Raw genomic sequence first — 60,948 nt, 5'->3', positions numbered from 1 at the left:
CTACATCAATTCACGATTGCTTTTATGAGAATGAAATGGATGTTTATATAAATTTATTCACTCTTTTGTACGCTGACGATACTATTGTACTTGCTGAAAGTGCGAATGATTTACAAAATGCTCTTAACGCTCTTTCTGATTATTGCCAATTGTGGCATCTTACTGTTAATACCACAAAGACGAAGGTTGTTATTTTTTCTAGAGGAAAAGTTAGAAATATTCCAAAGTTTTATTTTGCCAATGAACTTTTAAGTGTAATTGATGAGTATGTGTATTTAGGAACAATTTTCAACTATAATAATAGCTTCAAAAAAGCTATAAATGAACAAGTAACTCAAGCACAAAGAGCTATGTACTCAATGAAGAGCAAAATTGCATCCCTTTGTCTACCTGTTGATATTCAACTTGAGCTATTTAATCAATTGATATTACCGATTCTGTTATATGGATGTGAGGTTTGGGGTTTTGAAAATGTAATTCAAATTGAAACGTTTTATTTGAAGTTCTGTAAAGAATTGCTTGGTCTGAACAAGAGAACTCCCAATTGCATGACTTACGGTGAACTTGGGCACTACAAATTAGAAAAAATTGTCACTAGTCGAATGCTTATGTTCTGGTATCGTCTCGTAAATGGGAAATCAGCTAAATTATCAAGCATCATTTAAAGCTTTGAATTTTTCTCCTTTTTGAAGGGGAAAAATCAGATGGGTTGGATTTTCAAAGTAAAGAATACTCTTGATAGCTTAGGCCTTTCTGACGTGTGGAAGAGTCAAACAAGTAATCTATCTTTAGCTTCATTCAAAAGAATAATAGATACAAAAATTAAAGATATGAGTCAACAGGAGTGGCACAGTGATGTTGAGTTAAACAATCAATGCACTGTTTATAGAATTTTTAAGCAACAATTATGCTTTGAAAAGTATCTGATTCGTCTGAATGAAAATGATAGGAAATCTTTAACACGTTTTCGTTGCCTTAATCATAAGCTTCCAATAGTGTCTGGGCGTTACAAAGACATTCCAAGAATTGAACGTTTGTGTACCTATTGTTCTAAGAATGATATTGGTGACGAATGCTTATGTTCTGGTATCGTCTCGTAAATGGGAAATCAGCTAAATTATCAAGCATCATTTAAAGCTTTGAATTTTTCTCCTTTTTGAAGGGGAAAAATCAGATGGGTTGGATTTTCAAAGTACAGAATACTCTTGATAGCTTAGGCCTTTCTGACGTGTGGAAGAGTCAAACAAGTAATCTATCTTTAGCTTCATTCAAAAGAATAATAGATACAAAAATTAAAGATATGAGTCAGCAGGAGTGGCACAGTGATGTTGAGTTAAACAATCAATGCACTGTTTATAGAATTTTTAAGCAACAATTATGCTTTGAAAAGTATCTGATTCGTCTGAATGAAAATGATAGGAAATCTTTAACACGTTTTCGTTGCCTTAATCATAAGCTTCCAATAGTGTCTGGGCGTTACAAAGACATTCCAAGAATTGAACGTTTGTGTACCTATTGTTCTAAGAATGATATTGGTGATGAATTTCATTATTTGTTTGTATGTCCCTTCTTTATGTCAGAACGTAAAAGATTTCTCGAAAAGTATTATAGGAAGTATCCTAACACATTCAAATATGATCAATTGTTTAATTCCACCAAGAAAAAGACTTTGTCAAACATTTCGAGGTTTTGTAAGGTAATAATGTCCTTTTTTAGTTAGTTACTGCACTTTATTATTTCGTTGGATTTAGTTTATTTTATATACCCTTTGCGTGATTATTTGCATCAGGCAGTGCCTGCATTGTGCGTAATTCATGTGATAGATTTACACTTGTATAGTATATTTTTTATATCATACTTTTATGCAAATTTTATTTGAAAAGTATGTTGATATCTTGTATATATTTGTATTATATTTGTATATAATTATGTTCATTCTTGTTTGAAATTTTCTATTCTGTGTATTTTCAATTGACATTGTACTCCCATACCCCATGAGGGTCGTTGAGTAATAAATCAAACTTCAAACTTCAAACTTCAAACTGGATGCATGGCGTTTTTACTGGATGCATGGCCAGCCATGCATCAGTTTTTACTGGATGCATGGCCAAGCTGAGTGCGCGAACGCTTGCTTTAGTGCGCGATAACATGTTTACCACTGTTGACTCAGCGTGCGGCCAGTAAAAATGAACACATAGCTCTCGACCAATCAGATCGCAGGATTCTCGCTACCCATTCTATAATATTGTTTATAGAATGGGTAGCGAGAATCCTGCGATCTGATTGGTCGAGAGCTATGTGTTCATTTTTACTGGCCGCACCGCCGAGTCACAGTGGTAAACATGTTATCGCGCACTTAGCAAGAGTACGCGTATTTGTAACAAAGGTTCGCGCACTAAAGCAAGCGTTCGCGCACTCAGCTTGGCCATGCATCCAGTAAAAACTGATGCATGGCTGGCCATGCATCCAGTAAAAACAATAAGTACGGGTATGCATGCCCCTTACGGCAAGCCAAAAGGAAATGCATCCAGTAATTTTGTCATCGGGTAACACGATAGAAAACTGGGTTTTTGACAAGAAAATTACCCATTCTATAAATCAAATGACGCACATGTCTTTTCGTGCGTCAGTCGGAATATAGTGTGCATGCGGTAACTATGGAATTTAGCCTAAATCCACTCGGCTTCGCCTCGTGGGTTAAGCATTCCATAGTTACCTTATGCACACAATTCCGACTGACGCACTCAGACCTGTGCGTCATTTGTATAATACTGATCATTGTGGAAGAGCGAGATCAGTGCGTATGGAAATGTAGGCTGCATGTATGGCGGAGGTCTGCGCTCTCAGAGTGCTTCTCTAGGTACATAAGTATACTGCACATAGTAACTCTACATTCAGTAAATTATTGAGTGTCTACACACTCAATAAACTATAATCAAAAGTCTATGGTATCTATATAGCACTATACATGTACCTGATTGGTATACCCGGTAGTATACATATACCTTGAAACTTGTGCCACTCTTTCAGAATTTTATTCTCGTTTTTTATGATATTATAAATTTTGTTTTGAATTCATCCTTTAAACTAGAATAATGACATACCAATTTACAAAGTTTTTACCCTTTTCGCAACACAAAATCAAAATTGCAATAACGTACAAAAATGGTTTGTGTAGTAATAACAATAACAATATAAAGCAGAAACAACAATATTTTACTATACCTTGGTTTCCTGCGTGCAGTTGACAGCAGTGCCAGTTGATGAGTCACTTAGTGGCCCGCAAGCGAATTGTTCGCCTATTTTGAGAAGTTTGAGGGCTGTCACGGTAGTGTGGTATTCACTTTTGCAGTACATCTCCACAACTTTGCTGTTTCCATTCTCGATCACGCTTCCTCTGAAAAAGCTACTGCCGTCTTTCTTTGTCCTTTCTTCAATGACCTCTACAATTTCGAAGCGTCTAGGCCTCGCCATCTGAATAATACCAAGGATTACATCCACCACATATTTAACAGCAGAAAGATAACATTCACAACTGGTTAACATTGTCATGCATTAATTCAGAAATAAAAAAAAATAAAATTATTCTGTGTGACTTGTCTCACTATAATTGGCAACGTAGAAAAGCATCACAGACTTTGAGTAGTCAAAATAACATATTCACTTTAAGTATCTATGTAAATAGTACTTAGCGTCACCCAGCATAATAATTTCATCAGAGTATTATCATGAGTCACCGTGGTATTTATGTTTCCAAATATTTTAACTAGTCTATTAATATAGAAAGTATATATACCTTTGATATTCATCAGAAGAATTGGAAGTCAAACTCAAAGGTTATGTGTTACGGAAAAGATTTGCAAGAGATTTCACGTGCAATGAAGTCTTAACGTTAGATTAATGTTGTTATGCCATGGCCATGGTTCTGCAAACATAAAGTCAGTGCTACTAATGATGACACCACCCAAATACAGTACTCTACTTCAATTTGTATAATGTGTTACAATTCTAGTGTCTAATATAGTTTACCTTTTAGCTTGTTACTTGTCGTCTGTAATCTTTATGCAGGCTAGTTTAGACCACTTCCTTCTTGCGTGCCGTTAAACGTTCATTTGAGACGAGACTCCACTGGCAAATGGGAGCTTTTCGGGTGCTATACCCTCTAACGGTCCTTGTTTGAAACAGGGAGGTGGAGACCTCCCTGTTTGAAAGGTTGGGGAAAATTTAAAGGAGACCTCCGGATGATTTTCAGACTTTTACATTTGAACAACTATTAATTAGTCAAACTGAGTACAGAGTTTCAGAATTTATAGTGATTGGGATAAGTAATGAGAATGTTTTCAAAATTTATTGTGAATTGCAATGAACAAGGATGATGATGTAGCAGCTCAACTTTTCTCTGCTTCTTTCTCCTCCACAATCTCCTTCTCTCCGCTCCGACTTCTGATCTCAGTTTTCACACATGCACTCTCTCTCTCTCTCTCTCTCTCTCTCTCTGTGGGTGTGACCCTCTCCGCTGGTTTGTTTCCCTTCGACAAGTTTCCTTTATCAGGTAATTATGTAGACAAACTCTCGAATGATTACTCGCGAGCCTCCGCTGGCTGGTGTGTTTATCCTCGATGTTATTGATGACGGATACAATTCCTAGTATCGAAAGCCACTCGGCATAATATTTCTCTCTCGTGGCCGATCCCAGACACCGCTTGATAAGCACACGACTTGAATCAGAGGCGGCCGCCGTATAATGGGTAAAGATAAGGCCGCCGATTGATAATATTCGAACACAGTAGACCCCTGTCAAAAGTGACAAGTAATCTGTAACTTTCTTTAACCCCATTGTTTCACCCTTCCATTGTCAAGTTCTTATCGTTTTCTGGTTTCCTTCTGTCATGAGCTCCCATCGTTGATACACCGATAGCCACTTTCTGTTCCCACCTTCTTTCCGTTCCCCCTGTCATTTATCTTCACCTCATCACACGATATCAGCGTTGTAAATGTAAACAACATGGGAAAGACACCGGCGGATATTTTGTAAATAGTATGTGATGTATTTCAAATGTAAACGTGTTGAAATGCGTACTTGAGAACGATGCATAAAACACACTTGCGTTTTGACTACAGAGCCAAGCAATCATGTTTACTTTATTCTTTTCCTGAGTCTTTATTAGAGTATCTAACTTCTTCCCACAAATATCATAGATGGTGTACTGTCGCGATTTTGCACGCAAACGGGTGTAGTATGCCATGCAGCCTCGCGCGCTAGATACTTTATTTGATGTTTGGTAGAGTCACTAATGTGTGTAAAGTTTACGGCAGACTACTGGCAAAATAGGTCTGAAACCTAAGACTATAGAGTATTTACCTATTTAAGACAAATTGAATGCATTTCAAAACAATGACCACAGTCATCGGCATCGCCTCGCTTTGGCATGGTTATTAGTCTAGATTCTGGACTGTTTTTACTCGTAGGCGTGATACAGTGTGCGCGGCAGGACGTATAAAGGACGTGACTCCCGAAGATTGCGATACGCCAAGAACTGGGATACCCGCACAGCAAGAGTTCTGTGGATACCCGAGAAGGGTTCGACTCCCACTCGGGGTTAGTTTGCAGGCACACTCTCTTGTTGGTCGTAAAGGAGTCTGTGCCAAGACTACTCTATGCATCACTCTAAAGCGCTGTCCCATAGGCCGTGTGTTGTAGCTTTTCCCCTTGTTGGGAGAGTGTTGTTGTATGTATTAGTCTTGGCGCATACAAAGTCCATTATGACTAACAAGGGTTTGTGACTGTAAACTAAGTCAGGGTCCTGCTTAAAATCCTGTATTCGTTTTTCTTTTTATTTCTAAAGTATTGACCGACTCGGACTGTGTGGCAAAAACATCGCGATATGACGTTGCCCATGCCAAAAATGAACATATCGCGTCACACCTGAGAATTGGTCCATGACCGTTTCGGGTTCGTTGAGGGTAGCAGACAATAGACGTGGCACTGAGCGCAGGAGCGCAGCCATGCGGTGTCCTACCCAACCCCTCCCCCTTTCCCCTTCCCCACTCGCTAACGGGCAACATGTAGTAGTATATCGCGCACTTATCGTAAATGTTTATGATTAAGCAAGCAGTGGCGCACTCAGTTGGACAAATTTGTTCCCAGTCAGTCAGATGCAAGGATTTCAGTAGCTTTTAGTATTTGGTCAGACGACATATCTGACAAAACGCTTCGTGTAATGCCCCCCTGGGGGCATTTTATGAAGGAACTTGTCGAATGGGTTATCTGACAGGTCAATTATATTCGACAAGTTTTGTGAAATTTTTTAGTCTGGGGCCGTTTCATCAACGAGTTCGTTGGGGGTTTTCACCGACAAATTTGATATCAGCCAATCAGACGCAAGGATTTTAGTAGCTTTTAGCATTTGTCAGTGTAAATCATCTGACAAAAATTTCATGAAACGGTCCCTCTTGGGGGCATTTCATGAAGCGTACGTTTTGTCAGATATTTTGTCTGACCAATGTTAAAAGCTACTGGAATCCTTGCGTCTGATTGGTTGGGAGCTAGTGCGACAAGTTGTTGGACAAGAATGCTTCATGAAATGCCCCCTGTATTAATATCTCTGAACTTGTCGGACCTGTGCGCTATACAAGTAGCCACTATTATTATTATTATTATTATTTTATCCGACAAGTTCCTTTTATGAAATGCACCTCTGGGGGGCATTTCATGAAGGAACTTGTCCGATAAAATGTCCGACAAGTCAATCATATCCGACAAGTTCAGAGAAATCAGCCAATCAGACTAAAAAATTTCTTAAAACTTGTCGGATATAATTGACTTGTCGGATATTTTATCCGACAAGTTCCTTCATGAAATGCCCCCCTGATCCGTGTGAAAAAACGGGAAATTTTTATTGCAAAAGTTGTGCGTACGTATATGCACGTGCGCGTACGTGTTTGTCCAATATTTTCGGGAAGCGGTCAATACGGCACTGCTAGCTAATAGGACGTCACATACTGCATTACGCCCAGCCGGCCCAGCCAAATTGTACATATGTCAGTGCTACAAATTACTGTCAGTTGCTAGTTGCCTTCATCGAACCAGTATCACGCATTTTTTGCATTTTTCCCGTGACATTCTGCAACTGCTGCAGATTGAAATAATCGTCGTTGTCTGCTCACTAAACATTTTGAAAAGTACAAATTGTGAGTTTAAGCCGTCTGTGGTAAGTATTGGGCTTTAGAGAAGTCTTTACTTGGTTTTCCAGACCAAGAGTAAGAGTTTTAAGACAGTCGGTGACGAATTGCATGCTTTCAGTATGAACATCAGTAATTCCGTGGGCTTTGTTTGGTACAGTATACGTGTACTATTGCACTACTGGTGCATCGTATGACATGGGTAATGCCGTCACACTCCTCTTGCGATTAACGAAAGCTGTGCGAAAGAGCACAATGACCTTTGAGGAATTCGTGCTCAGTTAACCTGTTTTTTTTTCATTACATGAAAGCTAAGTTAAAATTATGATCTTGTTAAGTTACAGTAGCAGCGGAGACATGCAACAGCCTCTGACACTTATTTTATTTGTCAGCTTTGACTGTTGTGCAATTCGCAAGTACCAGAGTCCCATACATGCATTTACAATGTATGATGTTGGGGCACCACCTATCGGCAGGGCACTTTTCCATCGGCGCCCTGCGTATCATGGCTGTTTGCGTATAGAACGAAAAGGTACTCGCAGGATTAAAGTGTCATTAGCTATAAAGTCAGACAATAAAAACAAAGAAACGAAAATCAAACTCAAACAAACCAAGCTAAAAATTACATATCCGCTCAGTAACGACGCATGGCTGTGAAATTCACGTGTATTACCTAGACTATGGCCTGTGAAATTCACGTGTATTACCTATGGCCTGTGAAATTCACGTGTATTACCTATGGCCTGTGAAATTCACGTGTATTACCTATGCTGTGAAATTCACGTGTTTACCTATGGGAGGGAGGAGGTGCCGATCGCAAGGTTCTCTTTTTAGCTGCGCGAAGAAAATGGAACGCACGCATTAAAATTGCGCTATTTTAAAACGGAGATTCATAATCAACGAGACGGTCACGATATTCAAAACTGCAGTAATTATGGCATATTTGAGGTAGGAATTAGGCGGATTTGTGTTATATTTTTAGAATAAACAAGCTAACGTTACAGATCCTTGAATAGGGTGACGGATACGTGGTACCCCCAACCATGCCAACCCTACATTTAATGCTACATATGCAATCATGTCTCGATGCCTGGCCTGGCTGATGCAGTGCATAGATGTACCTTGTAGTGTTCACCATGCTTTATGTTCTAAAATCCACATAATTTATCCCAGGATACCTATCCGGCATCTTGTCAAGACACAATAAATATTACAAGTATTTGAAGTAAAGAAACAAGTCACAAATTCTGCATATATATATTACTATAGGGCCTTTTATTAACGTGTTACAGTTCTAATAGAGTTCTACGTATGTGTTGCACTAACGGGCAGGCACCAGCCTGCCTTCTGCACATTCACCTGTATTGACTTGTGTTGTTGGGCTTCTGGAAAGACAGTTAGTCTTGTATTGCCTGCCCACTTTTAGCAAGTTTCCACTGTATGTCAACCTGATATTTTGTTTATATTGCAGTAGTGACTGAGAATGTAATTGATTGGCTGAGTATCGGGACTTTGTACTTCTTTGACAGGAGGGCATCCATTTGTGGCTTGAATCTGTTGAGTCTAGTTCCTTCACGGCTGAATTTGGCAGCATGTCCCAGTGAGCTACTACCCTGTGAGTAAAATTATTTGTCCTGATATTTAGACAGCATTCCACAAGTGACACGTGAAATCGAAATGTTTTTAGTAGCGGCTCAACATTCAGATGTGACGCATTGACATAGGCCTACTGTACGCTTGCACTTGGCGTCACATTCTCACATTCACCCAAACAAAAACTCTATTGAAGAATAATAAGAACTTTAATATGGCAGGTGTCAGTGGTGTATATAACACACACTGTGATGAGGGGCTGTGATGAGTCCTTTACTTAGACCATATCTATAGTCAATATTATAGTTGTTTATCCTGTAGTTAAGGGGTATGTTTTGTGATTTTTTTCTAGGACCACATTCGCAATGTAATGTACAATGTACTTTACTAATATGACTAGTAAGGTCTTGTGAGCCAGCATACGATGGGATTGAGTCTCTATTGAGTCAGCTTAGATGTGTTGTTGTGCACATATGTCACTTCCTTGCGCAATTCACAATGTTTTTCAAAATATGGCAACGAGTAGTAGTAGTAAATCTCTTTTTCAACAAAGATTTAAAACTCGTGAGAAAGATAAGCTTTGATCCCAATTCATTCCAATTGTTTTTATCATATTGTGTCCAAAATATGTAATTATTGAAGGTAAGAAAAGAGGGCTTGTTGATTTGCTTTATACTAGTTCAAGTCAATTATGGTATACAATTGATTTTGAGAGTAAGATGCTTTCAGTGTTATTACTGATTTACATTGATAGATAACTGTTAAGAAAATATCTATTATTGTTTTGTCTTTATGCAGGATCTGGGAGTGGCAGGCTGTGGATAGAGATTTGTTTGTTCTTGTTGAAAGTGTGTTTATATTTGTGTCTGTTTTATGTTGTATTGTTTTCTTCACCCACATTTTTCATTTCATACCATTACATCTTCATCCAGTGAATTCCATTGAAACTTCATCTGAAAAACCATCCAAGCCCTTCATTCCAGGTTACCATACCTGAGATATAAATTCAAAATCCAGGTTACCAGGCCTGAGATATAAACTCAAAATCCAGGTTACCAGGCCTGAGAGATAAAATCAAAATCCAGGTTACCAGGCCTGAGAAATATACTCAAAATCCAAGTTACCAGGCCTGAGAAATAAAGTCAAAATCCAGGCTACAAGGCCTGAGATATAAACTCAAAATCCAGGTTACCAGGCCTGAAAATAAACTCAAAATCCAAGTTACCAAGCCTGAGAATTAAAATCAAAATCCAAGTTACTAGGCCTAAGAAATAAACTCATATCAAGCTTAACAGGCCCAAGAAATAAACTCAAAATCCAAGTTACCAGGCCTGAGAAGTAATCTCAAAATCCAGGTTAGAAGGCCTGAGAACTAAACTCAAAATCCAGGTTACCAGGCCCGAGATATAAAATCAAAATCCGGGTTACTAAGCCCGAGAAATAAACTTTAATTGAAAATTCAACTGAATTGTAAACCAGAGAGAAAAAGCAACAAATTTCAAAACTCTGAAATTGAAGTTGTGTGTCTTTAGTTTTTATAAGAGTTTTAGTTTTGAATACACATTGAGTATTTGGGGATAAATTGTAGTACATACAGGTCAAGATTTATTTTGTGTGGAGGAAATTTGATTGACTGATTGATTCTTGAAAGTGCATGTGAAAACATGGATTCGAGAATATAAGTGAAGTTTTTGAGTGACTGCATTAAAGAAGCTTATTGCAAGGGAAACACTTGAGCGATTTTGTAAATTCTCAACTGGATTTTGAAGTCAAAATCAATTCAGAAAGCTATCAACTGGTTGAAGCAAAATAAAAAGTAATTTAATAGGAGGGTATTTCCATTCACTAAAACCAATAAATATACTTGCAGTTTTCACAGTACAAGCTTTGGGAAAGTAATTTGTAATGATAGATTACATTGGAAAAATAGTTTGAGGAGACAGTGTGATTGTGCAAATCCCCTTAGGCACTGACTCTTATATTTAATTGTATCTGAATCTCATCTCAAATTGTATTTGAATCTTGTTTGGAATCATATCTAAATCATATCTCCAATCGTTCTGAATATCATTTCCAGTGGAATCTGAAACTTGTCTTGAATCATATCTGGATCTCATGTGTGTATATCTTATGCTATTATCTTAATACCATTGGTGTGTATTTAATAGTTATTTTTCATCAGATATTGTATACTTTATTTTTATAACAAAAAGTTTTTGAGTCACAGAGGTGTGGGTGACAGCCAAAGTGTAACTATTGGACTCTTGAGAAAAACAAAGATACCTAAAGGAAACACAGAGAAATTTCAAAAACTAAACAAAAAAGAGTTTGGGGAAAGTATATTAGACATAACATTGAGTTAAAAGTATTAAAGAAGTCTTGATTTTGTGGAAAAGTTGATTGACTTTGGCATTGTACATGTACATGTGCTTTAAGGAGATTTACCTTGTGGGGAAAGAAAAATATTGTGTGTAGTTCATATCCACTTCCATATTAAAGCGACCTGACTGATACAAGTAGTGTATTGTAATTAAAGCTATTTTATATAAACATAACAACAAAAAAATCACACCTGGTATTCTGGTAGCAAACTAAGTAAACACAAAAATAGACAAACAAGTGTGAGTGTAGTAATCACATTCTTGCAACTGCCACAGTAACTATTACCAGCACGTAACAGGCAAAGAACGCCACATGTTGGTAGAAACAAATCGCTTTAATGTTATTGATTGACTTATACAGTGAAGTACAAAAGAAATTTTGAGTAGGGCCTACATAGCACTAGCACATACATTTTGCTTGGTAGACAAAAACGGCATCTGTTGTTAAAAAAGGACCGGGTGTTGCATCAGTGCAAGCACATTGTACAGTTAAGTACAGTACACATATACTAGAACATGTAAGTTTCAAGACACTACAGTAAACGAAATATTGCTAAAATAAAATCATAATACTAGTGTAGTAGACGTGATTCATACAGGTATACGGATTCAAGAAGTATATTAATTGAACAGTTGATTGATATATTGTAGCATAAGTTTAAAGATTTAAGGCCATATAGTTTGACAATGGAAACAAGTGAATTCAAGGGTATTATTGGTGATATCCTAGATATCCTCCATAGTTGTGATTTGATGAGAAATCTAGAGGTCAGTGAATGTGATGCATGTTGCAATGTGATTAATGAAAATGAAAGCAAAGTACCATGTGAGGATTGTGGCAAACAGTTTCACGTGATGTGTACAGGAACCATTTCTGAGGCTAGACTGTGTGATGCAAGGTTGATTTGGATATGTTCAGCATGTGGAAGCAATAATATTGCCCATCGCATCTTTGACAAAGTTGGCATTCCCTGTCATTTCAACAGATATGAGCTTCTCGAAGACATTGGTGATGATGATTTTGGTGTTGATATTTCGCATTCATCATGCAAGAGCAACCAATGGAAGAAATCAACCAAGAGACTGAAAAAGAGGTATGTGAGGAGAAAGGACAAACTTGGAATTTCAGAAATGACAAATATGCGTGTGAAGAAAAGAGCAGATTGTGACAGAGATGAATCAGATTCGACATTCATTACAAATTTGACCAAGAGGCAATTCCAGCCATTAGAAATTGCAGTTGATGATGGTTGGACAATTGTGAAATCAAGGAAAACAAAAATGATTGAGAAGACAGAAGTGACAACATCCCAAACAATGACTGACAATCCCAAGACCAAGACCACTAACAAGAGCTCAGTGAGATCAGTAAATGGTGTGATTCTCAAACCTGGTGTGACCTACATTGGCAAAGCAATGAAAGCCTACTATCTTGAAAAGCAGAAAAGAGCGAAGACCAGCAAGGGCAAGAAATCTAAAGTAGAAACAAGGCAAAAAGAACCTGGTAAACTTGTGAAGCGAAATGTGAATGCAAACTTGGACTCGGAACGAAATGATAGTCTGCAGGTATATACTGAATCTGTGTTGAATGTATATTCAAAGTGTGTTCAGTCACCTCATGTTATGGCAAAATACACTGAGCAAATCTGTGCGAAAACACAGAGAAGTTGGGCTGATGTGGCTAAAAGCACTTTGAATATGACTAATGAATGTTGTGTACCAAATGTTGATCAGACTACATGTGCCTCTGTCCCTTCCACAGATATTGGAAAAGAACTCTGGAATGTGACCATGCTTTATGGAGGTGGGAATGCACGGCAACCAAGAAAGAAAGGTCGTTTCACGAAGATCCGCAACAGACGAAGTATGCCACTGGTAAAAAATGTTGACTCACAGGTGCGTAATGATGAAAAGGTCAAACATGTAATTCCTGAAAGAGAACATGTAGCAAAGAATGGAAAGCTGTGTAAGAATGGGATATCTGACCGTCAGGACAGTAATTGCACAAGTAGAGACAACACAGGCTCGAATGATATGTCCAAAGTGAAGTGTGACAGAATCCACAGTGTGCATGAACTGAACCCATGTTACAGTGAAAGAAAAGATGTTGAAAGTGACAGACAAATATCAGTGAAGGAGTTGTTCCCTGTGAATTCTTGTACAGATGTTAGTGTCCACTCTCCATGTCACAAACCTGTTTCAGCTGCACAGTGTGTTGAAGTTTGTAATGAATCAATATCCTTGCCTGAACGTGAAAAAAATACTAACCCATCTGATTGCATAGTAATGAATGATGATTCTGCAAAAAGTGCTGACCACCATAATTCATATGATGTACAGGAATCGACAGTACATGTATTAGATGATGAACCAGCTGCAAGTGATTTAGAGACTGAAGAACGTGTCTGTAAGCCTGTTTCACTCTCAAGTTCTGAATGTGGTACAGAGCAATCATATCCCACGACCAAAACAATTACACAAGGAAATTTTAATCAAGGTGATCAACGATTTGGTTATACTGCTGGCAAACAATGTGTATGTAATTCCCTTGTGGCTGTTCTCTACACCCAAACTAAGAATGGAATTGAAATGAGACCTCACGATCTTGATCATATTTTGACACTTGGGAATGAGTTGTATTATTACATAAAGAAGGATTCACCACTGAATGAAGAGTTTGTAATGATAGATGAATTACCCAAGGAACTTCATATTCTGGATGAAAACTTTCAAATAACCTATGCTGAATCAAAATACGGAGTGTTGGATGGAAATCAGAACATTTTGTCAAATTTTGGTGCTTTGTCATTGAGCCAAGCTTTAGAACAAGAACTATGCAGATATGATGCATGTCTTATGAATTTTGCTGAGAGTACATTTGCAATCATTAGACATCACAGTGGTTTTTATGTATTTGATTCTCATTCCAGAAGTCATGATGGATACTTGGTACAAGATGGATGCAGTGTCTTGCTTAACATTTCATCATGTCAAGGTGTACAGGTACACTGTTTGAATTTGGCAAAATCAATGGCATGTGATTTACGTACTACTCAGTTTGAATTAACTGGTCTGGCATTAGAATCGAATTATATGGAAAATGCATTGACAACTAGTGGCTCCAAGAGATCAAACCCAGTAAATACTGCATGTAGGAATACTAATGATCAAAATAGCAACGTTTCAAAACATTGTGATCATGCTAAAGTTGTTAACAGTGATGGCTGTAAGACTAAAAATGAAACAAAGAGAAACAGAATATATGTGAACAGTGATGACCACGGAAATAAGAATGAAATTGAATTTGTTTCAGTTGATAAGAGAACAGAAACAAGAGATCGAAATTTCAAATTTGTTCCAATTACATACTCGGACAAGCAGTGTTTGTGCAATAAATTGAATATCAGTTACAATGGTATTGCCAATGAATCAATGCACAATAATGATGAAAGTTTGTGTAAAAGGAAACCTGTAAATATTAAGAGAGTTATAGGTGATGGCAACTGCTTTTACCGAACTATTGCTTATGTAGTTACTGGCAATGAAGGAAACCATTTTATGTTCAGGAAATCCAATGTGGCACATTTACTGGAAACAGGCAATTTATTTAAAAATGTAATAGACACAGTGAAATATGAGAGTGTCAGGGACTTTGTTCTTGAAGAGAGGTTGATGGATTTAGGAACGTGGGCTTGTCACACTGATATTAGTTCAATGGCACATATGTTGGACCATGATATATATGTGTATGATGATCGAACCAAAAATTGGCAAATACTGTCTGCAAGAAAACCCGGGTACTATAACAAAGTAACAACTGAGAGAGGCATATATATTCTGTTCACTGGAGGCAATCACTTTGACGCAGTGGAAAATGTAACTACTGTTCAATCTAGTACTTTGGATGAAAAATTGAAGGAAAACAAGAAGGAAAGTCATGATTTATCATATAACATTACTAAAACCGAAACATTAAAAAAGTGCAGTGTTCCAATGAGGGAAATAAAATCAAAACAAACTATGGTATCAGACCTGCAGGAGACGCAAATCCCATTACAAAGCACACGTGAACAGACAGTAGATGTCAATATTGATGCATCTGAGGTGGAACAAGTAGGTGAAATAGAAAGTGTTAATCTCAAATACAGCCCTGTGATTAAATCTGATAGAGAAAAGTTTTGTTGGAAATTAGGTATAAAGGTTAATGACAAATGTGGCAGTGCTGATATGCTAAAAGGTATTGTCGAAAATGATGATTTTACGATTCTGTCACAACCATTTACTATCTATAGAATTACTGGTGATGGGAATTGCTTTTACAGAGCTATATCATATGTCACATGTGGCAAGGAAGATTCACACCGTGATGTTCGAAAAGCAACAGTTAATCATATTTTACAAAACAAGGGAGATTATGTAACTCTTTTGAGACCAGGATACACAGATATTGCAAAATACATTGCAAAGGAACAAGTATTTGACAATGGCATATGGGCTACAGAACTGGAAATAATGGCCTTATCAAATTTATTAGGTACTGATATTTATATTTATGAAGATAATGGTTCTAAATGGAAAGTATTTGGTGCGAGGAAACTTCTGTTTGGAATTGTTACATCACAAAGAGGTATTTACTTGCAACACACAAATGGCAACCATTATGATGTTGTTGAATCTGTCTGTCCAAGGATTCAAACATCAAGTTTATGTCAAAGGTTTTCAAAATCACAAAATATTACTAATATGGAAACACCTGCAATTACAAAAACCACAACAAGGAGGAAAACCACAGTACCTGTTAGTGAGTGGCAAATCAATGTACTGAACAATGAAGTAATAGAGGATGACATGGAACCAGCAGTTAAAATGAGTAGGCACACTGAAAAATGTAAAGACATTGAAACTAATATGCAAGCTACAAACAGGAAAAAACAAAGAAAAAAGAGGAATGCTAATGTTACCAGACAAAAGAATAGAGATCGAATGAGGGCACAAAGGAATAAGAAAAAAGAAGACCAAAAGCAGTTTGAAATAGACTTTTTTTCAGATGATCGGTCTTTTCAATTCCGTAATCTTAAAAAGGCAGCCGCAGAGAAAGTGAAATATGAAACAGATATACCTTACAGAGTAGAAAAACAAAACAAAACTAAGAGTAGACAAAATGATAAGTATTCCTTGGATCCCACATACAGAGAAAATGTGAAGGAAAAAATGAGAACAAAGATGAAAGCTAGATATCAAAACAATGCCTCATTCAGAGAAAGGCTGAAAAAGATAAGAAAAGCCATATATAGAAGCAATGTTCTATTCAGAGAAAGGCTTAAGAAACTGAGGAGAGCTAAATATCACAGTGATGCTTCTTTCAGACAAAGGTTTAAGATACTGATGAAAGCTAGATATCAAAACAATCCTTTATTGAGAGAAAGGCTTAAGGAACTGATGAAAGCTAGATATCAAAACAATCCTTTATTGAGAGAAAGGCTTAAGGAACTGATGAAAGCTAGATATCAAAACAATCCGTTATTGAGAGAAAGGCATATAGAACTGATGAAAGCTAGATATCAAAACAATGTTTTATTCAGAGAGAGGCTTAAGAAACTGAGGAAAGCTAGATATCAAAACAATGTTTTTTTCAGAAAAAGGCTTAAGGAAATGAAGAAAGCTAATTATCAAAACAATATTATTTTTAGGGAAAGATATAAGAGAATAATGAGAAAAGTTGGTAACATTAAGTACAAGACAAATTCTGTGTACAGACAGCAAGTTGCAATGAGAAATGTTAAACGAAAAAAGCGAGAGAAAATGAATATGAGAAATTGTGATCATGTTTTGAAAAGATTTAGGGAAATTGTTTCACATGGCCCTGAATATGTATGTTGTGTATGTTTAAAGTTATTATTCAATAATCAAGTATTGAAATGCACAAAAGCAAAATATAACGACCCAACATGCTTAAAAGAGGAGTATTTGCATACATGCAGTGATGATTGTGATGTTGACTGTGAAATAGTAAAGTCACCAAGAAATTTTTTATGGATTTGTTATACTTGCCACAGGAAATTATTAGCTGGTAATATGCCTGCTGAAGCTTGCCAAAATAACTTACAATTATATGCTGTACCTGCAGAACTTGACATTCTGAATCAGTTGGAAACACATTTAATCGCACTAAACATTCCATTCATGAAAATTTTGAACCTGCCAAAAGGAGGACAGTATGGAGTACATGGCCCAACAGTTTGTGTACCTTCACGCACTGATGAAACTGTAAAGATGTTACCTAGGCCACAGACTGATGATCAATTCATTCGCGTGAAACTGAAGAGGAAACTGTCATATAAAGGATATTATGAATATCAGTTTGTCAAGAAGAAGAATGTGTTAGCTGCATTGAAATATTTGAAGAAAAATAATAAATGGTATTCTGATATTGCTATAGATAATGAATGGAGCTCTGATTTATCAGAAGAAAATAGTCAGGAAGTTTGTGTTAAACCATTGGATTCAAATGAAACTAATAATGATGACGATGATATAAAGGATGATCAACATGGACATTTGCAAGGCATTCAGTTGGACACATGTTTACAGAAAGTTGATATGAGGCAGGAAGTGCTTGATCAGTTTTTCGATGATATTATATGTTGTGCACCTTGTGAAAAGAATAGTCCTGTATCGCTGTTGATGGATAACAGTAATGAGGCAAAATGTTTTCCTGCTCTATTTCCAACAGGCCAGCCAACATTCCATGATACCAGGTACACTGAAGTAACACTTGGTCGTTATTTACATAATCGTTTGATGCATGTAGACAACAGATTTGCAAAAAATACAGAATATATTTTTTATGCTCAGTGTATTTATGAACTGCAACAAATACTTTCTAATGTTTCTATAGCTCTTAGGAAAAGTTCAGAGGAAATAGATAATCCCATACCGATGCAATGTTCAGATCTAAAAGATGCAAGAAAACTTCGTGAGATACTGGATTCAAATAAAGGATACAAATTTCTGAAACAAATACGGGGAACACCTCCATACTGGCAATCTACACAGAAAGATGTCTTAGCAATGGTTAGACAACTTGGAAAGCCTACATGGTTTGCGTCATTTTCCGCAGCTGATATGAGATGGCCTGAAGTTATCAATACATTGCTAAATCAACAAGGTGATAGAAGAAAAGCAAATGATCTAGATTGGACAGATAAGTGTAGCTTATTAAGGTCAAATCCAGTGACAGTAGCTCGTATGTTTGACAAGCGCTTTCATACTTTTTTGAACAAAGTGATTCTTTCTCCGGTAGAACCTATTGGCAAAATAATTGACTATTTCTACAGAATTGAATTTCAACAGAGAGGGTCTCCACACACACACTGTTTATTTTGGGTTGAGAATGCACCTAAGTTGGGTACTGACAAAGATGAAAATGTCATAGATTTTATTGATAAGTATATTTCATGCAATATTCCATGTGAGGATGAAGATGAGGAACTATATGAAATAGTGAAGAATGTTCAGCTTCATTCAAAGAAACATTCAAAATCATGCAAGAAAAAGGGAACCACCTGTAGATTTAATTTTCCAAGACCACCTTCTGAGAAAACATTTGTTGTGAAGCCTGTTGATAATCCGGAAGTTACAGATGAAGCTCAAGATATTCTGTCTACAGTAAAGAATTCATCATGTATGGAACAAACATATGATAATGCTAGACAGCTCTTTGAAGTTCTTGGCGTCTGTCAAAAAGAATTTGAAGATGCCTACAATGCTGTAGCTGCAAAAGAAGATATAATCATAAAAAGAGATCCAAAAGATATATGGGTGAATCAATACAACCCATTCTTACTCAGAGCTTGGAATGCTAATATGGATTTGCAGTATATAACAAATGAATATGCCTGCATTGTTTATGTTGTGTCATACATGTCAAAAGCAGAAAGAGAAATGGGTTTGCTCTTGAAAAATGCAGAAAGTGAAATGAAAGAGGGCAATGAAGATGCTAGGAAAAGTATGAAAGAAATAGGACATGTGTATATGCAAAACCGTGAAGTTTCAGCGCAAGAAAGTGTGTATCGTGTTTGTAGCCTGAGACTGAAGGAATGCTCAAGAAAAGTAGAGTTTATACCTGTTGGACCAAACCCTGTGAGAATGAGTTTACCATTGAGTGTTATCCAAAGCAGACGAGACGATGATGATAGGAGTCCATGGATGCCAAACAGAATTGATAAATATAAAGCTCGACCTGATGGTTTTGAATTTGAAAATATGTGTTTAGCCACATTCTGTTCAAAGTATAGATTACTCAGTGAATCTGATATGAAGGGTAAGAAACAGAAACAGAGTGTGTTCAAATTGCGAGATCAGCTGGGGTATGTGCAAAAACGAACAAGAACAAATGATGCTGTAGTGAGATTTCCTCGTTTTTCACCGATTGTAAGCCCAGAAAGTTATTACCAGAGTATATTGCAACTGTATTTGCCATTTCGTACAGATAAACAGTTAAAACCTAATCAATTTCTGACATATCAGGAATTTTACCAAACTGGATCTGTACGAATGTATAAGAAGAACGTGGAAAGTGTCAAAAGTATTGTCAATGAAAATCTCAGGCAGTTTGAGAGAAATGCTCATATAATTGATCAAGCACAAGAATATCTAGAGAAATTTGGTCCACAAGAAGATGCGTGGGGTTTACTTTGTCCAGAAACAGAAATTGAAAGACATGAAACAGCTAGAAATCATGAGGAAGTTGGAAGTGCTGGAAATGAGTTTAGAATCCCAGATCTTGAGACCAAATCTCAGGAAAAAGAGTCATATGGCATAGAATTTCGATCATGTAGTATTTCAAGAGAAGACAGTAATGTCTTATTAAGAACTTTAAACAGCAAGCAGCAAAAGGTGTTCTACAAAATACGTCAATGGTGTCTTGATAGAGTTAATGGAAATGAACCTACAACGTTTCAGATATTTGTCACAGGTGGTGCTGGAACAGGGAAAAGTCATTTAGTGAAATGCATATGTAATGAAGGGACAAGAATTCTTAGCAGAATGATGCATAATCCTGATGATATTTCAATTATGAAAGTAGCTCCAACCGGAATTGCAGCTCATAACATTGGTGGCAGTACTATCCATAATGCTCTGTCCATACCCATTTCTGCTACACTACCTTACCAACCCCTTGGAGAAGAAAAGATAAGTCATTTACGTAATCACTTGGGTCAACTACAAATACTAATAATTGATGAAATATCCATGGTTGATCAGAAGCTATTGTGGTATATACATGGACGTTTAAGACAGATAAAGCAGACACGTAATGATGCTCCATTTGGGAAGGTTTCAGTTATTGCAGTTGGAGATTTCTATCAGTTGCCCCCAGTAAAAGGTACTCCTTTGTATAAAGATACACTGCAAAGTTCTTTATGGACAGACAATTTCTCTGTAATTAACTTGGATGAAATAATGAGACAAAAGGATGATGCAAAGTTTGCTGTTCTTTTGAATAAATTAAGGATAAAAGGAAAGACAGAAGAATTATCTAGTGATGATGTAACGGTTCTTCAATCATGTCAAACTGGAGAACAATGTGAGGATGCATTGCATATATATTCTTCAAACAAACAAGTAAATGATTGGAATAAAATAATGCTTCACAAGAAATGCACAAATATCATATGTATTGATGCAGAAGATTCTGAACTCGATAATGAGGGTAAAAACAAAAAATGTGACAAACCACGGAGATGTACTAAAGCTTCCTTGCCAGCATATCTTTGGATTGCTGAAAATTCTAGAGTAATGCTTACCAAAAATGTGAATGTGACCAAAGGCTTATCAAATGGCTGCATTGGCACTGTAACTGACATAGTAAAAGGAAATGGAAATGCAAGACCTACAAGTATGGTGGTAAAATTTGACAATGAAAAAGTAGGAAGTCAGTCAATAGAAATGCAACAGGAATCAATTGGAAAAAAATATACAAGGAAACAATTTCCCTTGAAATTAGCATACGCGTGCACAATACATAAAGTACAAGGCATGACAGTGGAAAAAGCTGTTGTTTCCCTGAAAAATATATTTTTGCCTGGACAAGCATATGTTGCTCTGAGCCGTGTAACATCATTATGTGGACTAACAATTGAAGATTTTGATCCAAAAGTTGTGTATTGCAATCCAGCTGTTAAAGAAAGTATAGAGAACATGCCAACATTTGTTGATGAAATGCACACTGACAATGATGTCCCCATTGCAACAATGAGTATAATGTTACATAACATTCAAGGTCTTAAAGCACATTTTAAAGATCTCCAATCAAATTTCCTATTTAAAAATTCTGATGTTATTTGTTTAACTGAAACTTGGCTTAATGATGACATTTTTGATGTGAATTTAGATCAGTTCAAAATGTACAATCAGCCTCGGTCAAAGTCTTATTCTGATGAAAGTCCCTTATTTTCTGTACTGAAAAATCAAGCACATGGTGGTGTTGCAGTGTATAGTAAAATCAAATCTATCAGTAGGCTGAATTTACATGTCAATAATCTAGAATATATTACATTTGCCGTAACTTGTCCTTCATGTCTCATTTCAGTGATATATAGACCACCTAGATATGACAAGAAAAAATTTTGTAAGGAACTAAGGAGGTTACTTATAGAATTGCAGCAAAGAAGCACAAAATGCATAGTCATTGGTGACTTCAATGAAAATCTCAGACATAATTCAAGTGATTCATTTGTGCATAAATTAATGTGTTCTTCTGGATATCAACAACATGTACTTGATGCTACAACAGAAGGTGATACATTGATTGATCATGTATATAGCACAGGTATCGATACACTTCATGCTGAAGTTATTCCCCTTTATTACAGTTACCATGAAGCTATTAGAATACAGTTTTGATGAGTGCCATTGTTGTTTGTGCAAAGTAATGTTGTATTTTCTCAAATCAAGTAACATTTATTTTCATTTGTCATATTTCTTTTAATAATACCAAATTAGGTTAACAAAATAGTGTTATTACAAATGTAGGAGAGAGTTTATGACAATAAAAAAAAACTTTTAGTAATAGTGATACATTATAGTTGATACCAAAGTGGTTGAAGTACAAAAAAAAATGCAATGTTCAAAATATGCAAAGCATGGGGAGATTCACTGAAAAGATTGTGTTTGTGAATATGAAACAAAATTACAACAAAATTAACATTACTACAGAAAGAACTGACATTACAAAACTTATGACAAAAGTGGTGATCTTTGACAGTTTGTTGAAAGAAATAGTATAATGCATGACAGTGTGAAATGAAAAGTTTAGTATTGTATTATTCAGAAATTATTTAGTGAAAGACTAATCCTGGCTGTGAGTGTATTTTGGCAATATTGCTATTAAATAGCATAATAAGTGGCAGTTGATGTAGATACTAGGTGAGATTTACCAATTTTGTTTCAAAGTAATTGCTAAAGGCGATGTCACACCTATCCGGGCAAGCTATGCGGGCTTGTGGCGAGGAGGTAGTTTAAAGCACGTAGAAGATTTTCTGCGGGCGGACAAGAATGTTTGCAATTTTTGCACTTGTTTCTTACTTACTAGATGCATGCCACTTAACTTCTACTTGCGTGCGTTCCGTGTGACTCGCGTGAGAGCTTTGAAACCGATCCATTTTCTGTTATGAACGACTTACGGGGATTGCGAAGTACCTGTTTTGAAGTTGCCTGTGAGGTGCTACCGGTAAGGGTTTCCTACTTGTGTTCTGTGCGTACCTCTACGGGCAACTCCGGTGACTGCTCCGGAACAAGTTTTGAGCATGCTCAAAGCCTTGTCATACCGTATCTGGGGAAGTTTTGCGGCTTGACTTGCGGGGAAACAAATTTGCTACCCAGAGCTCTCCGCAGTTGGCCCGAACTTGACAGTACCTAGCACTTATCTCGTCCTTAGTTGCCCAAAGGTGCGCACGCTAGTCCAATTTTCCCGCAGGAAAGTTTTGAGCATGACCAAAACTATTTCCGAATGAGTTGCAAGGATTGCCCAAAGAGTTCCACGCAGAACACCCGTAAGAAGGCTGCTGCCGCAATTCACAGGCATTTGACCCACTTTAAATAGGTAAGTTGCCCGCTGATCTATGCCTATGTGAAGGGAGTGCGTGCCATTTGTGGGCTTTTTCTCTTGTTTGTCTTCTGTCCTCCGTGGCGACGAGGACTACCTGGTCCCTTTCGGACAGGACTTCATCCGCCAAATGGACTTCAGCAGCAATTTGATGCATTTGCTGTGAATATTCTGGGCTTTGTGGCTGTCCATTCACTGGATGTTCTCTGCCCTTGTGCACTTTCAGTCTACAGCGCATCTTCACTTCTTGAAAGTTAGTTGAGAAATGATTGTTTGCTCATTCACTCGAACCAGCCTATTGTTCAGGCTAGCACTCACCTGGCAGGCGACTAGTACGCAGATAACACGCAGTTGTGGCGCAGGTGCTTCGCAGAGCCCGTATGTCGCCCGAAACTGACATAAAAGAAGCTATCACGATGCTATCACGTGACACCCACGCGCCTAACATGCAGTTCAACGAAATACATGCAAGAAGGACTGAGGTATCACGCGTTTATCATGTAATACCCACGCCAAACTCGCCTTAAACCTTGTCCGGTCGCAGAAATTATTCTGCTTGCTGGAAAATCCCCATATGCAATAAGCCCGCTTAGCTGGTGTGACAGGGCCTTTTTTGGCAGCTGGTAAATAGAGCCAGCGTGCGCATTTCCGGGTAACTACTTTTGAGATACATGCTAGGTACTGTCATGTGCGGGTCATCTGCAGGGACCTTCCGGTAGCAAATTTGTTCTTCGGAAGTCGCACGCAAGGCTGGTGTGACACGGCCTTAATGACAGTTTCATTAAAGCTCAGAAATTTGATCATTGCAACATACAAATATTACAATGTAGAACAGAATTGAAATAGAAAAAAAAACAGATGTGGAATTTAAGTAAAACAAAGAACAGACATAGAACAACAATAAAACATAGCCAAGAAGATTATTGTGTTTACTATAGGAACTAGGTTTTGTAAATTGGTCATTTGTGGAAATGCACTATATATTAATGCAGAAAGTTGAATGCTAAAGAAAAGGTTTTTGTTTTGACCATGTGATAAATGTCAAGAGCAGTAGCAAAGCTAGACAGGTGGGAACAAGGCTTGTGCCCCCATATGGAAACTGGTCTGCCTCTGATGAGAAGAGGAAAACCAAAGGAAACGAGGTAATGAACATGTTGAAATGACCCTGAACAAAGTAACAATTGTATGTATATGAAACATTTTAATTTATATTCATGTATTTATCATGTAATTCATATCAATGTATACTTCATAATAAAACACAGAGTGACAACTTTGACTCGTGTTTTTAACACAATATTTGACTCATTCATGTATGTGGTGTATACCTCAAGTTTTGAACCCTTTTCTCACAAATCATTTTATCTAGTGTTCAAACCTCTGTTTCCTCAACAGTTCATGTTGATTGATTGCTATCATTTATTAATGTTTGGCAGACATTGTGCAAGCAAAGGAATGGCATTATAACACATCAGTTTTGGAGTAACTATAAAATCAATATCTAATGGCTTTTCTTTTGCCTGTTAAAGGTTGAACTGTCATGTGTTTGTGCCTGACATCTCCATCCTTTCATCCAAGTGTTGCAAAGGTACGTCTTTTCTGTTTTTAAATCTTCTCCTTTTCATCACACTCGAGGCAAAGGCTCAAGTGAGATATTGCAATCACTCTTCATCTGATATATGTCGTTCATTGTTTATCGTGCGTCATGCATAAAATTTTAACATTTTTTTCCTCTTGAAAATACCATATCTCATTTCACTGTGCTTGGCTGAAACCATGCTTTAACCCTAATTAGGCCAGGCTATTTAGGTAGTTGATAGAGCCGGGGGGGGGGGGGGGGGGGGGGGGGGGGTGGGGTGGGGGAGGCCTCCCAGGCCCCTCCTCCAGATCTTGGCCGTAGACCGCGCGATCGCGCAAAAGAAGGCACACACATTGCCTATGATGTAATCCAAAATACCATGAAATTGATTTTTCAACAAAATATCATTTATGCTAAATTATGCTAATTTATGCATGATGATGCATAAAATCAGACTAGTTGGTATAAATCAAAAGAAATCAACTGATGACATATTTGCGCCCTTCTGCTGCAAAATTTTCATGTATTGGTGCTAATGGCATTTTTTTGGCATGAAATTCTCTCTAAGCCAGTGGCGTTCAATTCATATATAAAAAATAAAATTCATGAAATTAAGATGCATGAGGACATTCCTTGTTTAATACAGATATCAGAAGACCATGTGGCACTTGACGCTCTAGATACAAATTGTTCATGATTTCAAGCATGATATAAATTGCACTACTTTTGTGAATTCAAGCCAATGTGTTTGAAATATACACAAGAAAGCCTTTTGTAGTTAAAAGTCCATACCATTAACAGTTATTACAGTGTTATATGTTTACTTTTCACATAGTATACACCAAATACAATATTTATGCTAATATTTAAATGATATTGAAAGAGGGATTTCCAGCATTGGTAACAGTATGTCTTATTTATTTTTGTATTTTTGTATTTTTTTTTTCTCCAGGCCTTGCTCAATAGAGAGAACATGCCAGCTTTGCAATATTCTCTTGATGTGATTCAGGGACTAGGAGTACTGATTAAAGGCCTAAGTGAATCAGACCATCTGTGGATCACATCTACTGCTTGTATCTCTTCTGTGTAAATGACTGTCAACCCTATATGAAACTGCATGGCATACAAGACACTCTAGTGTCTGCCTTCTGCGCAGACTACTCAACCTACTGGGAGGTGCTTTTACCACTCTACGTCCACTGCTTTCACCCTTGTCTATGCTTCAGCTGAATACTGTGTCTCTGCCTGAGGGCATAGGTGCCATACTAAGAAGGTGGAACCCAACTCAACTCTGCTCTCGTCACCATCACAGGCTGCCTAAAATCAACACCTACCCAAAAGCAATCTTGGCTAGCAGGCATTCCACCCCATCATCTGAAAAGAGAATTTGTATTTATTTCATGTGCATTTTAATGTACTTATGAACATTTCATGTGTAGTATTCAGTTATAGGAAATTTATTAGAATTGAAGAAAAACAATTGTGGAATTTAGTCTACAATACAGACTACATCTTTATGAAGACTTTTATACCTTGCATACACAAAATATAGAAGGTGGCAATAGGAATCAGCATGTAGTTGGTCAAGGAATGTGATGCGAATGTTGCATCATGAACTCCTATAATTTTGAGGTATATTTAGACAAAACTTAGGGTACATGTGTCATTGAAATCTAAATGTGCAAGACATGTACTTTGTGTTTGTAGCAGATAGTGTTGCCATGGATAGTACGATTTTCTGAAAAGTTTGTGGAGTGAACAACTACCACGGCAGGGTTATATATTAGCATTTTTTTTTTTTTTTTTATGTTAGAGAGGTATAGGTGTAGATATGGATGCACCCTTTTTATTGGTACTCAAATAAGCATTACCATGGTTGCTACATATTTTCTTGGTAATCTTGTGGAGTAAATTATTTCCACAATTTTGAAGCCATTCAGATGAAATTTTGTGGACATTATGGCATTGAGGTATAAATGTACAAGATCTGATTTTCGTGTGTGTCAGACAAGCATTTGCCAGAGTAACCACAAGTTTTATCAAACCTTTAAGATTTGGTATATGTAATGATCTAAGGTGTAGTTATCCAAGACATTCTTTTGTGATTTTACCCATCAAAGTGTTGCCATGGTAACTGCACATTCCCTTGAAAATATCGTAGGGTGAGTTACTTTCACAATTTTGTCACTATTGAATTCAAATTTTCTGTATATTATTGCAGTAATGTATAGATATAAGACCTTGTTTTTGTGTCCAGCAGACGAAGTGATGTCATGATAAACATAGTTTTGTCAAAACCCTGTGAAACGTATTACCTGCACAGCATTCAAGCAGTTACGCTTAAATTTAGTACAGGTATGTAGGATTTATAGGAATAAACAAAACACTCTGTGTTACTATCAGGTAACAGTATGCCATGGTAACACACATTTTTTTTTATCTATCAAAGTGAAACATTTAAAGAGTTTGTACAGTTTTAGTTAGGACTAAGTTCAGGTTTCTAACATTTTTTTTTTGTGGGATAATGAGAAACTTGTAATGAAATGTGGAAGAGCATGTAGCTCCACAAGGAATTGATATTTATTTGATAAAAATTGGTTTTTGTAATGGCTGTGATATAAAAATCAGAGCGATTTTGATTAAGTGTGGTCCACCTTTTATTTCAATCGTTTGCTTCACTTTGTTTTTTGGTGTTTCCATCATTCCAAACCCGTTTTTCATCAAATAAACTTTTAAATCCTGTTAAAATGGCATGACCTGTACTATAGTTGTATTTAGAAAGTGTGATTTTGGTATCTCGCAAAAGGTTAAAAGCCCAATTGTCATCTTCACCAATACTGTACCATCCCTTTCAGCTATTAAGGTCAGATTTTCTGTCTATGAGAATCTTTTCACTTTTTTTTTTTTTTCATAGGAGTCTGAGGTTTTGAAACAGGGTATTAATTACCTATAGTGATAGTGTAGTAGGTAAGGGGCCATTTCAGATTACACTGATAACACACACTGCAATTCTGCTCAAGATGGCCTCTATGTAATTATATTTAAATTATCTGATGGTGGAAATTTTTAATTCATCCTATAATTGCTTGCTATTTGTATTTCACATCAGTTGTTATTTGAACTGTCTTGCAAAAAAAAGGTTACAACCTGATTCACTACCTCAAACAAAACTATGCCATGCTTCTAATTTGTAACTGTCATCAATACATTGTATGACGTAAACACATAACACTCACTCAATGACATTACATTTACAAACTTATGGAATACCTGGATCCGCCCCTGCTGCTGGTGTGCACCCTAAGACCAGAGGTCTCTAATTTGTATGTTTCTGAAAAAGGAATAAATTCTGTGTAACCAGCGACCTAAAACAAATGACTGCTTTTGCCTCATTTTTGTGACAGTAAATACAATACTTAATGATTAACACATAATGGCTACACAAAGAGGTCCACCTCTATTACAAAATATAAACAGAAAGATAGGAAAATGGAACACATCGCTATACATGTACAGGCATTTTGCTTTGTTTGGTCACAACAAATGAGTAGGAGTAAAAAGCACTCGCTTATCATGAGGTTTTGTGTGCATTGAATAGAATGTATTCTGACATTGATATGCTGCACCTGTCGGCACTCGCTTATCATAATTGAGGTTTTGTGTGCATTGAATAGAATGTATTTTGACATTGATATGCTGCACCTGTCAGCTCTCACTTAACCAATGTTAACACTTAATCATTAGACAAGAAATAATGAAAAATAAATACCAGCGTGAAGGATTTTATACTTGTGGATAAAGCTGTTTTTTAATGTTTTTCAAACAGTCTGTGTGAATGTATGTATGTGTGTGAGAGTGTGTGTGTTCCATGTACCATCCACAGCTTAACATTATTTTGATTAAGACCAAATTAAAAAAAGTGAACTTGCTTAAAATGAAACAAACTGGGGAAAAATGTCTACAAATTACATCGTTACTAATGTTAGAGGGTTCATTGATTGAAAATCCCATAGACATGGATGTAAAAATTCGTTTGACCCCTGATTGCAATAGGTGTGACCATACAGGTTTCATCTGTATTTAGAGACATTAGCTGTGTGTTGTTTGAATTCACATTTTTACAAAATACGTATACACATAAGGACAGACAAATGGAACACATTGCTATACATGTACAGGCATTTTGCTTTGTTCGTACACACCAAATGAGTAGGAGTAAGAAGCATTCTCATACCATGATTGAGGTCTTGTGTGCAGTAAATAGAATGCATTCTGATTTTGATATGCTGCACACATCAGTTCTCACTTCATCAATGTCAACACTTGATCATGAAACGAAATACAATGAAATTAAAAAAAAACACACCAGTTTGATAAATTCCATACTTGTGGATAAGACTCTTGAAAAATTTTTCAAACAATTTGTGTGTGTGTTTGTGTGCGTGTGTGTGTCTGTGTGTGCCATCCATGTACCATTCACAGCTGACCGATACTTTGATTAAGACCAAATTACAAAAGAGAACTTGCTTAGAATGAAATGTACTGAGAGAAAAGAAAGCTACGGATTAAGTTGTTACTAATAGACATGGACGTAACATTCATTCGCACCCTGATCGCAATCAGCATGACCATACAGGTTTCATCTATGTATAGAGACATTGGCCGTGTGATGTTAAAATTGGACTCTCATTTAGAAAAGGGAGTCATATCTCCCATCTTTGGTACCAATTTCCGTACACATTACATCATGACCTTTGACCCTAATTTACATACCCAAGATGGCGTTTGATCAAGTAGTTGTTATTTCATGAATGTACATGACAAATTAAGTCATGAACTAAACATGAACAAAATAAAGTTGCGGTAAGGTATGTACGTTTTTCTAGAGTTATTGCAAAGGAAGTAACAGAAAGAAGGAAATATTTCAATACAAATTTTTTGACGTGATCTCGACATAGTATGAAAAAACGAAGGTCACACGATAGCCTAAAGTCTTAGCTACAGCATAGTAGAACCTGGGAAAAGCATAAGTGAGCTATAATGCTCGATAAAGATAGACATGTCAATTTTCATTACCAGAAATATTGCGCTCCCATAGAGAAAACACGTAAACTGGTCAAGAAATGATTCTTGTAACATGGTCTTTGCGTGTGCAAAATATGGGGTAAGATAGGACATGTATTCACGAAGATACAGGATGAAACATTTATGACCTTTGACCCTAATTTACATACCCAAGATGGTGTCCGATCAAGTAGTTGTTATTTTATGAAATAATGTACGTGACATGTACTAAACATGTGCAAAATATGGGATTGGTAGCCATTGTTGTTGTTCATCTATTGCACAGAAAGTAGTAGAAAGAAAGAAAAATAAAGAAAAATTGTTATTTTATAGAAATTTGAAGGAGAAGCATAAATAAAATCAGAAAAAGATAAAATAGGGAAGGGGAGATTAAGATTAACTCAAGAAAAAGAAGAAAAAAGTGTTTAAAAAAATTAAAATAATATTGGCAGGGGTGAGCCTCGAACCAGGGACCTTAGGATTACGAGTCGGATGCGCTACGCAATGACCTATTTCATTCTCCATAGGCCCTGTGTATTAAGCAAAATGACGCCGATCGAAGCCTTGTGCCATTTTCAACCAAGTTTTTCGACGTGATGCCGACGTCGTATAAAAAAATGGAGGGCACACTTACGATAGCCCAAAGTCTCAGCTACAACATACTAAAATCTGGGAGAAATTCACCGAAGCATAAGTGAGCTACTACTCGAAAAAGAGAGTCATGTCAATTTTCACTGCCAGAAAAACTGCTCTCCCATAGAGATAACACGTAAACTGGTCAAATTTGACAATACTACTTTCAATCCATTTTTACGAAATGATGCCGTCATCTAATCAAAATGATGTAATTATATTAATGAAAGATCATTTCATAAGTTACAACATACTGAAATCTGGGTGTAAATTGGCAAAGGATAAGTGAGATACGCTCGAGTGAACTTGAAATTTGATGACGTCATTTTGAAAATTTACTTTTTTTACTTTATTAAGAAATTTGATATCTTTTAATCATTTTGCCAGCATCGCCAACCCATGAAATGACATGTCCAATTCATCAGCTTTCAGAATATGTAAGGAAAATGGGGGGTTACCGTCCATCCTGACGAGTAAAATCGGATTTAAAATTGGCGTTTTTTTGGCATCGTTGCACTGTATATCGCCATTGACGCGCGCGCGGAATTTCAACTTTGACGGGCCCGTATGACGTCATATTGAGTTGGAATGACTTGAAACTTGGTAGAAATATTCCTTGACATTTTAGGCATCCGATAGGTGTAAAAAAATTGAAAATTTCCATTGCATATGAGCTGTGTGGGCGAATATGTGCGCGCGCGTACGCGCCCGTCCAAATTTTTCAATTTTTCAAAAAATGCTCCAAATGGTCTGAAACGTGTGCAAAAAAAATTTGAGCTCGATTTGAACATACAAATATTTCAACGCGCGCGTACGCGCACGTTTTAAGAGAAAATATGAATTTTGAGAATATGAGTAAAATGCGCATAACTTGAAATAAATGTGACGTAAATTTCATTGAAGAATTCTATTCCATTAATGAGATATGATTGAAAATGTGTTTTCATATAATGACGTCATAGTGACGTCACGGTCGACTGATCACTATGATTTTACTTGATCTGTCGTCTTTGGGACATCATACATTTATGGTATAAGTTTGACATTGAAAGGTAATGCACTTTCTGAGCTAACCGCTGCACAAATTTTGCCCAGAAATAAAGAAGAATAAAAAAACTAGAGATTGTAATTTGTCATCACTGACAAATTAAGGTGATCCGATTTTTTTTTTAAATCAATAATTCGAGTCCTGATCGCAATAGGCATGACCATACAAGTGTCATGTGTGTTTAGAGACATTGGCCGTGTGATGTTTGAATTCTCATTTAGCAAAGAGAGTCATATCTGCCATGTTTGGTACCAAATTCTGTATACACTATAACGAAGAAACAGCAACAAGTACATATGACCTTTGACCCACCTTTGCACTCCCAAGATTGCATCTGATGAAATAGTGGTTATTTTGTGAAATGATTCTCGCAACATCGTCTATACGTGTGAAAAATATGGGAAGGATAGGACAGGTATTCACCAAGATACAAGATGAAACATTTATGACCTTTGACCCTAATTTACATACCCAAAATGTTGTCCGATCTAGTAGTTGTTATTTTATGAAATAATTTACGTGACATGAACTAAACATGTGCAAAATATGGGGGTGATAGGGCGTGTTTGTCCTGAGTTATTGCAAAGAAAGTTCTCAATACATATATATAAATATATATAAAAATATCTCAATACATAGAAGATAAGCTTTAATTTCAACCAAATTTTTTATCGTGTTCCCGACATTGTATGAAAAAGCAATGGGCAACTTAACGATAGCGCAAAGCCTCAGCTACAACATATTAAAATCTGGGAGAAATTCACTCAGGGGTAAGTGAGCTAGTGCTCGATAAAGACAATCATGTCAATTTTCACATTTAAAAAGATTCCCTCCCATAGAGATAACACGTCATGACGAAGGTACAAAAAGAAGTACATATGACCTTTGTCCTCAATTTGCACAGACAAGATGGCATCTGAGTAAAAAGTAGTTATTTTGTGAAATGATCCGTGTAACATGGTCTTTGCGTGTGCAAAATATGGGAAAGATAGGACATGTATTCACTAAGATACAGGATGAAAACTTTTGACCTTTGACCCTAATTTACATACCCAAGATGGTGTCCGATCAAGAAGTTGTTATTTTATGAAATAATTAACGTGACATGAACTACACATGTGCAAAATATGGAAGTGATAGAGGCCGTTTTTCTTGAGTTATTGCAAAGAAAGTTGCAGAAAGAAAGAAATATCTCAATACATTGAAGATAAGCCTGAATTTCAACCAAAATTTTTGACGTGATCCCGACATCGTATGAAAAAACTAAGGGCACACTTACGGTAGCGCAAAGCCTCAGCTACAACATACTAAAATCTGGGCGAAATTTACCGAAGGGTAAGTGAGCTAGTGCTCGATAAAGACCGTCAGGTCAGTTTTCATTTCTAGAAAAACTGCACTCCCATAGAGATAACACGTAAACTGGTCAAATTTGACAAGATTAATTTCAATCCATTTTTACGAGGTAATACCGTTATCCAATCAAAATGTTGTAATTTTATGTTTGAAAGAAAATTAAATAAGCTACAACATACTGAAATCTGAGTGAAAATTGACAAAGGACTAGTGAGATACGCTTGAATGAACTTGAAATTTGATGACGTCATTTTGAAAATTTAGTTTTTTTACTTTATTAAGAAATTTCATATCTTTTAATCATTTTGTCAGCATTGCCACCCCATGAAATGACATGCACAACTCATCAGCTTTCAAAATATGTAAAGAAAATGGGGGGTCACCGTCCATCCTGACGAGTAAAATCGGATTTAAAATTGGCAGTTTTTTGGCATAGTTGCACTGTATATCGCTATTGACGCGCGCGCGGAATTTCAAATTTGACGGGCCCGTATGACGTCATATTGAGTCGGATTGACTTGAAACTTGGTATACGTATTCCTTGACATTTCAGAATCCGATCAAAGTGAAAAAACTTGAAATTTCAATTGCATATGAGCTGTGCGTGCGTATATGCGCGCGCGCGTACGCGTCCGTCCGATTTTTTCAATTTTTCAAAAAATGCTCCAAATGGTCTGAAACGTGTGCAAAAAAATTTTGAACTCGATTGGAGCATACAAATATTTCAACGCGCGCGTACGCGCACGTTTTAAGAGAAAATGTGAATTTTGAGAACATGAATAGAATGCGCATAACTTGAAATATATGTGACGTAACTTTCATTGAAAAACTTCATTCCATTAATGAGATATGATTGAGAATGTGTTTTCACATAATGACGTCATAGTGACGTCACGGTCGACTGATCACAATGATACATTAGATTTGCCGTCTTTGGGACATGATGCATTCATGGTATAATTTTGAAATTGATAGGCAGCGGACTTTCTGAGCTAACCTCTGCACAACTTTTGGGGAGAAATAAAGAAATAAAGAAGAAGAAAGAATCCGTACAGATACAGAAGGTGATCCGAGAGGATACTCGGATCACCTAAATACATCGAAGCTAAGCTTTAATTTTTGCGAAGTTTTTCGACGTGATTTCGATGTCGCATGAAAAAGAGTGGGCAAAGAAACGATAGCGCAAAGTCTCAGCTACAACATATTAAAATCTGGGAGAAATTCACAGAAGAGTAAGTGAGCTAGTGTTCGATAAAGACCGTCATGTCAATTTTCATTTCCAGAAAAATTCCCTCCCATAGAGATAACACGTAAACTGGTTAAATTTGACAAGGTTACATTATATCTATTTTCACGAGGTGAAGACATCATCCGATTAAAACTTTGATTAACAAATCTTAAAGAGTATTATATTGGCTACAACATACTAAAATCTGGAAGAAATTCACCGAAGGGTAAGTGAGTTAGTCGTCGATAAAGACAATCATGTCAATTTTCACATCTAGAAAAATTCCCTCCCATAGAGATAACACGTCATAATGAAGATAAAGAAAGAAGTACATATGACATTTGACCCTACTTTGCACAGACAAGATGGCGTCTGAGCAAAAAGTGGTTATTTTGTGAAATGATTCTTGTAACATGGTCTTTACGTATGCAAAATATGGGAAAGATAAGACATGTATTCACCAAGATACAGGATGAAACATTTTTGACCTTTGACCCTAATTTACATACCCAAGAAGGTGCCCGATCAAGTAGTTGTTATTTTATGAAATAATGTACGTGACATAAACTAAACATGTGCAAAATATTGGGCTGATAGAGCTTGTTTTTCTTGAGTTATTGCAAAGAAAGTTGCAGAAAGAAAGGAATATGAAAATACATGGAAGATAAGCTTTAATTTCAACCAAGTTTTTGGGCATGATGCCGACTCCGTATGAAAAAACGAAGGGTACACTCACGATAGCCCAAAGTCTCAGCTACAACATACTAAAATATGGGAGAAATTCACCGAAGCATAAGTGAGCTAGTGCTCGATAAAGATAGTCATGTCAGTTTTCATTTCCAGAAAAACTGCACTCCCATAGAGATAACACGTAAACTGGTCAAATTTAACAATGTTACATTTAATCCCTTTTTACGAGGTAATGCCGTCATCCAATCAAATTGTTGTTATTATACATCTGAAAGACCATTTAATAAGCTACAACATATTGAAATTTGGACGAAAATCAACTAAAGAATAAGTGAGATATGCTTGAATGAACTTGAAATTTGATGACGTCATTTTGAAAATTTACTTTTTTAACTTTATTAAGAAATTTGATATATTTTAATCATTTTTCCAGCATTGCCAACCCATGAAATGACATGTACAACTCATTAGCTTTCAGAATATGTAAAGAAAATGGGGGGTCACCGTCCATCCTGACGAGTAAAATCGGATTTAAAATTGGACGTTTTTTGGCATTGTTGCACTGTATATCGCCATTGACGCGCGCGCGGAATTTCAACTTTGACGGACCCGTATGACGTCATTTTGAGTGGGATTGACTTGAAACTTGGTAGAAATATTCCTTGACATTTCAGACATCCGATCAAAGTGAAAAAACGGGAAATTGTTATTGCATAGGAGCTGTGCGTGCGTATATGCGCGCGCGCGTACGCGTCCGTCCGATTTTGTCAATTTTTCAAAAAATGCTCCAATTGGTCTGAAACGTATGCAAAAAAATTTTGAGCTCGATTGGAGCATACAAATATTTCAACGCGCGCGTACGTGCGCGTCTTAAGTGTTAATATGAATTTTGAGAATATGAGTGGAATTCGCTTGACTTGAAATATATGTGACGTGAATTTCATTGAAAAATTCCATTCCATTAATGAGATATGAATGAGAATGTGTTTTCATATAATGACGTCATAGTAACGTCACGGTTGACTGATCACTATGATTTTATTAGATCTGTCGTCTTTGGGACATGATACATATATAGTATAATTTTGACATTGATAGGATGAGGACTTTCTGAGCTAACCTCTACACAACATTTGAGGAGAAAGAACTTTTTTGTGACAACGGGAAGTTTAACACTAGAACCGGAATTTGTCAACACTGACAAATTAGGTGATCCGATCTCTTCGAAAATCAATGATTTGAGTCCTGATCCAAATATTCATGGCCATACAGGTTTCATCTGTGTTGACGGGACATTGGCCGTGTGATGTTTGGATTCTCTTTTAGAAAAGGGAGTGAGACCTGCCATCTTTGGTACCGAATTCCGTATACACTAACGGAAATACAGAATGAAGTATATTTGACCTTTGACCTAACTTTGCACACCCAAGATGGCGTCTAAGCAAAAAGTGATGATTTTATGAAATGATTCTTGTAACATGGTCTTTGCGTGTGCAAAATATGGGAAAGATAGGACATGTATTCACCAAGATACAGGATGAAACATTTATGACCTTTGACCCTAATTTACATACCCAAGATGGTGTCCGATCAAGTAGTTGTTATTTTATGAAATAATGTACGTGACATGTACTAAACATGTGCAAAATATGGGATTGATAGCCGTTGTTGTTGTTCATCTATTGCACAGAAAGTAGTAGAAAGAAAGAAAAATAAAGAAAAACTATGTTATTTTATAGAAATTTGAAGGAGAAGCATAAAAAAATCAGGAAAAGATAAAGTAAGGAAAGGGAGATTAAGATTAACTAAAGAAAAAGAAGGAAAAAAGTGTTTAAAAAAATTTAAAAAAATATTGGCAGGGGTGAGCCTCGAACCAGGGACCTTAGGGTTACGAGTCGGATGCGCTACGCGATGACCTATTTCATTCTCCATAGGCCCTGTGTATTAAGCAAAATGACGCTGCATCAAAGCCTCGTGCCATTTTCAACCAAGTTTTTCGACGTGATGCCGACATCGTATGAAAAAATGGAGGGCACACTTACGATAGCCCAAAGTCTCAGCTACAACATACTAAAATCTGGGAGAAATTCACCGACGCGTAAGTGAGCTAGTGCTCGAAAAAGAGAGTCATGTCAATTTTCACTGCCAGGAAAACTGCTCTCCCATAGAGATAACACGTAAACTGGTCAAATTTGACAATGTTACTTTCAATCCATTTTTACGAGGTGATGCCGTCATCCAATCAAAATGTTGTAATTATATTACTGAAAGATCATTTAATAAGCTACAACATACTGAAATCTGGGTGTAAATTGGCAAAGGATAAGTGAGATACGCTCGAGTGAACTTGAAATTTGATGACGTCATTTTGAAAATTTACTTTTTTTACTTTATTAAGAAATTTGATATCTTTTAATTATTTTGCCAGCATCGCCAACCCATGAAATAACATGTCCAACTCATCAGCTTTCAGAATATGTAAAGAAAATGAAGGTCACCGTCCATCCTGACGAGTAAAATCGGATTTAAAATTGGCGTTTTTTTGGCATCGTTGCACTGTATATCGCCATTGACGCGCGCGCGGAATTTCAACTTTGATTGGCCCGTATGACGTCATATTGAGTCGGATTGACTTGAAACTTGGTAGAAATATTCATTGACATTTTAGGCATCCGATAAGTTTAAAAAAACGGGAAATTTCCATTGCATATGAGCTGTGTGTGCGAATATGTGCGCGCGCGTACGCGTCCGTCCAATTTTTTCAATTTTTCAAAAAATGCTCCAAATGGTCTGAAACGTGTGCAAAAAAAATTTGAGCTCGATTTGAGCATACAAATATTTCAACGCGCGCGTACGCGCACGTTTTAAGAGAATATATGAATTTTGAGAATATGAGTAAAATGCGCATAACTTGAAATGTATGTGACGTAAATTTCATTGCAAAATTCTATTCCATTAATGAGATATGAATGAAAATGTGTTTTCATATAATGACGTCATAGTGACGTCACGGTCGACTGATCACTACGATTTTACTTGACCCGTCGTCTTTGGGACATGATACATATATGGTATAAGTTTGACATTGATAGGAAGAGGAATTTCTGAGCTAATCGATACACAAATTTTGTCCAGAAATAAAGAAGAAGAAGAAGAAAAACAAAGAATCAGTACAGATACAGAAGGTGATCCGAGAGGATACTCGGATCACCTAACTAGAACCGGAATTTGTCAACACTGACAAATTAGGTGATCCGATCTCTTCGAAAATCAATGATTTCAGTCCTGATCCAAATATTCATGACCATACAGGTTTCATCTGTGTTGACGGGACATTGGCCGTGTGATGTTTGGATTCTCATTTAGAAAAGGGAGTGAGACCTGCCATCTTTGGTACCGAATTCCGTATACACTAATGGAAATACAGAATGAAGTATATTTGACCTTTGACCTCACTTTGCACACCCAAGATGGCGTCTAAGCAAAAAGTGATTATTTTATGAAATTATTCTTGTAACATGGTCTTTGCGTGTGCAAAATATGGGAAAGATAGGACATGTATTCACCAAGATACAGGATGAAACATTTATGACCTTTAACCCTAATTTACATACCCAAGATGGTGTCCGATCAAGTAGTTGTTATTTTATGAAATAATGTACGTGACATGTACTAAACATGTGCAAAATATGGGACTGATAGCCATTGTTGCTGTTCATCTATTGCACAGAAAGTAGTAGAAAGAAAGAAAAATAAAGAAAAAATTGTTATTTTACAGAAATTTGAAGGAGATGCATAAAAAAATCAGAAAAAGATAAAGTAAGGAAAGGGAGATTAAGATTAACTAAAGAAATAGAAGAAAAAAAGTGTTTAAAAAAATTAAAAAAATATTGGCAGGGGTGAGCCTCGAACCAGGGACCTTAGGGTTACGAGTCGGATGCGCTACGCAATGACCTATTTCATTCTCCATAGGCCCTGTGTATTAAGCAAAATGACGCTGCATCGAAGCCTCGTGCCATTTTCAACCAAGTTTTTCGACGTGATGCCGACGTCGTATGAAAAAATGGAGGGCACACTCACGATAGCCCGAAGTCTCAGCTACAACATTCTAAAATCTGGGAGAAATTCACCGAAGCATAAGGGAGCTAGTGCTCGAAAAAGAGAGTCATGTCAATTTTCACTGCCAGAAAAACTGCTCTCCCATAGAGATAACACGTAAACTGGTCAAATTTGACAATATTACTTTCAATCCATTTTTACGAGGTGATGCCGTCATCCAATCAAAATTTTGTTATTATATTAATGAAAGATCATTTAATAAGCTACAACATACTGAAATCTGGGTGTAAATCGGCAAAGGATAAGTGAGGTACGCTCGAGTGAACTTGAAATTTGATGACGTCATTTTGAAAATTTACTTTTTTTTACTTTATTAAGAAATTTGATATCTTTTGATCATTTTGCCAGCATCGCCAACCCATGAAATAACATGTCCAACTCATCAGCTTTCAGAATATGTAAAGAAAATGGGGGGTTACCGTCCATACTGACGAGTAAAATCGGATTAAAAATTGACGTTTTTTTGGCATCGTTGCACTGTATATCGCCATTGACGCGCGCGCGGAATTTCAACTTTGACGGACCCGTATGACGTCAAATTGAGTTGGATTGACTTGAAACTTGGTAGAAATATTCCTCGACATATTAGGCATCTGATAAGTGTAAAAAAACGGAAAATTTCCATTCCATTTGAGCTGTGTGGGCGAATATGTGCGCGCGCGTACGCGTCCGTCCAATTTTTTCAATTTTTCAAAAAATGCTCCAAATGGTCTGAAACGTATGCAAAAAAATTTTGAGCTCGATTTGAGCATACAAATATTTCAACGCGCGCGTACGCGCACGTTTTAAGAGAAAATATGAATTGTGAGAATATGAGTAAAATGCGCATAGCTTGAAATGTATGTGACGTAAATTTCATTGAAGAATTCTATTCCATTAATGAGATATGATTGAAAATGTGTTTTCATATAATGACGTCATAGTGACGTCACGGTCGACTGATCACTATGATTTTACTTGATCTGTCGTCTTTGGGACATCATACATATATGGTATAAGTTTGACATTCAAAGGTAATGCACTTTCTGAGCTAACCGCTGCACAAATTTTGCCCAGAAATAAAGAAGAATAAAAAAAATATGAAGAACAAAGAATCAGTACAGATACAGAAGGTGATCCGAGAGGATACTCGGATCACCTAAATATGAAGAACAAAGAATCAGTACAGATACAGAAGGTGATCCGAGAGGATACTCGGATCACCTAATAAAGAATCCGTACAGATACAGAAGGTGATCCGAGAGGATACTCGGATCACCTAAAAATATGTTATTTTATAGAAATTTGAAGGAGAAGCATAAAAAAATCAGAAAAAGATAAAGTAAGGAAAGGGAGATTAAGATTAACTAAAGAAAAAGAAGAAAAAACGTGTTTAAAAAAATTTAAAAAAAATATTGGCAGGGGTGAGCCTCGAACCAGGGACCTTAGGATTACGAGTCGGATGCGCTACGCAATGACCTATTTCATTCTCCATAGGCCCTGTGTATTAAGCAAAATGACGCTGCATCGAAGCCTCGTGCCATTTTCAACCAAGTTTTTCGACGTGATGCCGACATTGTATGAAAAAATGGAGGGCACAGTCACGATAGCCCAAAGTCTCAGCTACAACATACTAAAATCTGGGAGAAATTCACCGAAGCATTAATGAGCTAGTGCTCGAAAAAGATAGTCATGTCAATTTTCACTGCCAGAAAAACTGCACTCCCATAGAGATAACACGTAAACTGGTCAAATTTGACAATATTACTTTCAATCCATTTTTACGAGGTGATGCCGTCATCCAATCAAAATGTTGTAATTATATTAATGAAAGATCATTTAATAAGCTACAACATACTGAAATCTAGATGTAAATTGGCAAAGGATAAGTGGGATACGCTCGAGTGAACTTGTAATTTGATGACGTCATTTTGAAAATTTACTTTTTTTACTTTATTGAGAAATTTGATATCTTTTAATCATTTTGCCAGCATCGCCAACCCATGAAATAACATGTACAACTCATCAACTTTCAGAATATGTAAAGAAAATTGGGGGTCACCGTCCATCCTGACGAGCAAAATCGGATTTAAAATTGGCGTTTTTTTGGCATCGTCGCACTGTATATCGCCATTGACGCGCGCGCGTAATTTCAACTTTGACAGGCCCGTATGACGTCATATTGAGTCGGATTGACTTGAAACTTGGTAGAAATATTCCTTGACATTTCAGGCATCCGATAAGTGTAAAAAAACGGAAAATTTCTATTGCATATGAGCTGTGCGTGCGTATATGTGCGCGCGCGTACGCGTCCGTCCAATTTTTTTCAATTTTTCAAAAAATGCTCCAAATGGTCTGAAACGTGTGCAAAAAAAATTTGAGCTCGATTTGAGCATACAAATATTTCAACGCGCGCGTACGCGCACGTTTTAAGAGAAAATATGAATTTTGAGAATATGAGTAGAATGCGCTTGACTTGAAATATATATGACGTAAATTTCATTAAAAAATTCCATTCCATTAATGAGATATGATTGAAAATGTGTTTTCATATAATGACGTCATAGTGACGTCACGGTCGACTGATCACTTTGATTTTAGTTCGATTGCCGTCTTTGGGAGACGATACATATATGGTATAAGTTTGAAATTGATAGGAAGAGGACTTTCTGAGCTAATCGATGCACAACTTTTGGGGAGAAATAACAAAGAATCAGTACAGATACAGAAGGTGATCCGAAGGATACTCGGATCACCTAACTAGACTTGGAATTTGTCAACACTGACAAATTAGGTGATCCGATTTTTTTTTAATCGATGATTCGAGTGCTGATCGCAATAGGCATGACCATACAGGCTTCATCTGTGTTTAATGACATTGACCGTGTGATGTTTTAATTCTCATTTAGAAAAGAGAGTCAGGTCTGCCATCTTTGGTACCAAATTCGGTATACACTACAACGAAGATACAGAATGAAACATTTATGACCTTTGACCCTAATTTACCTACCCAAGATGGTGTTCGATCAAGTAGTTGTTATCTTATAATAATGTACGTGACATGAACTAAACATGTGCAAAATATGGGGGTAATAGGGAATATCTTTCTTGAGTTATTGCAAAGAAAGTTGCAGAAAGAAAGAAACATGAAAATACATCGAAGCTAAGCTTTAATTTTAGCGAAGTTTTTCGACGTGATTTCGATGTCGTATGAAAAAGAGTGGGCAAAGAAACGATAGCGCAGCTTTAATTTCAACCAAGTTTTTTAACATGATCCCGACATCGTATGAAACAACGAAGGGCACACTACGATAGCCTAAAGTCTCAGCTACAACATATTAAAATCTGGGAGAAATTCACCGAAAGGTAAGTGAGATAGTGCTCGATAAAGACAATCATGTCAATTTTCACATCTAGACAAATTTCCTCCCATAGAGTTAACACGTCATAACGAAGATAGAGAAAAAAGTACACATGACCTTTGACCTCACTTTGCACAGACAAGATGGCATCTGACCAAAAAGTGGTTATCTTGTGAAATGATCCTTGTAACATGGTCTTTCGTGTGCAAAATATGGGAAAGATAGGACATGTATTCACCAAGATACAGGTTGAAACATTTATGACCTTTGACCCTAATTTACATACCCAAGATGGTGTCTGATCAAGTAGTTGTTATTTTATGAAATAATGTACGTGACATGAACTAAACATGTGCAAAATATGGGCGTGATAGGGGCTGTTTTTCTTGAGTTATTGCAAAGAAAGTTGCAGAAAGAAAGTAACATGAAAATACATCGAAGCTAAGCTTTAATTTTTGCGAAGTTTTTCGACGTGATTTCGATGTCGCATGAAAAAGAGTGGGCAAAGAAACGATAGCGCAAAGTCTCAGCTACAACATATTAAAATCTGGGAGAAATTCACAGAAGAGTAAGTGAGCTAGTGTTCGATAAAGACAGTCATGTCAATTTTCATTTCCAGAAAAATTCCCTCCCATAGAGATAACACGTAAACTGGTTAAATTTGACAAGGTTACATTATATCTATTTTCACGAGGTGAAGACATCATCCGATTAAAACTTTGATTAAAACTTAAAGAGTATCACATTGGCTACAACATACTAAAATCTGGAAGAAATTCACCGAAGGGTAATTGAGCTAGTCGTCGATAAAGACAATCATGTCAATTTTCACATCTAGAAAAATTCCCTCCCATAGAGATAACACGTCATAATGAAGATAAAGAAAGAAGTACATATGACCTTTGACCCTACTTTGCACAGACAAGATGGCGTCTGAGCAAAAAGTGGTTATTTTGTGAAATGATTCTTGTAACATGGTCTTTACGTATGCAAAATATGGGAAAGATAAGACATGTATTCACCAAGATACAGGATGAAACATTTTTGACCTTTGACCCTAATTTACATACCCAAGAAGGTGCCCGATCAAGTAGTTGTTATTTTATAAAATAATGTACGTGACATAAACTAAACATGTGCAAAATATTGGGCTGATAGAGCTTGTTTTTCTTGAGTTATTGCAAAGAAAGTTGCAGAAAGAAAGGAATATGAAAATACATGGAAGATAAGCTTTAATTTCAACCAAGTTTTTGGGCATGATGCCGACTCCGTATGAAAAAACGAAGGGCACACTAACGATAGCCCAAAGTCTCAGCTACAACATACTAAAATATGAAAGAAATTCACCGAAGCATAAGTGAGCTAGTGCTCGATAAAGATAGTCATGTCAGTTTTCATTTCCAGAAAACCTGCACTCCCATAGAGATAACACGTAAACTGGTCAAATTTAACAATGTTACTTTTAATCCCTTTTTACGAGGTGATGCCGTCATCCAATCAAATTGTTGTTATTATATATCTGAAAGACCATTTAATAAGCTACAACATATTGAAATTTGGACGAAAATCAACAAAAGAATAAGTGAAATATGCTTGAATGAACTTGAAATTTGATGACGTCATTTTGAAAATTTACTTTTTAAAATTCATTAAGAAATTTGATATCTTTTTATCATTTTTTCAGCATCGCCAACCCATGAAATGACATGTACAACTCATCAGCTTTCAGAATATGTAAAGAAAATGGGGGGTCACCGTCCATCCTGACGAGTAAAATCGGATTCAAAATTGGCGGTTTTTTTGCATTGTTGCACTGTATATCGCCATTGACGCGCGCGCGGAATTTCAACTTTGACGGGCCCGTATGACGTCATATTGAGTCGGATCGACTTGAAACTTGGTAGAAATATTCCTTGACATTTTACGCATCCGATAAGTGTGAAAAAACGGGGAATTTCTATTGCGTATGAGCTGTACGTGCGTATATGTGCGCGCGCGTACGCGTCCGTCCAATTTTTTCAATTTTTCAAAAAATGCTCCAAATGGTCTGAAACGTGTGCAAAAAAAATTTGAGCTCGATTTGAGCATACAAATATTTTAACGCGCGCGTACGCGCACGTTTTAAGAGAAAATATGAATTTTGAGAATATGAGTAAAATGCGCATAACTTGAAATGTATGTGACGTAAATTTCATTGAAAAATTCCATTCCATTAATGAGATATGAATGAAAATGTGTTTTCATATAATGACGTCATAGTGACGTCACGGTCGACTGATCACAGTGATACATAAAATTTGTCGTCTTTGGGACATGATACATATATGGTATGAGTTTGAAATTGATACTCTGAGAACTTTTTGAGTAAGTAGATACACAACTTTTGTCCAGAAATAAGAAGAAGAACCAACTAGACTTGGAATTTGTCAAGACTGACAAATTAGGTGATCCGATTTGTTTTAATCGATGATTCGAGTCCTGATCGCAATAGGCATGACCATAGAGGTTTCATCTGTGTTTAGAGACATTGGACGTGTGATATTTGGATTCTCATTTAGAAAAGAGAGTCAGGTCTGCTATCTTTGTTACCAAATTCGGTATACACTATAACGAAGATACAGAATGAAGTATATTTGACCATTGACCCAACTTTGCACAGCCAAGATGGCATCTGAGCAAAAAGTGGTTATTTTGTGAAATGATTCTTGTAACATGGCCTTTGCGTGTGCAAAATATGGGAAAGATAGGACATGTATTCACCAAGATACAGGTTAAAACATTTATGACCTTTCACCCTAATTTACATACCCAAGATGGTGTCTGATCAAGTAGTTGTTATTTTATGAAATAATGTACGTGACATAAATTAAACATGTGCAAAATATGGGGATGATAGGGGCTGTTTTTCTTGAGTTATTGCAAAGAAAGTTGCAGAGAGAAAGAAATATCTCAATACATCGAAGATAAGTTTGATGTCAACCAAGTTTTTTGACGTGATCTCGGCGTCGTATGAAAAAATGGAGAATCACTGATGATAGCCAAAAGTCTCAGCTACAACATATTAAAATCTGGGAGAAATTTACAGAAGAGTAAGTGAGGTAGTGCTCGATAAAGAAGGTCATGTCAATTTTCATTTCCAGAAAAATTCCCTCCCATAGATATAACACGTAAACTGGTTAAATTTGACAAGGTTACATTATATCCATTTTCAAGTGGTGAAGACATCATCCGATTAAAACTTTGATTAACAAAACTTAAAGAGTATTACATTGGCTACAACATACTAATATCTGGAAGAAATTCACCGAAGGGTAATTGAGCTAGTCGTCGATAAAGACAATCATGTCAATTTTCACATCTAGAAAAATTCCCTCCCATAGAGATAACACGTCATAATGAAGATAAAGAAAGAAGTACATATGACCTTTGACCCTACTTTGCACAGACAAGATGGCGTCTGAGCAAAAAGTGGTTATTTTGTGAAATGATTCTTGTAACATGGTCTTTACGTATGCAAAAGATGGGAAAGATAAGACATGTATTCACCAAGATACAGGATGAAACATTTTTGACCTTTGACCCTAATTTACATACCCAAGAAGGTGCCCGATCAAGTAGTTGTTATTTTATGAAATAATGTACGTGACATAAACTAAACATGTGCAAAATATAGGGCTGATAGAGCTTGTTTTTCTTGAGTTATTGCAAAGAAAGTTGCAGAAAGAAAGGACTATGAAAATACCTGGAAGATAAGCTTTAATTTCAACCAAGTTTTTGGGCATGATGCCGACTCCGTATGAAAAAACGAAGGGCACACTTACGATAGCCCAAAGTCTCAGCTACAACATACTAAAATATGGGAGAAATTCACCGAAGCATAAGTGAGCTAGTGCTCGATAAAGATAGTCATGTCAGTTTTCATTTCCAGAAAAACTGCACTCCCATAGAGATAACACGTAAACTGGTCAAATTTAACAATGTTATTTTTAATCCCTTTTTACGAGGTGATGCCGTCATCCAATCAAATTGTTGTTATTATATGTCTGAAAGAACATTTAATAAGCTACAACATATTGAAATTTGGACGAAAATCAACTAAGAATAAGTGAGATATACTTGAATGAACTTGAAATTTGATGACGTCATTTTGAAAATTTACTTTTTTAACTTTATTAAGAAATTTGATATATTTTAATCATTTTTCCAGCATTGCCAACCCATGAAATGACTTGAACAACTCATCAGCTTTCAGAATATATAAAGAAAATGGGGGGTCACCGTCCATCCTGACGAGTAAAATCGGATTTAAAATTGGCGTTTTTTTGGCATCGTTGCACTGTATATCGCCATTGACGCGCGCGCGGAATTTCAACTTTGACGGGCCCGTATGACGTCATATTGAGTCGGATTGACTTAAAACTTGGTAGAAATATTCCTTGACATTTTAGGCATACGATAAGTGTGAAAAAACGGGAAATTTCCATTGCATATGAGCTGTGTGTGCGAATATGTGCGCGCGCGTACGCGTCCGTCCAATTTTTTCAATTTTTCAAAAAATGCTCCAAATGGTCTGAAACGTGTGCAAAAAAAATTTGAGCTCGATTTGAGCATACAAATTTTTCAACGCGCGCGTACGCGCACGTTTTAAGAGAAAATATGAATTTTGAGAATATGAGTAGAATCCGCATAACTTGAAATAAATGTGACGTAAATTTCATTGAAAAATTCCATTCCATTGATGAGATATGATTGAGAATGTGTTTTCATATAATGACGTCATAGTGACGTCACGGTCGACTGATCACAATGATTTTATTAGACCCGTCGTCTTTGGGACATGATACATATATGGTATAATTTTGACATTGATAGGAAGAATACTTTCTGAGCTAATCGATACACAAAATTTGTCCAGAAATAAAGAAAGAAGAAGAAGACTAGAACCGGAATTTGTCAACACTGACAAATTAGGTGATCCGATCTGTTCGAAAATCAATGATTTGAGTCCTGATCTAAATATTCATGGCCATACAGGTTTCATCTGTGTTGACGGGACATTGGCCGTGTGATGTTTGGATTCTCTTTTAGAAAAGGGAGTGAGACCTGCCATCTTTGGTACCGAATTCCGTATACACTAACGGAAATACAGAATGAAGTATATTTGACCTTTGACCTAACTTTGCACACCCAAGATGGCGTCTAAGCAAAAAGTGATGATTTTATGAAATGATTCTTGTAACATGGTCTTTGCGTGTGCAAAATATGGGAAAGATAGGACATGTATTCACCAAGATACAGGATGAAACATTTATGACCTTTGACCCTAATTTACATACCCAAGATGGTGTCCGATCAAGTAGTTGTTATTTTATGAAATAATGTACGTGACATGTACTAAACATGTGCAAAATATGGGATTGATAGCCGTTGTTGTTGTTCATCTATTGCACAGAAAGTAGTAGAAAGAAAGAAAAATAAAGAAAAACTATGTTATTTTATAGAAATTTCAAGGAGAAGCATAAAAAAATCAGGAAAAGATAAAGTAAGGAAAGGGAGATTAAGATTAACTAAAGAAAAAGAAGGAAAAAAGTGTTTTAAAAAATTTAAAAAAAATATTGGCAGGGGTGAGCCTCGAACCAGGGACCTTAGGGTTACGAGTCGGATGCGCTACGCAATGACCTATTTCATTCTCCATAGGCCCTGTGTATTAAGCAAAATGACGCTGCATCAAAGCCTCGTGCCATTTTCAACCAAGTTTTTCGACGTGATGCCGACATCGTATGAAAAAATGGAGAGCACATTCACGATAGCCCAAAGTCTCAGCTACAACATACTAAAATCTGGGAGAAATTCACCGAAGCATAAGTGAGCTAGTGCTCGAAAAAGAGAGTCATGTCAATTTTCACTGCCAGAAAAACTGCTCTCCCATAGAGATAACACGAAAACTGGTCAAATTTGACAATATTACTTTCAATCCATTTTTACGAGGTGATGCCGTCATCCAATCAAAATGTTGTAATTATATTAATGAAAGATCATTTAATAAGCTACAACATACTGAAATCTGGGTGTAAATTGGCAAAGGATAAGTGAGATACGCTCAAGTGAACTTGAAATTTGATGACGTCATTTTGAAAATTTACTTTTTTTACTTTATTAAGAAATTTGATATCTTTTAATTATTTTGCCAGCATCGCCAACCCATGAAATAACATGTACAACTCATCAGCTTTCAGAATATGTAAAGAAAATGGGGGGTCACCGTCCATCCTGACGAGTAAAATCGGATTTAAAATTGGCGTTTTTTTGGCATCGTTGCACTGTATATCGCCATTGACGCGCGCGCGGAATTTCAACTTTGATTGGCCCGTATGACGTCATATTGAGTCGGATTGACTTGAAACTTGGTAGAAATATTCATTGACATTTTAGGCATCCGATAAGTCTAAAAAAACGGGAAATTTTCATTGCTTATGAGCTGTGTGTGCGAATATGTGCGCGCGCGTACGCGTCCGTCCAATTTTTTCAATTTTTCAAAAAATGCTCCAAATGGTCTGAAACGTGTGCAAAAAAACTTGAGCTCGATTTGAGCATACAAATATTTCAACGCGCGCGTACGCGCACGTTTTAAGAGAAAATATGAATTTTGAGAATATGAGTAGAATGCGCATAACTTGAAATATATGTGACGTAAATTTCATTTAAAAATTCCATTCCATTAATGAGATATGATTGAGAATGTGTTTTCATATAATGACGTCATAGTGACGTCACGGTCGACGGATCACTTTGATTTTAGTTCGATTGCCGTCTTTGGGAGACGATACATATATGGTATAATTTTGAAATTGATAGGAGGAGCACTTTCTGAGCTAATCGATACACAACTTTTGAGGAGAAATAAAGAAGAAGAAAAACAAAGAATCCGTACAGATACAGAAGGTGATCCGAGAGGATACTCGGATCACCTAACTAGAACCGGAATTTGTCAACACTGACAAATTAGGTGATCCGATCTCTTCGAAAATCAATGATTTGAGTCCTGATCCAAATATTCATGGCCATACAGGTTTCATCTGTGTTGACGGGACATTGGCCGTGTGATGTTTGGATTCTCTTTTAGAAAAGGGAGTGAGACCTGCCATCTTTGGTACCGAATTCCGTATACACTAACGGAAAGTATATTTGACCTTTGACCTAACTTTGCACACCCAAGATGGCGTCTAAGCAAAAAGTGATGATTTTATGAAATGATTCTTGTAACATGGTCTTTGCGTGTGCAAAATATGGGAAAGATAGGACATGTATTCACCAAGATACAGGATGAAACATTTATGACCTTTGACCCTAATTTACATACCCAAGATGGTGTCCGATCAAGTAGTTGTTATTTTATGAAATAATGTACGTGACATGTACTAAACATGTGCAAAATATGGGATTGATAGCCGTTGTTGTTGTTCATCTATTGCACAGAAAGTAGTAGAAAGAAAGAAAAATAAAGAAAAACTATGTTATTTTATAGAAATTTCAAGGAGAAGCATAAAAAAATCAGGAAAAGATAAAGTAAGGAAAGGGAGATTAAGATTAACTAAAGAAAAAGAAGGAAAAAGTGTTTTAAAAAATTAAAAAAAAATATTGGCAGGGGTGAGCCTCGAACCAGGGACCTTAGGGTTACGAGTCGGATGCGCTACGCAATGACCTATTTCATTCTCCATAGGCCCTGTGTATTAAGCAAAATGACGCTGCATCAAAGCCTCGTGCCATTTTCAACCAAGTATTTCGACGTGATGCCGACATCGTATGAAAAAATGGAGAGTACATTTACGATAGCCCAAAGTCTCAGCTACAACATACTAAAATCTGGGAGAAATTCACCGAAGTGTAAGTGAGCTAGTGCTCGAAAAAGAGAGTCATGTCAATTTTCACTGCCAGGAAAACTGCTCTCCCATAGAGATAACACGTAAACTGGTCAAATTTGACAATGTTACTTTCAATCCATTTTTACGAGGTGATGCCGTCATCTAATCAAAATGTTGTAATTATATTAATGAAAGATCATTTAATAAGCTACAACATACTGAAATCTGGGTGTAAATTGGCAAAGGATAAGTGAGATACGCTCGAGTGAACTTGAAATTTGATGACGGCATTTTGAAAATTTACTTTTTTACTTTATTAAGAAATTTGATATCTTTTAATTATTTTGCCAGCATCGCCAACCCATGAAATAACATGTCCAACTCATCAGCTTTCAGAATATGTAAAGAAAATGGGGGGTCACCGTCCATCCTGACGAGTAAAATCGGATTTAAAATTGGCGTTTTTTTGGCATCGTTGCACTGTATATCGCCATTGACGCGCGCGCGGAATTTCAACTTTGATTGGCCCGTATGACGTCATATTGAGTCGGATTGACTTGAAACTTGGTAGAAATATTCATTGACATTTTAGGCATCCGATAAGTCTAAAAAAACGGGAAATTTTCATTTCTTATGAGCTGTGTGTGCGAATATGTGCGCGCGCGTACGCGTCCGTCCAATTTTTCCAATTTTTCAAAAAATGCTCCAAATGGTCTGAAACGTGTGCAAAAAAAACTTGAGCTCGATTTGAGCATACAAATATTTCAACGCGCGCGTACGCGCACGTTTTAAGAGAAAATATGAATTTTGAGAATATGAGTAGAATGCGCATAACTTGAAATATATGTGACGTAAATTTCATTTAAAAATTCCATTCCATTAATGAGATATGATTGAGAATGTGTTTTCATATAATGACGTCATAGTGACGTCACGGTCGACTGATCACTTTGATTTTAGTTCGATTGCCGTCTTTGGGAGACGATACATATATGGTATAATTTTGAAATTGATAGGAGGAGCACTTTCTGAGCTAATCGATACACAACTTTTGAGGAGAAATAAAGAAGAAGAAAAACAAAGAATCCGTACAGATACAGAAGGTGATCCGAGAGGATACTCGGATCACCTAACTAGAGATTGTAATTTGTCATCACTGACAAATTAAGGTGATCCGATTTTTTTCTCAATGATTCGAGTCCTGATCGCAATACGCATGATCATACAGGTTTCATCTGTGTTTAGAGACATGGCCGTGTGATGTTTGGACTCTCATTTAGAAAAGGGAGTTCTATATGCCATCCTTGCTACTAAATTCTGTATACACTAGATAACGAAGATACAGCAACAAATACGTATGACCTTTGACCCACCTTTACACTCCCAAGATGGCACCTGAGGAAAAAGTGGCTAATTTGTGAAATGATTCTTGCGACATCGTCTATAAATGTGCAAAATATGGGAAAGATAGGACAGGTATTCACCAAGATACAAGATGAAACAGTTATGACCTTTGACCCTTATTTACATACCCAAGATGGCGTCTGATCAAGAAGTCGTTATTTTATGAAATAATGTAGGTGACATGAACTAAACACGTGCAAAATATGGTGGTGATAGAGCATGTTTTTCTTGAGATTCTGCAAAGAAAGTTGCGCAAAGAAAGAAATATTTCAATCCATCGTTGATGAGCCTTAATTTCAACCAAGTATTTTGACGTGATACCGACATCGTGTGAAAAAACAAAAACAAAGGGCACTTATATGATAGCACAAAGTCTCAGCTACAACATATTAAGATCTGGGAGAAATTCAACGTAGGATAAGTGAGATAGTGCTCGATAAAGACAGTCATGTTAATTTTCATTTGAAGAAAAGCTACACTCCTATAGAGATAACTCGCAAGTGGGTCAAATTTGACAAGGTTACCTTCAATCTATTTTTACGAGGTGAAGACTTCATCCAGCGAAATATTTGCCTGATTAAAACTGATAGAGCATTAAATAAGCTACAGCATACTGAAATCTGGGTGAAAATTGGCCAAGGATAAGTGAGATACGCTCGAGTAAACTCGAAATTTGATGACGTCATTTTGAAAATTTACTTTTTTTACTTTATTAAGAAATTTGATATCTTTTAATCAATTTTTCAGCATTGCCAACCCATGACATGACATGTACAACTCATCAGCTTTCAAAATATGTCAAGAAAATGGGGGGTCACCGTCCATCCTGACGAGTAAAATCGGATTTAAAATTGGCGGTTTTTTGGCATAGTTGCACTGTATATCGCCATTGACGCGCGCGCGGAATTTCAACTTTGACGGGCCCGTATGACGTCATATTGAGTCGGATTGACTTGAAACTTGGTAGAAATATTCCTTGACATTTCAGACATCTGATCCGTGTGAAAAAACGGGACATTTTTATTGCATATGGGCTGTGCGTGCGCATATGCGCGCACGCGTACGCGTCCGTCCAATTTTTTCAATTTTTCAAAAAATGCTCCAAATGCTCTGAAACGTGTGCAAAAAAATTTTAAACTCGATTGGAGCATGTCAACATTTTAACGCGCGCGTACGCGCACGATTTAAGTGTAAACTGAAATTTGATCAAATGAGTAGAATGCGCCTGACTTGAAATATATGTGACGTAAATTTCATTGAAAAATTTCATTCCATTAATGAGATATGAATGAAAATGTGTTTTCATATAATGACGTCATAGTGACGTCATGGTCGATTGATCACTATGATTTTATAAGATCTGTCGTCTTTGCGACATGATACATATATGGTATAATGTTGAAATTGATAGGCTGAGGACTTTCTGAGCTAACCTCTGCACAACTTTTGTCCAGAAATAAACAATCAGTACAGATACAGAAGGTGATCCGAAGGATACTCGGATCACCTAAAGAAGAACCACCAACAAAGAATCCGTACAGATACAGAAGGTGATCCGAGAGGATACTCGGATCACCTAACTAGACTCGGAATTTGTCAAGACTGACAAATTAGGTGATCCGATTTTTTTTTTTAAATCAATGATTCGGGTCCTGATCGCAATAGGCGTGACCATATAGGTTTCATCCTTGTTTAGAGACATTGGCCGTGTGATAATTGGATTCTCATTTAGAAAAGAGAGTCAGGTCTGCCATCTTTGGTACCAAATTCGGTATACACTATAACGAAGATACAGAATGAAGTATATTTGACCATTGACCCAACTTTGCACAGCCAAGATGGCATCTGAGCAAAAAGTGGTAATTTGGTGAAATGATTCTTGTAACATGGTCTTTGCGTGTGCGAAATATAGGAAAGATAGGACATGTATTCACCAAGATACAGGTTGAAACATTTATGACCTTTGACCCTCATTTACATACCCAAGATGGTGTCTGATTAAGAAGTTGTTATTTTATGAAATAATGTACGTGATATGAACTAAACATGTGCAAAATATGGGGATGATAGGGGCTGTTTTTCCTGAGTTATTGCAGAGAAAGTTGCAGAAAGAAAGAAATGTCTCAATACATCGAAGATAAGTTTGATTTCAACCAAGTTTTTTGACGTGATCTCGGCGTCGTATGAAAAAATGGAGGGTATAACCACGATGGCCCAAAGTCTGAGCTACAACATATTAAAATCTGGGAGAAATTCACCGAAGAGTAAGTGAGCTAGTGCTCGATAAAGACCGTCATGTCAATTTTTGTTTCCAGAAAAATTCCCTCCCATAGAGATAACACGTAAACTGGTTAAATTTGACAAAGTTACATTATATCCATTTTCACGAGGTGAAGACATCATCCGATTAAATCGTTGATAAACAAAACTTAAAGAGTATTAAATTGGCTACAACATACTAAAATCTGGAAGAAATTCACCGAAGGGTAAGTGAGCTAGTCGTCGATAGAGACAATCATGTCAATTTTCACATCTAGAAAAATTCCCTCCCATAGAGATAACACGTCATAACGAAGATACAGGAAGAAGTACATATGACCTCTGACCCCACTTTGCACAGACAAGATGGCATCTGAGCAAAAAGTTGTTATTTTGTGAAATGATCCTTGTAACATGGTCTTTACGTGTGCAAAATATGGTAAAGATAGGACATGTATTCAGTAAGATACAGGATAAAACATTTATGACCTTTGACCCTAATTTACATAGCCAAGATGGTGTCTGATCAAGTAGTTGTTATTTTTTGAAATAATGTACGTGACATGAACTAAACATGTGCAAAATATGGTGGTGATAGGGTATGTTTTTCTTGAGTTATTACAAAGAATGTTGCAGAAACAAAGACATATTTCAATACATTGAAGATAAGCTTTAATTTCAACCAATTTTTTGTACGTGATGCCGACTCCGTATGAAAAAACAAAGGGTACATTCAAGATAGCCCAAGGTCTCAGCTACAACATACTAAAATATGGGAGAAATTCACCGAAGCATAAGTGAGCTAGTGCTCGATAAAGATAGTCATGTCAGTTTTCATTTCCAGAAAAACTGCACTCCCATAGAGATAACACGTAAACTGGTCAAATTTGACAATGTTACTTTTAATCCCTTTTTAAGAGGTGATGCCGTCATCCAATCAAAATGTTGTTATTATATGACTAAAAGACCATTTAATAAGCTACAACATATTGAAATTTGGATGAAAATCAACAAAAGAATAAGTGAGATATGCTTGAGTGAACTTAAAATTCGATGACGTCATTTTGAAAATTTACTTTTTTTAGTTTATTAAGAAATTTGATATCTTTTCATCATTTTTCCAGCATCGCCAACCCATGAAATGATATGTACAACTCATCAGCTTTCAGAATATGTAAAAAAAATGGGGGGTCACCGTCCATCTTGACGAGTAAAATCGGATTCAAAATTGGCGGTTTTTTGGCATTGTTGCACTGTATATCGCCATTAACGCGCGCGCGGAATTTCAACTTTGACGGGCCCGTGTGACGTCATATTGAATCGGATTGACTTGAAACTTGGTAGAAATATTCCTTGACATTTCAGGCATTCGATAAATGTAAAAAAATGGGAAATTTCTATTGCATAAGAGCTGTGCGTGCGTATATGTGCGCGCGCGTACGCGTCCGTCCAATTTTTTCAATTTTTCAAAAAATGCTGCAAATGGTCTGAAACGTGTGCAAAAAAAATTTGAGCTCGATTTGAGCATACAAATATTTCAACGCGCGCGTACGCGCACGTTTTAAGAGAAAATATGAATTTTGATTATATGAGTAGAATGCGCTTGACTTGAACTATATGTGACGTAAATTTCATTGAAAAATTCCATTCCATTAATGAGATAGGAGTGAAAATGTGTTTTCATATAATGACGTCATAGTGACGTCATGGTCGACTGATCACTATGATTTTATAAAATTTGTCGTCTTTGGGACATGATACATATATGGTATGAGTTTGAAGTTGATACTCTGAGTACTTTCTGAGTACGTAGATACACAACTTTTGTCCAGAAATAAAGAAAGAAGAAGAAGAAGAACTAGAACCGGAATTTGTCAACACTGACAAATTAGGTGATCCGATCTCTTCGAAAATCAATGATTTGAGTCCTGATCCAAATATTCATGACCATACAGGTTTCATCTGTGTTGACGGGACATTGGTAGTGTGATGTTTGGATTCTCATTTAGAAAAGGGAGTGAGACCTGCCATCTTTGGTACCGAATTCCGTATACACTAACGGAAATACAGAATGAAGTATATTTGACCTTTGACCTCACTTTGTAGACCCAAGATGGCGTCAAAGTAAAAAGTGATTATTTCGTGAAATGATTCTTGTAACATGGTCTTTGCGTGTGCAAAATATGGGAAAGATAGGACAGGTATTCACCAAGATACAGGATGAAACATTTATGACCTTTGACCCTAATTTACATACCCAAGATGGTGTCCGATCAAGTAGTTGTTATTTTATGAAATAATGTGCGTGACATGTACTAAACATGTGCAAAATATGGGATTGATAGCCATTGTTGTTGTTCATCTATTGCACAGAAAGTAGTAGAAAGAAAGAAAAATAAAGAAAAAAATATGTTATTTTATAGAAATTTGAAGGAAAAGCATAAAAAAATCAGAAAAAGATAAAGTAAGGAAAGGGAGATTAAGATTAACTAAAGAAAAAGAAGAAAAAACGTGTTTAAAAAAATTCAAAAAAAATATTGGCAGGGGTGAGCCTCGAACCAGGGACCTTAGGATTACGAGTCGGATGCGCTACGCAATGACCTATTTCATTCTCCATAGGCCCTGTGTATTAAGCAAAATGACGCTGCATCGAAGCCTCGTGCCATTTTCAACCAAGTTTTTCGACGTGATGCCGACATTGTATGAAAAAATGGAGGGCACACTTACGATAGCCCAAAGTCTCAGCTACAACATACTAAAATCTGGGAGAAATTCACCGAAGCATTAATGAGCTAGTGCTCGAAAAAGATAGTCATGTCAATTTTCACTGCCAGAAAAACTGCACTCCCATAGAGATAACACGTAAACTGGTCAAATTTGACAATATTACTTTCAATCCATTTTTACGAGGTGATGCCGTCATCCAATCAAAATGTTGTAATTATATTAATGAAAGATGATTAAATAAGCTACAACATACTGAAATCTAGATGTAAATTGGCAAAGGATAAGTGGGATACGCACGAGTGAACTTGAAATTTGATGACGTCATTTTGAAAATTTACTTTTTTTACTTTATTGAGAAATTTGATATCTTTTAATCATTTTGCCAGCATCGCCAACCCATGAAATAACATGTCCAACTCATCAGCTTTCAGAATATGTAAAGAAAATGGGGGGTTACCGTCCATCCTGACGAGTAAAATCGGATTTAAAATTGGCGTTTTTTTGGCATCGTTGCACTGTATATCGCCATTGACGCGCGCGCGGAATTTCAACTTTGACGGGCCCATATGACGTCATATTGAGTCGGATTGACTTGAAACTTGGTAGAAATATTCCTTGACATTTTAGGCATCCGATAAGTGTAAAAAAACGGAAAATTTCCGTTGCATATGAGCTGTGTGTGCGAATATGTGCGCGCGCGTACGCGTCCGTCCAATTTTTTCAATTTTTCAAAAAATGCTCCAAATGGTCTGAAACGTGTGCAAAAAAAATTTGAGCTCGATTTGAGCATACAAATATTTCAACGCGCGCGTACGCGCACGTTTTAAGAGAAAATATGAATTTTGAGAATATGAGTAGAATGCGCATAACTTGAAATATATGTGACGTAAATTTCATTTAAAAATTCCATTCCATTAATGAGATATGATTGAGAATGTGTTTTCATATAATGACGTCATAGTGACGTCACGGTCGACTGATCACTTTGATTTTAGTTCGATTGCCGTCTTTGGGAGACGATATATATATGGTATAATTTTGAAATTGATAGGAGGAGCACTTTCTGAGCTAATCGATACACAACTTTTGAGGAGAAATAAAGAAGAAGAAAAACAAAGAATCCGTACAGATACAGAAGGTGATCCGAGAGGATACTCGGATCACCTAACAAAGAATCCGTACAGATACAGAAGGTGATCCGAGAGGATACTCGGATCACCTAACTAGAGATTGTAATTTGTCATCACTGACAAATTAAGGTGATCCGATTTTTTTTTTAATCAATGATTCGAATCCTGATGACCATACAGGTTTCATCTGTGTTTAGAGACATTGGCCGTGTGATGTTTGGATTCTCATTTAGAAAAGGAAGTCATATCTGCCATCTTTGGTACCAAATTCTGTATACACAAGATAACGAAGATACAGCAACAAATACACATGATCTTTGACCCACCTTTACACTCCCAAGATGGCATCTGAGGAAAAAGTGGTTATTTTGTGAAATGATTCTTGCGACATCGTCTATACGTGTGCAAAATATGGGAAAGATAGGACAGGTATTCACCAAGATACTAGATAAAAAATGTATGACCTTTGACCCTAATTTACATACCCAAGATGTTGTCAGATCAAGTAGTTGTTACTTTATGAAATAATGTACGTGACATGAACTAAACATGTGCCAAAGATGGGGGTGATAGGGCCTGTTTTTTCTTGAGTTATTGCAAAGAAAGTTGCAGAAAGAAAGAAATATGAAAATACATCGAAGATAAGCTTTCATTTCCACAAAGTTTTTTGACGTGATGCCGACATCATATGAAAAACTGGAGGGCACATGACGATAGCCCAAAGTCTCAGCTACAACATATTAAAATCTGGGAGAAATTCACCTTAGGTTAAGTGAGCTAGGGCTCGATAAAGACAATCACGTCAATTTTCACATCTAGAAAAATTCTCTCCCATAGAGATAACACGTCATAGCGAAGATACAGAAAGATGTACATATGACCTTTGACCTCAATTTGCACAGACAAGATGGCATCTGAGCAAAAAATAGTTATTTTGTGAAATGATCCTTGCAATATGGTCTTTGCGTGTGCAAAATATGGGAACGATAGGACATGTATTCACCAAGATACAGGATGAAACATTTATGACCTTTGACCCTAATTTACATACCAAAGATGGTGTCCGATCAAGTAGTTGTTATTTTATGAAATAATGTACGTGACATGAACTAAACGTGTGCCAAAGATGGGGGTGATAGGGCCTGTTTTTCTTGAGTTATAGCAAAGAAAGTTGCAGAAAGAAAGAAATATGAAAATACATCGAAGATAAGCTTTCATTTCCACCAAGTTTTTTACATGACGCCGACGTTGTATGAAAAACTGGAGGGTACATAACGATAACCTAAAGTCTCAGCTACAACATATTAAAATCTGGGAGAAATTCACAGAAGGTTAAGTGAGCTAGGGCTCGATAAAGACAATCACGTCAATTTTCACATTTAGAAAAATTCTCTCCCATAGAGATAACACGTCATAGCGAAGATACAGAAAGATGTACATGTATATGACCTTTGCCCCCACTTTGCACAGACAAGATGGCATCTGAGCATGATCCTTGTAACATGGTCTTTACTTGTGCAAAACATGGGAAATATAGGACATGTATTCACCGAGATACAGGATGAAACATTTATGACCTTTGACCCTAATTTACATACCGAAGATGGTGTCTGCTCAAGTAGTTGTTATTTTATGAAATAATTTACGTGACATGAACTATACATGTGCAAAATATGGAAGTGCTAAAGGCTGTTTTTCTTGAGTTATAGCAAAGAAAGTTGCAGAAAGAAAGAAATATCTCAATACATCGAAAATAAGCTTGAATTTCAACCAAAATTTGTGACGTGATCCCGACATCGTATGAAGAAATGAAGGGCACACTTACGATAGCTCAAAGTCTCAGCTACAACATATGAAAATCTGGGAGAGATTCACCGAAGGCTAAGTGAGCTAGTGCTCGAGAAAGATAGTCGTGTCAAATTTCATTTTCAGAAAAACTGCACTCCCATAGAGATAACACGTAAACTGGTCAAATTTGACAAGATTACTTTCAATCCACTTTTACGAGCTGATGCTGTCATCCAATCAAATTTTTGTAATTTGTGTTTGAAAGAACATTAAATAAGCTACAACATACTGAAATTTGGGTGAAAATTGACAAAGGATTAATGAGATACGCTTGAATAAACTTGAAATTTGATGACGTCATTTTGAAAATTTACTTTTTCTACTTTATTAAGAAATTTGATATCTTTTAATCATTTTGCCAGCATTGCCACCCCATTAAATGACATGTACACCTCATCAGCTTGCAAAATATGTAAAGAAAATGGGGGGTCACCGTCCATCCTGACGAGTAAAATCGGATTTAAAATTGGCGGTTTTTTTGGCATAGTTGCACTGTACATCACCATTGACGCGCGCGCGGAATTTCAACTTTGACGAGCCCGTATGATGTCATATTGAGTCGGATTGACTTGAAACTTGGTAGAAATATTCCTTGACATTTCAGACATCCGATCTGTGTGAAAAAACGGGATATTTTTGACGCATATGAGCTTTGCGCGCGTATATGCGCGCGCGCGTACGCGTCCGTCGATTTTTTCTGAAATACTCCAAATGACCTGAAACGTATGCAAAACAATTTTGAGCTCGATTGGAGCATGTTAAAATTTCAACGCGCGCGTACGCGCTCGTTTACCAGGGTCGTGATCAAATTTTAAGAGATATATCGATAGAACTTGACTTGAACTATATGATATGTAAATTTCATTGAGAAATTCCATACCATTAATGAGATACGAATGTGAACGTGATTTCAGATAATGACGTCATAGTGACGTCATGGTTGTCTGATCACAATGATACGTTAGATCTGTCGTCCTTATGACGTGATACATATATGGTGTAAGTTTAAAAGTGATAGGTGAATGACTTTTTGAGTTAACCGCTGCACAACATTTGAGGAGAAAGAAATAAAGAAGAAAGATTCAGTACAGATACAATAGGTGATCCGAGAGGATACTCGGATCACCTAACTAGACTTGGAATTTGTCAACACTGACAAATTAGGTGATCCGATCTATTTGGAAATCAACGATTCAAATCCTGATCCCAATAGGCATGGCCATAAATGTTTCATCTGCGTTTAGGGGATATTTGCCGTGTGATGTTTGGATTCTCATTTAGAAAAGGGAGTCAGACCTGCCATCTTTGGTACCGAATTCTGTATACACTAACGAAGATACAGAATGAAGTATATTTGACCTTTGACCCCACTTTCCACAGCCAAGATGGTATCTGAGC

At 36.7% G+C, this 60,948-nt stretch overlaps 1 long non-coding RNA gene across 3 annotated transcripts; it reads left to right on the top strand.

The window, feature by feature from the left end:
- Positions 1 to 7,115: 7,115 nt before the first annotated feature.
- On the top strand, positions 7,116 to 28,632 carry LOC140234049 (uncharacterized). 3 transcript variants are annotated; one of them, XR_011901566.1, is made up of 7 exons: positions 7,116 to 7,211; positions 8,712 to 8,797; positions 9,574 to 12,250; positions 12,919 to 13,052; positions 14,087 to 14,159; positions 24,795 to 24,853; positions 25,797 to 28,632. It is a non-coding gene; the product is annotated as an uncharacterized lncRNA (long non-coding RNA). The 3 variants fall into 3 exon arrangements; XR_011901567.1 differs by lacking the exon at positions 7,116 to 7,211 and having other exon boundaries at positions 8,628 to 8,797; positions 9,574 to 9,623; positions 12,143 to 12,250; XR_011901565.1 differs by lacking the exon at positions 7,116 to 7,211 and having other exon boundaries at positions 8,628 to 8,797.
- The last annotated feature ends 32,316 nt before the right edge of the window (positions 28,633 to 60,948 follow it).

The sequence above is a fragment of the Diadema setosum genome, chromosome 10 (assembly GCF_964275005.1).
Source record: "Diadema setosum chromosome 10, eeDiaSeto1, whole genome shotgun sequence".
Taxonomy (NCBI): domain Eukaryota; kingdom Metazoa; phylum Echinodermata; class Echinoidea; order Diadematoida; family Diadematidae; genus Diadema; species Diadema setosum.
This window is presented reverse-complemented; position numbering and strand designations above follow the sequence as displayed.